Source organism: Ictalurus furcatus, chromosome 15, assembly GCF_023375685.1.
Source record: "Ictalurus furcatus strain D&B chromosome 15, Billie_1.0, whole genome shotgun sequence".
NCBI classification, from domain to species: domain Eukaryota; kingdom Metazoa; phylum Chordata; class Actinopteri; order Siluriformes; family Ictaluridae; genus Ictalurus; species Ictalurus furcatus.
In genome coordinates, this window is record NC_071269.1 from 8056548 (window position 1) to 8120574 (window position 64027).

The window sequence follows — 64027 nt, forward strand, 5'->3', positions numbered from 1 at the left end:
TTACGTTGAGAGAAGTATCACATGGAGCGATTTCTTATAAGAAGTTCCAGGAACTTCGTCTCTGCGATGGCAGAGATATTGGTGTTTCTTACAGCTTCAAAACTAAGATATATACCAACTGGTATATATATAGTTAGAGAGATAATAACAGTAAAAAATATTTGCTAATGGAAAGAGTCCGGTTCGAGCAATAAATAAGTAAAGAGAGTATCTTATTAAGAAGCGCAAGTTATTATCAAGTGGCATGCCCCATTGACTCATTCCATCATATCGGCGGTACATGATACATTTGGCAAATTTAACGCACAAGTAAATTTTACTGAGATAAAAAAGTTATAATAATAATAATAAAAAGAAATTATTATTTACAAAAAAGAAGGGAAGAGAAAACTGTAAGTCCTACCAAATTGTTGTATGTGGAGTCACCCTCACAGGTAAACTCTTTTACATTCTTAAGGTTTGCTCTATTGTATCTATAGGTTATATGATTAATTGACTGTCTAGAGATTTGGCACACATTTTGAACCTTTTCTGTCTGTGCATGAGAATGCATATTCACTTGATTTTCATAGCAGGTTAAATTGATTAAAACTTTGAAAGTTATAGAAGCTGAAAAAATCAAATAAAATAAAATATGGGGAAAACATGTAGCAAAGCACATCCTGTGACAGGGTGCTCATATGTTGATCCTAATATCATATTTATACATGTGAATTATGGGGAAGGATTTTTGAACCAATATGATGTATGGAAGCACAAAGAATGTGCTTTCCCAGAAAAAGGTAGTTTTAGTCTCAGACAGTTAGAATAACAGAAATTTAATTTGGAAGCAAAAAAGAGAGATATTCCTAAAAGTAAAAAAAAAAAAAGAAGCACAGTTTTTGCCTGACTGGAAGGAATTTGCTGAATGGCAGAGTGAGGCACATAAAAGAGAGAAAAAATGTCAAGCAGGGCCCTCATCTGTTTCTCAGTGTGTTAAATTGCAGAACGCCGATCCCGACCTGGACTCCGCCCAGCCGCGACAGCCAGTAATGAAGGAGGAACCTGCAGTTTCAGAGGCACCTCCTTACGATGAAGCGGCCCAGCTTACGCCACTCCATCCGAACCTGTCAGAACTGAGCCACCAACCCCCACCGAACTATGCTCCAGCCGTCCTAGCTTCCCCGGTGGTGTTACACACAAGATCCCAAGTGAAGGGACCAACAACATTGCTGCCTGAGGGCTTCAGACCAACAAAATCGGACAGTGCACGCCGTGGTAAGTGCCCCAATGCTAGAAGTGACCAGAGAAGGAGGCCCTATGCTAGTTCACAGACCCTGGAAAAAATGGTAGGACATCAGGAGCAGCATGACGCATCTGCCGCAAAGTAGGAGGACGAAAGTTTGGGGATGAACTTCAGATATTTCTCAGAGAATTCAGACCCACCACTCATGAACTACGACCACTGCTCATGGCGAAACTTGTCACGGACTGGGTCAAGGTTTCACGTGAATTCCCAGAGAACGATGTCCGCCTGGGATAATGGAGTCAACGCAAGGTACACAGCACAAATTGCGGAGCTCCAGCAGAGGCTGACGAACACCTTTCCTATGCGACTGGACATGACAAAAATAGCAAAGTGTAAACAACAAGATTCAGAGACTGTACCACAGTACCTGTCCAGGCTCACTGATATCCATGACGCAAACTCAGGCTTGGAGAAACCCGACGCTCTGGCAGATGGGCAGGCGGCCGTCACAGCATGGGAGGCACATCTCAGACACAGCTTTATGAACGGCATGAAACCAGAAATTGCCACTATAGTCAAACAACAATGTATCACCTGGGACACCGGAAGGCTCACACAAGTGGAGAGGTATGCAATCCACGTGGAGAAGCTCCTACAAGATGCAAAGGAAAGAAAGATGGAGAGGAGAGGAAAACCAAAAACACGCAGACGAGGAAGGCCAGGTGGCAACCCCCATAGATACAACTTCACATGTTTTACCTGCGGAAAAGTTGGACATTTTGCAAGAGACTGTCCAGAGCAGAAGCGAACTGACGGGCGGAGCTAAGGGAAGGGTGAGGCACCTGGGAACAGAAGAGGTGACATCGGACACCCAAACTATCAGTTAGCTCACAAAGAACAGGAATATATGCACACACCCACATCCAACATTAGTCAGACTGACAATTCACAAATGTCTGAAACAGTTATGACCCTTAACCTTTTAAAGTATAATGTCTCACCTTTTACACAGTTACCATGTATATCTCTTGTAATTAATGGGCAAAGTGTCACATTTTTGGTAGATTCAGGAGCTACATATTCAGTAATAAAACACTGCGAATTAAAAGAATCCCCGGAAAAGAGTTCACAGTCACTGCGCTCCATGGGTGTGACAGGATATTCAGTATTAGAACGTTTCTCTGAACCGCTAGTTTGTGAATGTGAAAATGGGAAAAGAGTAACCCCCCGATTCCTAATTTCGTCTTCATGTCCAGTCAATCTACTGGGCAGGGAGTTAATGTGTGTTTTACACTTAAATTTGATGTCCTCACCTCAGGGAGTAACAATAACTGATGACTCATCATTGTAACTCCGTTTGTTAAAGAAACAGAGGTCTGTGTTTATCAATGGTCCATGCATAACAAGCCTAGAGCCTGTGCTTGTTTGTTGATGTTGGCACATGATAAGATGAAGGACAACTATGTTGATTTTATGGCGCCCTCTGCCCTTCATTGCACAGCGCAAGTGCATGAAGGAAGAGACTTTAATTTTGAGAAAGAATGGTTTATGGATATCCCATAAAGCGAAGAGCTGTACCTAAAGGCACTATATTGGTGTGACAAATTTTGCGTATGTTCGGTCAAATTGAGTGACACGCACTTGCGTGTATTTATTGTCCCAGAATCAGCACCTCACGTCTCATTAGTCAAAATAAAGAACAAACAGTAGAAAGACGCGGGACCGTGGGTCAGATTATGTGAGAGTGAAAGAATTACAGATTGGGAACAGAAACCCACCTCCAATATATGGTATAGCCCGACGCTGGGAGTTTATAAAAAATTCTTTCAGGAAATGTGCAAGGTTAACCAGGATGTTATTTGTCATGAAAAGAGAAGGTTTCTGAACCTTTGGACAAGCCCTACACCCCTAGAGATACAACCACAATTGAAGAAGGTGCCTCTCGGGCTGTGGGCCCAAGGGAAACATGACGTAGGCCTGATTAGAAGTGCACCACCAGTCATGATCATGCCAAAATCTGATTTTAGGACCAGACAATCTCAATACCCTCTTAAATCAGAAGCTATTGAGGGAATTAGGCCAGTATTTAATTCACTACTGAAAGCAGGGGTCATTGTCCCCTGTCCTGATTCGTCAGTGTGCACTCCAAAATTTCCAGTGTGAGAAGCAAAAAAACCCCCAAAAACCCTACAACCTGATGAATGGAGATTTGTACAAGATTTGCAAGCGGTTAATGCAGCAGTCAAACAGCTCCAGACGTGCCAAATTCTTACATTACATTAAGCCAGGTTCCAGCAAATAGCGAATGGTTTTCAGTCGTAGATTTAGCGAATGCGTTTTTTCAGTATACCTCTTGATAAAGACAGTTTCGGTTTGCATTCATATTTGACGGACGTCCTTACACTTTCACTCGCTTGTGTTAGGGATATTGTGAGTCACTAACGATATACAACCAAATGCTCAAGGACAGCTTACCACCTCTACCATTTTCTCCAGGGCACAGTGTGAAACTGACACCATTAAATTGTTGCAGCATCTCGCCAAAGAAGGCCACAAATCCAGTCTCTCCAAATTACAGTCTGTACAACAAGAAGTGAGATTTCTTGGGTCATTACATTTCTGCAAAGGGAAAGAAAGTCTCTGCTGACAGAGTATCTGCAATCCAGAAGATTTCCAAGCCCCTGACGAAGAAATACGTTCTCTCTATCCTAGGTATGTGTTCGTATCGCAGAACTTTCATTCTGAACTATTCCATTCTAGAAGCACCGATCAGAGAGATGGCATATGTGACAGGTTGGACAGCTCATTCTCAGGTAAATTGGATCCAGTTGCTGCAGAGTTTCCCCCATGGGTACGTGCAGTAGCAGCAGCTGAGAAAGCTGTGATGGCATCCAGAGACCTGGTCGGTTACACAGAATTGAACCTCTTGGTTCCACATGAGGTGTTGTTACTCCTACTTGAACAGAAAACCTCACATCTGTCCACCCAACGGTGGCTGCACCATAACACTATACTACTAGACACGCCGAATGTCACTATAAAATTATGTACTGTCCTTAACCCTGATACTCTTCTTCTAACAGAGGGAGACGGAGAAAACACAGATTTGATCCTTTTTGTGGACGGGTCTGCATCATGTGACCCAGAGACAGGTAAAAATCGAGTGGACTATGCAGTAGTAACTGCACATGAAACGGTCTGTCAGGAAGTCTCCCCTCAAAACTTTCAGCACAAGCAGCTGAACTATATGCCCTCATAGAGGCATGAAGACATGCTGAGGGACAGTCAGTAAATATCTACACAGACAGTAGATATGCCTTTGACGTAGTACATGATTTGGGGACAATTTGGAAACACAGGAACTTCCTGACGAGTTCAGGAACACATTTAGCCCACCACAAACTAGTCTCTGAGCTGCTGGACGCAGTCCTACTCCCCAAAACTATTGCAGTATGCAAATGTGCTGCACACACTAACAAATTAGGCCCTGTTTTCCTAGGAAACGCTCGAGGAGACAGTGCAGCAAAGCAAGCAGCTGCATCTATGGTCCCAAAACTCAAAAGAAAATAATCACTCCTTCTTTACAGCTTTCAGACCTCCAAGCACGAGCTACGGATGAGGAAAAGGCTGTGTGGCGCAAAGCAGGCTGCACGGTTGTGGACTGAGTTTGGCGATGCCCCCAGGGCTATCCTTGTCTTCAAAGTTGACGCATGGCAGAGACCAAGGGGGAATGATAGCTGCGATAAAGCATCGGTTTCTCTAAATACTCTAAAATAATAATAATAATAATTTTGTTCACGATGTTCGCGCAACTCATAACGTGGGTTGAGGTTTGAAGGTAGAGAAGGCCACGTCCCTACATCCAAACAGGACTCAGACGCGGTAGTGATAATGATAATCTCCAGTGATAATGGCACACCTTTTGTGAGCCATGCCCTTAAGTAGGTGGGTGAATATTTGGGTATTGAATTAAAGCAGCACTGTGCATATCATCCAGCTAGTGGTGGGGCAGTAGAGAGAGAAAATGGGACGCTAAAAAACAGACTGAGCAAATGCTGTTCTGAAACAGGCTTAGGATGGGCTTAGCCCCTTTGGGATACTGTTTGGGAGACCTCCAAACACAGGAATTGGACCTGTGACAGCTCCTTTTCCCGAAGCTGCAGCATGTGATGATGCAATGTTAAATTACTGTGCAACCCTGTCCTCTGCTCTGCACTCTATCCACAAGCAGGTAAAGGCAGCGCTTCAAGCTCCAGCCACGGGCCCGCTGCATGATCTGAAGCCCAGAGAGTGGATTGTGATCAAGGACTTCCACAGGACCAGGTGGAACAAGCCACGGTGGTCTGGGCCATTCTAGATCCTTTACGTCACTCACTCTGTGGTAAAGGTCAGCCAGAGAGCCATGTGGATGCGTGCGAGCCACTGCAGGAGAGTGCCAAAGCCAAGCACTGAGCTGGAGAAGACAGGACTTCGACAGGAGGACTAGAAAGTGATTCTCTATCAAGAGGCCTCTAGGAGGACCGAAGCTCCGGAGCGACGATCTGCATATACACACCCACACAAATGACACACTGCACTCAAACACACTTTCTCACACCAGTTCCTTGTGGTTACACAACACAAGACACCAAGTGGTATCTAGTAGCCTGCGAAATCACAGACATGTCGTTTTTGGAGAAAATGTTGACGACACGGAAACTGTACTCTTAGGAGGACTGAACTTCATTAGTGCGTACTATATAGCCACGTGACCAGGACAGAGGTTAGACGACGTGACTTTGCTGCCTCACCTCTTACGCCCCAAAGCTCCCTGACCACAGACCACTTCTTCTACTTCGTCAGAAGAATCATTGCCAACAGTGCTACCCACACAACGTCACACGTCCCCTCGTCACACAGACACATAATGGTTATTCTATCATTGAACACATGCTGTCTGCGATACGCAACCCTCCGCAGACTAGCGAGTTGGGGCTTGATTGGCTGTACTCGGGGGATGGGGCTCGTGGATATTAACCGTCTGTGTACCAATAGGTGCTATAATTCTTCTTGTCTTGCTCATTTTGCCTTGTATTGTTTCTCTCGTTCGGAGCAGTCTCTCACTCTCGTTGAAATCACTAATGACCAAACGTTGATGTTGACAAAGAATGTTTACGATCCCTCTGTTGACCAACCTGACTTGTATCCTAAACCTGACTGGGTATCAGATCCTCCCAGCGACACTGACGATGACGACCCATTGACATCCATTTCACACCTATTGTAAATATTCCTTTGACCATGACGATTCTCATTTCACTCTAAAATAAGCTTGCTTGACAACAGGATACTTTATATCTGCAAAAACAGCCTTAGCGCCTTCAATGATAAATTCAGTTGAACCGTGAAAGGATTCTGAAGTTCTGATGTATTCACAGCATAGTAATTTCTTAAATTAAATTAATTTTAGTTATCATATTTTGTAATGATAAAATGGGGGAAATGTGAGGGAAATTACAAATTTTTACTTTGTAATATTTTTGTTCTTGTTCTGTTCATATTCATCTGAGGATAACGCTTAAGAAGGCCATGTCATGTCACTGACATCAGTACAGAATGTTTATCTGCTTACAGAGATACAAACATGTTCTTCTGTTCAAGGTTCGTCTGCACATCTTCTAAGACTCTAAAACAAAGCCTGTTTGAACTGCATCAATCCGCTTATATATATATATATATGTGTGTGTGTGTGTGTGTGTGTGTGTTTTAATTACTGAATGTGTGTAAATTAATTAATGTGAATTTAATTATGTTTCAAACTTCATTAAACATATTTTGTCCAAAAAGTAACTAAATAATTGGAATGAATATGAATTCTTCAATATTATTACAAAATAATTAATACCATAATTGTAATTTTACCCATTGTTGTTCATCTCCATAGTACAATATATTTTGATCTGGCTTTTTAACGTTACCTAATACATATTTTTTGTATATAGTTTTATATTATTATGGTTAATATATGTCATGATACACAAGCTGTGATTTTATTAATGACAGAAAATATTTATAGAGCAGAAACCGTCTTATATTTATGTGTGCAAATTCTCTCACTTTTGTGTATTAAACTCTGCATATATTGTATAGCACAGTATATTGGGGGAAGACAATGTTTTTTAAGTAATAAAAAAAACTCTTACATTGTATTTTTCACTCGTATATTTACGGTATTAATGTTTGTTTATTTATTTCTTACGTTGATTTATATCCTACCTCCTATTCTGGTACTCTAGAGCTTCTCGTACTCATTCCAGTCAATGCTGCGCACTTTCTGCGCATACTCATGAGTGCCCGTCAGAGCGCTGTGATTTATTTATTTATTTTTTCTCCCGCGCACATGGAGCGCAGTGCTGATTCGCAGCAACGCCCGGTGCCGTTGCGTAGCAGCCGGCGGTCCTACATGTTGTGAGAAGAAGCTGAAAGTTAACCGTTAAAGCGAATCACGGAAGATGAAGTTGATCCTCCGAGCGCTTGCTTTACTCCTCCTGTCTTATTTAACGGAGGCGAAACAGAAAGACTTTTACACATTTAAAGTGGTGAACAGCAGAGGAAGATTAGTTTCTCTGGAGAAATACCGCGGCTCGGTGAGTCTCGCGCTGTTCTGGATGGATTCACTCACTAACGAAGCCGTGCATGCAGGAAGAAAAAAAAACTTTTTTTTAAAATTTATATTATTTAATTTGCATCACTTTCCTTTTCTCCTCGAGCATGCACGTGCATATTTGAATGTTTCTTGTGCATTAATAAAGTACTAATATGGAAAACTCAACTTCTTCTGGTGCGTTACTGGGGCTGCGCGTGCCTACGTGGCAATCTTCTTCTTACGAGCTGCACGCGCATAATGCATGCATAATGTTTATAATATATTTATATAAATATATACATTTAAAACTTCTTGTTTAATCGCTGTCACCATGCACACAGCACAATTAAAGCAATACACTTTGCAACTAGTTCAGTTATTATGCACATTAATATATCATTTAAATATATTTTTTAAATCACTTCCTAATGAATTAAATTAACATTTAAATTAACCAAAGGAAGCATCTCTATATAGTTTAAGCTCATTGTAGCTGTTTCCGAACAATTCCAGGTGTTTCTTAGAATGACTCAGATGGATTTAACATTTTCCTGCACTCTCGTGGAGAGACATTTTATTTATTATTATTAAAAATCAAATGTAAATCAGGTCAAAATCACTTTTTAGACTTCCTGTTATGTGACAGGAATAAATAAATGATTAATCTGCTTTCTCTCTACACAAAAATCTGCACAAAATCACAAATGATATGTTTATGACACATGGCACTATAGCTAGAGTATGAACCGATATCAATACACAGCCCCTATTTCTTATTTATTTATTTATATTTGACAGCCTTAAAATTACTTCTTTTTAAAATAAATAATAAATGCACAGCTAAAACATGACTACACAAAAATCAGTGCAAAAGAATAATAATAAGGAGAAAGTATAAATAAAATAAAAACCAAGTATTACAAAAAAATACAGTCCCGTCTTTTTATATGTAAAAATTTGCAGTTCCCCAAAAATCTATATTTTTAATCTGATTTTTTACTGTAATTTTAATATATATATTTAGTTGTAAAATATTTTATATTTACAGTTCTATTTTACATAAAATACATTTTAAATGTATTCTTTTATATTTATTTTATATTATATAAAAATAATCATTGTGGTTTTTATTTATGTAATATTTGTATTAATTAAAAAAAATTAATTGAAGATCCATTTTAATTCAACATCCAAAACCAGTACATTTCAGTAATATTTTATATATAAAAATCTCCCTCTCTTTCTCTCTCTCTCTCTCTCTCTCTCTCTCTCTCTCTCTGTCTCTCTCTCTCCCTCCCTCCCTCTCTCTCTCCGTCTCTCCCTCCCTCTCTGTCTCTCTCTCTCCCTCCCTCCCTCTCTCTCTCCGTCTCTCCCTCCCTCTCTCTCTCTCTCTCTCCCTCCCTCCCTCTCTCTCTCCCTCCCTCTGTCTCTCTCTCTATCCCTCTCTGTCTCTCTCTCTCCCTCCCTCCCTCTCTCTCTGTCTCTCTCTCTCTCTATCTGTCTCTCTCCCTCTCTTTGTCTTTCTCTCTCTCTGTCTATCTCCCCCTCTTTCACTTACTCTCGCTCTCCTGTCTAACACTCTCCCTCTCTCTCTCTCTATCTGTCTTCCCCACTTGCTTTCTTATTCACTCTCCCTGTCTCACTCTCACTCTCCATCCCTCTCTCTGTCTCCCTCTCTCTCTTCCTCTCCCTCTTTCTCTATCTCCCTCTCTCTCACTATCCCGCTCCCCCCCCATTTCTCTTTTCCACATCCCCCCTCTTCAGCATGGCCTTCATTTTTGGGATAAAGCCCATGCCTACATCCTCTTCAGAATTCAGACACACAAAACACACTCAAAATGTTCCAGCTAAAAAAATGTGTAATATGTACTTTTAAAATGAACTGTAGAGTTACTATTACCATCCGGACACCGATTATTTTCCCACAACAGCACAACACGGAGTGTTTTATTCTTTACAATCACAGTTGTTAATGTACATCAGTAATTACCTTTAAGTAATAAACCTCAATAATGTTTACATACTTTGGTAATGACCTTACTTACTTTATCGCACGAGTAAGAGTGCTGTTGTACTGATTATTATCAGCACTTGTCCAATCAGATTAGTGGATCAGAACTGTTACATAATAAACAATATTAATTAATTAATTAATTAATTAATTAAACATCATTAATATATTATTCTCTAAGCTTTAAGTAGTACACTTTATACACTCAGTTATTAAGCTGTAATAATCAGTATTACTTTAGACAAACACTACTAATCACCACTGTGCAGGACGACACTACTACAAATACTGGGATATGCGTGGGACATGTCTGGGATAAGTGTGTGATAAGTATGGGATATATCTGGGATATGTCTGGGATAAGTGTGGAATATGTTTGGGATAAGTATGGGATACGTCTGGGATAAGTGTGGAATATGTTTGGGATAAGTATGGGATATATCTGGGATATGTCTGGGATAAGTGTGGAATATGTTTGGGATAAGTATGGAATATACCTGGGATATGTCTGGGATAAGTGTGGAATATGTTTGGGATAAGTATGGGATATATCTGGGATATGTCTTGGATAAGTGTGGAATATGTTCGGGATAAGTATGGGATATATCTGGGATATGTCTTGGATAAGTGTGGAATATGTTTGGGATAAGTATGGAATATACCTGGGATATGTCTGGGATAAGTGTTGAATATGTTTGGGATAAGTATGGAATATACCTGGGATATATCTGGAACATGTCTGGGATATGCGTGGGATAAGTGTGGAATATGTTTGGGATAAGTATGGGATATGTCTGGGATAAGTGTGGAATATGTTTGGGATAAGTATGGAATATACTTGGGATAAGTGTGGAATATGTTTGGGATAAGTATGGGATATATCTGGGATATGTCTTGGATAAGTGTGGAATATGTTCGGGATAAGTATGGGATATATCTGGGATATGTCTTGGATAAGTGTGGAATATGTTTGGGATAAGTATGGAATATACCTGGGATATGTCTGGGATAAGTGTGGAATATGTTTGGGATAAGTATGGAATATGTTTGGGGTTAAGTATGGAATATATCTGGGACATGTCTGGGATATGCGTGGGATAAGTGTGGGACATGTCTGGGATATGTCTGGGATAAGTATGTGATGTGTTGCTTGTGTTTCCTCATTTGTAAGTCGTTTGGGATAAAAGCATCTGCTAAACGAATGAATGAAAATGTGTTAATCCTGCAGCGTTGCACTGTGAGAGCTGTATGTAGTGTAAATGCTGAATATTTATCACAGCAAGTGCAGCGGTGCTTAATGAGCTCATTAATTATTCACTCAGCTAATTAATCTCACACACACATGCGTGTGTGCGTGTGTGTGTGTGTGTGTGTGTGTGTGTATATGTATATGTGTGTGTGTCTATCAGGTCTCCTTGGTGGTAAACGTAGCGAGTGAATGTGGCTACACTGAGGAGCACTATACGGACCTGCAGCAGCTGCAGCGGGATTTTGGACCGTACCATTTCAACGTGCTGGGGTTCCCGTGTAATCAGTTTGGCCAGCAGGAGCCCGGCAGCGACGTAGAGATCGACAGCTTCGTGAGACGTGTTTATGGAGTCTCGTTTCCTCTCTTCAGCAAAATCGCTGTGGTGGGGACCGGGGCCAACAATGCCTTTAAATACCTCGCAGGTAAGACACACACACACACACACACACACACACATACACTCACACTACACACACACACTACTATGTGAACCTCTCTCAGTGTAAGTTTAAAGGTAAACTAACTAGCAACTTAAACCTACGTTTGTTCCTCTCTCTTTCTCTCTGTCTCTCTCTCCTTCTCTCTCTCTGTCTCTTTCTCTCTGTCTCTTTCTCTCTCTCTCTCTCTGTCTCTCTGTCTCTCTCTCCTTCTCTCTCTCTCTCTCTGTCTCTTTTCTCTCTCTGTCTCTCTCTGTCTCTCTTTTTCTGTCTCTCTGTCTCTGTCTGTCTCTCTCCCTCTCTCTGTCTGTCTCTTTCTCTCTCTCTCTGTCTCTCGCTTCTTCTCTCTCTCTGTTTCTTTTCTCTTTCTCTCTCTCTGTCTCTCTGTCTCTCTCTTTCTCGCTCTCCCTCTGTCTCTCTCCTTCTCTGTCTCTCTCTTTCTCTCTGTCTCTCTCTCTCTCTCCTTTTCTCTCTCTCTCCATCTCTGTCTGTTGTTCTCTCTCTTTCTCTCTCTCCCTGTCTCTCTCTCCTTCTCTCTCTCTCTGTCTCCTTCTCTGTCTCTATCTCTCTCTCTCTCTCTCTCTGTCTCTCTCTCTCACAGAAGTGACAAGGAAGGAGCCTGACTGGAATTTCTGGAAGTATCTGATTGATGTTGATGGTAAAGTCGTCGGTTCGTGGGGTCCTCAAGTGTCTGTGAAGGAAATTCGGCCAAAGATCACAGAGATGGTGCGCAAACTCATCATCAAACGCAAGGAGGAGCTGTAGAGACCTAAACACACACACACACACACACACACACACACGCACATGTCCATCCACATAAATTTATTCTACAGAATGTAAATTGTGATATTAATTAAGCACTACTATGAAAACCACACACACACACTCACACACACACACACACATCCACACACACACACAAGCCGCTGTCACACAGAAGAACGTCAAGCGTCCATGAGATGTACTGTGGACACGACACACTGCGTCGTGTTTTCTAGCGTTGTTGCTACTATACCTCTTCCTGATTGGAGCTTTCACGTTTCAGGAAGTAGATGGAGCTCATTATGCTAATCTGTAGCTGTCTGAGATAATCCCAGACCTGTAATGTGTTTTAGATGAGAGGGAGACTTGGGGGGAGGAGCCAGCTGTTAAAGGAACAGTTCAGCAAAAAGATTAGCCGATTAGCCGAGACTCGTTTACTAATTAAGTTTAGTGCGGAAGCTACGATGCTAATTTAGCTAACTAGACTCGTATAACGTATAACGATGAACGACAACACCGTGTAGTCAAATGCAGTGACTCTGGTGATGGCGGCCATCTTGGATAACCGAGATCACTTTTTCCATGGTGCAGTTTGAAAAGACTCCACTTTCAACATTAGGCCCCGCCTCCAGGATTAAAGTTGATGTGAAAGTGATAGAAATGTTGATTAAGTCCACTTTTGATTCAAATTTTGTAAATAAAGATTTTTTTTCTATTTTACTCATAAGATTAAAAGATGGGAACATTAACAAATCAAATAAAACTAAAGAAAATAACGAAAAGAAACAAATCCAATCATAAAGATGTCTCGGCTGATTAGTTACATTGGGGTGCCTTTAATTTCCGCAGAATTGTTCCCTATTTTATATAAAAACCAGTCAAATGTTTGCACACGCTAGTCTGAATAAATATTTTTTGTTTTTTAACTACATTTTGATAAAAAGATTACGGTTGAAATTAGTTTCCAAGACAAATAAATAAATAAACCAGAGTCTGTGTATTAATTTATTTCTGAATCAAAATGTCTTTTTTTTAAACTAATTTTTGTGTATTTTAAGTTTTACTTCAAATTATTTTAAATTGTTTCCCACCAAAACAAACAGCTCCACACAGTCCGATTATACTGTTTATACTGTACAGTATATCCTGATACATATCGTGTACAGTAGAAGTGAAAAGTCAAAAGTTTGCATGCCTTTTGATAAAAAAAAAATGTATGGTTAACACTGTAAAATAAACCAATTAATATAATAAAAATAAAAAAGCTGAAGGTTAAATGTCCGAGAACCTCAGCGGATCTCAGTCCTGTAACGTATGCCTGAGCACTTCGAAGCAATAAAACAATGTATTTTTAGTGTATTTTAAATGTTACTTCCTTTGAGATCCAAAATTAGCACAGCAATTACAAATTTATCAAAATTGCACACAAACGGATTTATCCGAGCTTTAACTCATGAAATTTCTTACTCATGAAAATCCCAAAGAAATGGGAAAGACGTCGGTGTTCCGCTTGAGCTCCTGAGTGTTTGTACATTTACACACATGAACACTAACTCACATAAACTTTGACTGGATCGACTTCAGATCATATCATCTGCATGGATTACTGCATTTAAATATCTGGAACATACTGTGGAGATTAAACTGTTTATGTTTATTATGTTTACAGCATTTAGCCGACGCCCTTATCCAGAGCCACTCATAGAAGAGCTTTAGAGTCTCGATCAGAAACTCGTCCTCATGCTGGTTCACTCGCTCTCTTATCCCAGACATATCAGTCATGTGTATATATATATATATATATATATATATATATATATATATATATATATATATATATATATATATATATATATATATATGAATAACTTCATGATTAGTTTTATGTTTCTAATTTATGGGTGTGTGTCGGCTCGCTTCCTTATATATATATAAGGAAGCGAGCCGACACATGCCCATAAATTAGAAACATAAAACTAATCATGAAGTTATTCAAATTGAACTTAACTGTATAAAGTACTTTAAAGTAATGATTATGTGGGGGAGTTTTGGGGTTAGATCGAATGAGATAGCCCTTACGTAGCTACATTAGCCTGGTAGCTCAATTCTTGTTGAACTTTTCCTCCAGGTTTGTGATGAATCCCTTTTTTATTTGACGGTTTATGGTTCATTAATAATAAATCGAGTTGAATTTATCATCTCCTGCTTCATGTTTACTAAGAAGGTCATTTGTTTTGATTTAATCAAAATGAAGCGTCTTGCTCAGATACATTTGAAATTAGATCTCATGAGAGAATACACCTGTGTGTGTGTGTGTGTGTGTGTGTGTGCTTTGTAAACAGCGTGAGAAAGCAGTTGTGTTATTAATCACAGTCCTGTTTGAGCCTCCACATGATGTTCTCACAGTTGCAGTTCATTACGTGGAGGCAAGACACACACACACACACACACACACACACACACACACACACACACACTGACAACAGCATCTCCACATCAACATCACACACTGTCTGTAAATTAGAAGAAAAAAACAAAAAATTGGTGAAAAATCTTTGATGACCCCATCCAATCAGACACTCCCTAGAACACATTAGTCCCGCCCCCTCAACAGACTGCGAACTGAAAACAAATTGCTTTACAATAGCAGCAAGTTAGCATCAAACATGTAATTTGTGTGGCTGTAGTTGTGTAGCTCCCTACATTTTATTCTCCAGAATGCTATTGGCTGTTGCGGAAATCAGTCGAGCCCTTTGACATGCCCCTTCCCGGACTTCCTGTTTCAAAAGGAAATACGTCAACTCTCAAGCTATTTCATGATCACGTCGAATGAAAACAATGACTATAAGTGATAAGAACATTTTCAAGAATGAAAAGGTGTAAAACATTTGATAATTAATATTGTACTCATCCAATTTGCATCCAATCAAATCCTGTCTAGAACACATTTGTCCTGCCTTCTAAACAAATCACTTCGTCAGTCCTTTCCATTAAAACAGTGCTACGTGAAATACTTGCGGTATTCTAAAAATATTCTGTAACACTTCACCTGTGTGAGTGAGTTTGTGAGTGTGTGAGTGAATGAATGAGAGCGTGAGTGAGTTTGTGAGTGGGTGTGGGAATGAGTGTGTGAGTGAGTGAGTGAATGTGTTAGTGAGAGAGTGAATGTGTGAGTGAGAGAGTGAGTGAATAAATGAGTGAGCATGTGAATGAGTGTGTGAATGTGTGAATGAGAGAGTGAGTATGTGAATGTGTGAATGAGAGAGTGAGTGAATAAATGTGTGAGCGTGTGAGTGAGTGAATGTGTGAGTGAGAGTGAATGTGTGAATTCGTGAGTGATAGAGTGAGTGAATAAATGAGTGAGTGTGTGAATGTGTGAATGAGTGAGTGAGTGAATGTGTGAGACTGAATGTGTGAATGAGAGAGTGAGTGAATAAATGAGTGAGCATGTGAGTGAGCGTGAATGTGTGAGTGAGAGAGTGAATGTGTGAATGAGAGAGTGAGTGAATAAGTGAGTGAGCGTGTGAGTGAGAGAGTGAATGTGTGAGTGAGAGAGTGAACGTGTGAGTGAGAGTGAATGTGAGAGTGAGAGAGTGAATGTGAGAGTGAGAGACTGAATGTATCACTGAGAGAGTGAATGTGAGAGTGAGTGAGTGAATGTGTGAGTGAGAGAGTGAATGTGTGAATGAGAGTGAATGTGTGAGTGAGAGAGTGAGTGGGTGTGTGAATGAGAGTGAGTGAATAAATGAATAAGTGAGTGAATGTGTGAGAGAGTGAATGTGCAAGTGAGTGAGTGAATGTGTGAGTGAGAGAGTGAATGTGTGAATGTGTGAGTGAGAGTGTGTGAATGAGAGAGTGAGTGAATAAATGAGTGAGTGAGTGAATGTGTGAGAGAGTGAATGTGTAAGTGAGAGAGTGAATGTGTGAGTGAGAGAGTGAATGTGTGAATGTGTGAGTGAGAAGTGTGTGAATGAGAGAGTGAGTGAATAAATGAATAAGTGAGTGAATGTGTGAATGAGAGAGTGTGTGAATGAGAGAGTGAGTGAATAAATGAGTGAGCGAGTGAGTGAATGTGTGAGAGAGACAGTGAGAGAGTGAATGTGTGAATGAGAGTGAGTGGGTGTGTGAGACAGTGAGTTGATGAGAGTAAAAAATAAATAATGAAGTGAATGAATGAATGCTTTATGAACCTGGTCAGTGAGGTGCTTTGACACATAATAATTTAAAGGTTGGTAATTACCGGAGCTGAGTGATGTTAAGAGCAGGCCTTGAAATGTTCAGCGCACTTAGAGGATTTTTATTCCTGCATGCTTCAGGAGGCCATTATCTGCTCGTTATAACTCAACACAAAACATTAAAAAAACAACAAAACCCCTCGAGCCTTTTTCAGGCCCTTAGGGGAAGAAAATCAAGCATTAAAATAACACGTGACTTTCTGGAACCTTCACTCACAGTCACACAGGATCAGAACAAGAACAAAAGTCAGATCAAAAATAGCTTTAATGATTTTTTTTTTTTTTACCAATTTCATTCACAGCAGGTTTTTTTTTTTTTACAGCACATTTAATCAAGTCTCCATTCGATACACGCTTCAGTTGAGCTCCGGAGTTTCACGGACACGACACATAGGGATTAGACTGAGAAAATAAACCCAACACAAATTAGATTTAAAAATGCAAAACGGGTAAACAAACGGCAGAGGTTTGGTCAGATTTCCCACAAGTCCACTGGTGTGCAGAGTTAATAATGTCAGGGGGCGGAGTAACTGCCCAGGTAAAATCCTTGAAATCTGGATTTATTACCACAGGTGAAGAGAAATGCCTTCAGGACACAGATTTTTCTTTTTCATGCTACCAGATTTGTCAGAAAGTCACTCTTATATCACTGATTAGCATTTCGACAAAAAAAGAAAAGAAAGAAGATGCACAGCAAATTAAGAACAAGACTTCAAGGCAATGTTAGCATGTGAACGCTAATAACAGACCATAAGGTGCTAAAGCACACACAGTGTTAGCATATGTTCACTGGTGTTAATTAGAGCCTGTATGGATATAATTACGGGTAAAACAATGATTTTATGTTAAACATTCTTTCAGAAATACTATTGAGATCAGACTTAAACGAAAACTCGTGTTTATATCGAACCATTTGTGATGTGTTTAGCGCTAATCTCAAAACAGTCAGAATTTAACGTCGCTTCGACGTACTGGATGAAAATAAATAAAAGGATAGATAAACATAGACATATGAATAAATATGCTGTGGTAATTTTATCCTGGTCACGGTGGTTTTGTTTACGCGTTTAATATTGTACGAGTAACCCCGTTAGGATTAAGTCTTCAAACTCGAAACATGGCCACTTTTGATATTTACACAAGTCTGTTTACGGCACTTCAATGCAATATAGGGGCGTGGCCTGTACAAAAAAAAATGGATAAACACACCATGAAGATAGTAGTAGCTCATGCATCTGGGTACCTGAGCTGATGGCGCTGATGTACACATGGGCTTGGATAACGTTAACCCTGAGAGTGCGATTCTCACGCTACTGTACCCTCGTGGTATCGGTTACGATCTCATCCACGTTTAATCGTGAAAATAATCAGATGCCGCATACGCCTCGTGTACAGTACGCTGTCGTGCTGATGAACAGATGGCGCAAAATGATTTCAGATGTACTAATGTAATGTAATAATGAGTTCAGATCAAAAAGGAAAAAAGTCGTATCCAGCGTGTTGTTTTAGACGATGAGCTGAGATTCCGACGTGACTTCACTTACTGCTCTATAGGAGTGCTTCCTTAGTTAGTTACTTGCTCCGAGGTGACTAACGTAGCTAGCTAATCCAGCTCATTTCAAATCAACTCGCTGACGTTATGAAGAACGAGTTTAGTAGTGTATTTGCATGCACCAGGGAAGCATAAACAAAGCTAAATAAAACGTGAAACGACGTCACTGACTGATTATTACTCGACAGGTTACACCTTTCAGTAGTAGTCAGTCTGTACAGGATTTCGCAGAGTTTCTTTGTGATCGTTGTGGCCAAAAATGCTTGATTTTGCCCTGGCTTTTCTCAAAATTTGCGATTTGTGACTTTTTTTTTTTTTTTTCAAAAAGCTACTCGAATTGGTGAAATCGCAATTGCATGAAATTGTTTCGCAGTGATATTCGTTGGTAAATGAGACCTTTTAGCTGTACTCATGTTCGACGTACGTGAATCGAGGATGGTTTTGACTGTCATGATGACGTCACATGACATGTCTTGGCCCAAATCTGCGTAAAATCTTGAAAAATTGCAAGCTCCTACGTATATATTGCTGACTTCCCTTGATTTTGCGTTCATTTCTGCGATCCTGAAGGGACTGACTTGGTCTACAATTTCAAGATTCACAATCAGTCTGATAAACGTCTCGTCGATATCTCCCTAATCGTATGCCTTCCGACGGTCCTTTAACACACTGAATGTGAATGTAACTGAATTAGTTTTGTGATTTCTGGTCCGGTGCGTCTATAAGTCGAGATTTGGAGAGAGTAACAGCTAATACTGAAAAAAGGAAAAACAAAAGCGCACTCGCTGTTCTCAACATGGCGTCTAGGCAAATCAGTTGCACTGCACGAATGAACGATCAGATTATGGATCACGCATCAGCAGCAAATAATAAAAAAGAAGCAAAACAGTGGTGTGTCGCTGGATATTTACACTCCATCGGTTCCCTGCTGGAAAAGTATTTATAGATTTGATTTACAGAAAAATATCTGCTGGAATATAATAAAAATAAAAATAACGCATGGACCCTGGTTGTACTTTTCAGACAGAAGCGCACGAACAGGCAGTCACTTGGCCACCAGGGGGCGCCGTAAGACTTATCTATTTTTCTTTCTTTCTTTTTTTTTTTTTCTCAACCGTAATTTACGGTGAGTTCAGGTTGCTAACATAGTTCAGACTTTTGCAGAGTGCCCCCTTGTGGTCTGCAACGTGAGTGATATGATGGCGCAGGATAGGGTAGGATGTTCTTTAGAGCTACCAAAATTTCAGAAGCAGAGCTGCTTTACGAAGGCCCCTCGACGTTAATGGTGGTAACGGTGGCCATGTAGCACCGCTGAAACAGGCGCTCCGGGTCGGGCGGCTGGTTGTCACAGTGCAGTTTGCCTCTCAGAAAATGCTTGCGGAAGCCTTGAGGTCCGGACGGAGCACTGCGCTGACTCGAAGCCTCTTGAGGACCGGCCTCAGACCCTGCGTAGCAAACGACAAACGTTTAAAAACGCTAAACTGCAAAGGTGTGACATTCCACAAAAATGAAGATAAACTTGAAGATAAACATGCTTTCAACTTACGTTGTCGTATACGAGCTCTCAGTAATACGAGCTCTCAGTGCGCAGAGACATTATGAACAAAAATAAAGCTTGGAAGGAAATACGACGATAATACGAAGATGAGCCTGTAACACGTAAATCACAGAAACGATTTTCTCACCGATTTTCTCAACTCTGCATTTAACATTAAAAGCTACATACAGCTAAAATATAACTACTACCATTTCTTGTTGGAACTAAAGGAACTCTAGACAGGCCATGCCCACTAACGACAACAGTAGCTGTCACTACACGCCCCCACAAGAGACAAACTACAAGTGAAACAGCCGACTGGTCGCATGCTAGCATAAACGCAGGGTATAAACTATAAACTAAGTAAATTCTGCTGCGCAGTCGTTTTCAGGTAGAGGGCGCTATAGACTGTTTTCAATTTTTCTTTTCCTAATTTACATATCTGAGTGGAAAATTCTGAAATAACGATGCTAAAATATATAATAAATCTGTTATGTTTTCAAACGTGTTTTTTTTTGGCCCAGCTATAGCAGGACATCCGTCTGTGACTTCACTTCAGCCTTTCATTGTTGTTGATGCTGATGCTGTGTGTGTGTGTGTGTGTGTGTGTGTGTGTGTCTGTCCATCCATACCGGGCACCTGCAGCGTGAGACCATTATCGAGTCCTCGGGGTTTGGTGGTAATGAACAGGTAACAGAGCACACACAGCGTGATGATGAAGGCCAGCAGCACCACAGCAGCTATGGACAAACCCACCAGAGCACCAACACTGAGAGAGAGAGAAAGAGAGAGAGAGAGAGAGAGAGGGAGAGAGAGAGAGAAGGTAAAACACTTGGTGATGTGCTGTTATGGGAAAATAATCAACTTTAAGGTGGCTCTGCTTCATCACAGACCACCCCATCACGTCGTAAAATCTTTTATTCTTTTTCTATCACAGCAGAATTCCAACGATGACAATTTATTTATAAAGTCACATGATCACGAACACCTGAATCACCTTTATGCGTGATGAGCACTAGTGTTTAATTCAATTCAATTCAATTTTTTTCGTATAGTGCTTTTAACAACGTCTCAAAGCAGAAACATATAAACACAGGATACAGATTTTAATTGTGTGAATTTATCCCTACTGAGCGAGACGGTGGTGATGGTGGTGAGGAAAAACTCCCTGAGATGATATAAGGAAGAAACCTTGAGAGGAACCAGACTCAGAAGGGAACCCGTCCTCATCTGGGTAACAACGGTTAGTGTAAAGGTAAAGGGAAGTTCATTATGGTTTTTATATGAAGTCTGTTTGTTGAACTAGTCCACTGTTCCCTAAAGGAGATCTGAGTGCAAAACTGTATGAGGTAATTGCAGTCCCAAGGTCATCGCAGCAGCCGTAGTTCCAGAAACCACAGCGAGATCATCCATGTGGAACTGAGGTCCAAAACCATTTCCAGGGTACTTCAAGCGGCACCGTCCTCAGTGATCTCCAGTCTGCAACGCTTGGGGTCGTTCTCAGTGGCAGAACATAGTTTCCAGAGCTCCACGTCTGTTAACCCTGGGTCATTCTAAACCACGGGTAAACGTAATCCTGGGTTATCTTTCTTCACGCTTCACCCTGCTCGTACATCATCCCGGGTTAACAATTAATCCTGGGTGTTCACAGTCTGACGTTTCACACTGTGCATTCCTAAACCCTGGGTTAATGTTCTATGGTTAGGGTTAAAATTAGGGTTAGGGCTAGAGTTATGTATTAAATCCCATCACACTTTTGTCCATTTATAGCTACATTCATGTTGTGGAACGCCTGTGAAACATCTTCTCGCTTACATTATAGCAGCGATAAACTCGTTCCTCACCAGCCTCTGATTTTTTTCTCTCTCTTCTCTCTTCTCTCTCTCTTAAAATAATTTATTTATAATTTAAATAATATTTAAATATTATGTAAAGACGTAATCCTTTACAGAAACACGAGGTGAGAACAATAAAAGGCTCTGAGATCTAACTTACAGGATTAAAGTTTCTCTTTGTGTTAGTGTCTGATTCTTTTTCTAATTAATAATGCTTCATTCTTAACCAGGTGTTTAAATCATATGTTCTTTTATCCTTCTTGTACAACTGTTTTTTTTATCCGTTTATAGTTGCATTTAATGTTCAAGAAACAAGATCGTTCCTTGTTGTCATATATCAAGGCGGTAACTCTGGACTTCATTTCCCAGCAGCCACTGCACCATACTACATCATTGTCACATGACTACCTGTACCTGTGTCACGTTTCTTAGAGCACTTATATATATAGCCACTGTTTGTACTGCTTCTTCGTCTTACGTATTGTCTATCTTGACCTGTGTCCCTGTACCATGTTTTGTTTCATAGTTTATGTTTAGCCTTATCCACAGTATTTTGCCGAGTTGTCTTAGTGTCTTTGTTTTGTTGTTTGTTTGTTTATTAAACTGTTTGAAGATCTGCGCTTGCTTCCGTATCTACCTTTGTAACGTGACACTTGTCTGACTGGCAGAATCAGAAAATTGCACTGAAGAAAGTATTGGCCACCTCTCTGTCCTATCAAGAGAGCACTGCTGAGTAGATATTCCTTGCACGTGTGGTGATTTATTCTCGGTACCAGCGCTGACCCGGATGTGATGACGCCCACCGAACAAAACAAAACCAAACCAAACCACACCAAAATCACCAGCTATGAGCATCGGCGTGTTCGGAAACTGACCCCAATGAAGGCTAGGTAATGATTAACACACACACACTGTTCATGAATAAAGATGAGTTTTAGTGAGAGATGGATGTGTGTGACAGAAAACGAGCTGCTCGTGTGCTCACACTCTATTTAAACTCATCATCCTCAATTTATTCGTCACACTGCGCTCTCAAATTAACGCTTCAGGAAAGAGCTGGATTTCCTCCAAAGGCACTTTTGCGCTAAATGCATGTTTTTGTGATGATTTAAACGGCTAAAAAGCTCATTCAGAACAAACCAGAGCTTCTGTTCAGTTATGTTATTTCATTAAACTTTATAACGAATTCTGTACAAGTGTAATACAAGACATGATAATTAAATAGACCGGGATCGTACAAATAAATACACTAAAGAAATTCCGCACTTGTATCCAACTCCATGGCTTCCATAACACATTGTAATAATAAATAAAATCATAACAAATTTGCATGGTATATAACTAGCACAGCAGCCATGTAGCATTCTCTGTGGCTAGCTGGTTTGTTATGTCATCGAAAGGAAATTTTAAAAACAGCATTAGAGCACAGAGATTGCTGTCTTTTCTTATGCTGTATTACGATCAGGCTGAAGTGAATCTTCACCGTGTCTCTGAACAGCGCTGCGTGAAGATGATATTTAAAGAGAAGTGCATTCATCGCAGGCCTCGAGGGGACAACTCAAACACTTCTGCCGCTCATTATCAGCTTTCAGAGTGGTTTATGAGTGAAATTAGGTGAGGGAAGGGCAAACAGCCGGGCAGGTAATCCCTCAACCCAGGGATGAATACACACAAATAATTTGATTTGGCTCCATGAAGAGCTGCTGTGTAAGAGTTGGAAACGTTTAATAAGAGTGTAATGAGCGACAGCTTTGTGGGTGAAATGAAAAAGCAAACTGACAAGCAAAAAAAAAAAGCCTGCATTTTACTTTCCAGAAATGAAATTCAGCCTTTATTCAAAACAACATTGATCAACTACAATATGTGTTCTGTTTCTGAAGTTTGTTTCTTTATTTTTGCTCTGGAGCTGCAAGGCTAATGGAGCTAATAAGTAAAGAAAAACTTACAGTCTTTAGTTTAGATATTAGTTTTAGTGTATGATGGTAAATCTAAGAAGAAACTGAAATACAAAAAACTCTCTTCATGTGGATGGAGTTATTTAGGAAAAGTCTGTTTGTGTTTGCAACAGGTAATGCATACAATAATGGGTAATAACACGTACAGTAACAGGTAATAACGTGTATAGTAATATTGAAGGTCTTTAAAATGCTTATTTTTGGATAGAAAGGGTTGTTTCGAGTGGTGAAAGGGTTGTTAAGAGTGGTGAAAGGGTTGTATGAGTGGTGAAAGGGTTGTTATGAGTGGTGAAAGGGTTGTTAAGAGTGAAAGGGTTGTTACGAGTGGTGAAAGGGTTGTTATGAGTGGTGAAAGGGTTGTGATGAGTGGTGAAAGGGTTGTTAAGAGTGAAAGGGTTGTTACGAGTGGTGAAAGGGTTGTTATGAGTGGTGAAAGGGTTGTGATGAGTGGTGAAAGGGTTGTTAAGAGTAAAAGGGTTGTTACGAGTGGTGAAAGGGTTGTTATTAGTGGTGAAAGGGTTGTTAAGAGTGGTGAAAGCATTGTTAAGAGTGAAAGGGTTGTTATGAGTGGTGAAAGGGTTGCTAAGAGTGAAAGGGTTGTTACGAGTGGTGAAAGGGTTCTTAAGAGTGGTGAAAGGGTTGTAAAGAGTGAAAGGGTTGTTATGAGTGGTGAAAGGGTTGTTAAGAGTGAAAGGGTTGTTATGAGTGGTGAAAGGGTTGTTAAGAGTGGTGAAAGGGTTGTTACGAGTGGTGTAAGGGTTGTTACGAGTGGTGAAAGGATTGTTAAGAGTGGTGAAAGGGTTGTTACGAGTGAAAGGGTTGTTATGAGTGGTGAAAGGGTTGTTAAGAGTGGTGAAAGGGTTGTTACGAGTGAAAGGGTTGTTATGAGTGGTTAAAGGGTTGTTAAGAGTGGTGAAAGGGTTGGTACGAGTGGTGAAAGGATTGTTAAGAGTGAAAGGGTTTTTACAAGTGGTGAAAGGGTTGTTAAGAGTGAAAGGGTTGTTACGAGTGGTGAAAGGGTTTTTACAAGTGGTGAAAGGGTTGTTAAGAGTGAAAGGGTTGTTACTAGTGGTGAAAGGGTTGTTAAGCGTGAAAGGGTTGTTAAGAGAGAAAGGGTTGTTAAGAGTGAAAGGGTTGTTACTAGTGGTGAAAGGGTTGTTAAGCGTGAAAGGGTTGTTAAGAGTGAAAGGGTTGTTACGAGTGGTGACAGGGTTGTTAAGAGTGAAAGAGTTGTATGAGTGGTGAAAGGGTTGTTAAGCGTGAGAGGGTTGTTACGAGTGGTGAAAGGGTTCTTAAGAGTGAAAGGGTTCTTAAGAGTGGTGAAAGGGTTGTTAAGAGTGGTGAAAGGGTTGTTAAGAGTGAAAGGGTTGTTATGAGTGGTGAAAGGGTTGTTAAGAGTGAAAGGGTTGTTATGAGTGGTGAAAGGGTTGTTAAGAGTGGTGAAAGGGTTGTTACGAGTGGTGTAAGGGTTGTTACAAGTGGTGAAAGGATTGTTAAGAGTGAAAGGGTTGTTACGAGTGGTGAAAGGGTTGTTAAAAGTGAAAGGGTTGTTACGAGTGGTGAAAGCGTTGTTAAGAGTCATGAAAGCGTTGTTACAAGTGGTGAAAGGGTTGTTATGAGTGGTGAAAGGGTTGTTAAGAGTGGTGAAAGGGTTGTTACGAGTGAAAGGGTTGTTATGAGTGGTTAAAGGGTTGTTAAGAGTGGTGAAAGGGTTGGTACGAGTGGTGAAAGGGTTGTTATGAGTGGTGAAAGGATTGTTAAGAGTGAAAGGGTTTTTACAAGTGGTGAAAGGGTTGTTAAGAGTGAAAGGGTTGTTACGAGTGGTGAAAGGGTTTTTACAAGTGTGAAAGGGTTGTTAAGAGTGAAAGGGTTGTTACTAGTGGTGAAAGGGTTGTTAAGCGTGAAAGGGTTGTTAAGAGAGAAGGGGTTGTTACGAGTGGTGAAAGGGTTGTTACTAGTGGTGAAAGGGTTGTTAAGCGTGAAAGGGTTGTTACGAGTGAAAGGGTTGTTACGAGTGGTGACAGGGTTGTTAAGAGTGAAAGGGTTGTTACGAGTGAAAGGGTTGTTACGAGTGGTGAAAGGGTTGTTAAGCGTGAAAGGGTTGTTATGAGTGGTGACAGGGTTCTGTGTGAAGCTTTGCCTGACAATGAGTCACCCAGGTGAAGGTTCTACACAGAACCTGAAAGCAATAACCAAAGAAACCTTAATTTTTTTAGACTGAATGAGAAATAAAGCAGTGTTTATGTGAAATAAAGTTTGTTTCCTCCTCTCTATATTGTGTGTGTGTGTGTGTGTGTGTGTGTGTGTGTGTCGTACCTCAGCCACCACATGTACCCATACTCGTAGGGGAAGAAGCTGTTGGGATCGTCGCAGCAGTACTTGACGTCGTTGAAGCCGCAGCAGTACACGGCGCGTGCGTCTCCCCCCTGTCTCGGGCAGGTGAAGGCGCTGATGAACTCGTGCTCTGCGCTGTAGTAGCTCTTGCACTCTGCGCTCATGCTGCTGTCCGGCGCACGCAGAGGAGGAGAGAGAGGAAAAGAGCGCAAAACAACAAAAGCGACGCAGATCAGATCAGATCGGATCAGAGGCTGAGAGCGGCATCGCGCACCGTACTGCTGACTGTGTGCTGAAACAGCGTGAGAGGCAGCTCGAGGAGGAGCGAGAGGAAAAGAGGGAAAGAAGCAGTGTGCGTACCTGTAGATCTCTCTCTCTCTCTCTCTCTCTGATTGTCCTTCCTCTCTGTCTATACCTGTCATTCACTTTTCTTGCTTGTTCTCTCTCTCTCTCTCTCTCTCTGTCCTCCCTCTTTCTCCTTCTTCTCGTTCTGTCACCCCCCTCTATTTCTTTTACTCTATCCCCCTCTCTCCATCATTTTGTTCTCTCTTTCTCCTTCCCCCCTTTCTATCTATCCGCATCTCTTGCTTCTCTCTTTTCTCATTTTGTCTGTAGCTTTATTTTTGTCTTTCCTTTCCCCTTCCCTCTATTTCTCTCTCTCTCTGTCTCATTCCTCTGTCTATATCATTCTTTTGCATCTCACTCATTTTCTCCCCTCTCTTCCCTTTCCTCTCTTCTTCTCCCCCTCACTCTTTCTCCTTTCCTTCCTTCCTTCCTGTCTGTTTTTTTCCTCACCTCTCCGTCGTTTCCTCTCTTTCTCTGTCCTATCGTTTTATCTTCCTCTTTCTCTCGGTCCGTGTCCTTCTCATTTCCTTGTTCTCCTTCCACTTGCTCTATCCCTCTCTCTCTATTTCTTTCTCCTCTCTTTTTCCTTTCCTCCCTTTCTCCTCTCCCTTTCTTTGTCTCCTTTCCCCCACTCTCTTTAGCCCACTCTCAAGCTCCTCTCACTCTCTCACTTTATTTGTCTCTTTCTCTCCTTCCTCTGGCTTTAGCCCTAACAGCTTTGAGCTCCACAAGCCATTACAGGTTGCTAAGTTACTGTACTTCACACCAGAGGTTAAAGCCCATCTCACACATCCTCAGGAGCAATCACAAAAACTCTCACGAGCCTCCACAGGATGTAAGCGAGTGTTAATTCTGATTTTAAAACAATGATGGACTCAGTGATTGGGGAAAAAGAGGTTAAAGAAGTGCTATGTCATCAAGACAGGTCTAAAAACAGAGCATTCAGTGACCTAGCTCATTCCACATGTTCCCAAATCCAGTATTTTATCCAAATCTCAAGCAAAAATACAATTCTGGCTTTGGTTGTTGATTAAAGAAGACACGTCCTTTAAAAAAACACACATCCTTGCTGCGTCACATGTGAGAGGCCATCTTATTGGTCGGGTGGATTGCAAAACATGTCAGAACAAAGCGACCGTTTCCTTCTCCGAAAGGAAACCATGGCGCCGATCATCTGTAGTAATGATCACTGAGATGACCAGCATTAACCTTAACGTTAACGTAGCGTGTACGCCAGGCTGAGATGTCGTTTGTGCAAGTTCTGTGCAGACGAAACCACCTTCATGAGCTCACAAGCACGTCTGTATCATACGAGTGCTCCAGTACTGCAGGTGGCGCTGTTACCATTTCAAGACAATTTCCACAACAACAGGACGAATTTTGCTCGCTGCAAAGCGCTGACCAAATTCTGGATGTGGGCGTGTCCAGTGATGACAAAGATTAGAAAAGTTTAATTTTATGCAAATTTGGACCGACTTGGTGTATCGATGACCAATGGGAGTGAAGACGGTAGAGCGAATGTGATCCGTGATCCACCATGCCGCCGCGAGTCAGAATGGTTCCATGGACACAGACAGTCCGGCGATTGCGCTTTCGCTGCAGATAGATGGCAGCCATTTTAGCGTCAAGAAAACTGGTTTGTTGCGCCACCCACTGATACTGGTTGCACTATTGCAACCAGTATTAGTAACACCTCCTGGTGACTATATAGTACAGCGACTGATGACTGGCAGTGTTAAAATCATTGTATGTGTGAACGTTCCTAAACTCTACACGGGGTCCTGGGGTCATCTTCTATTTTACAGGAGCTACTCCATGCCATGCACCGCGGAGTTTTCCTCCATCCCTCTGAGAACATTACAGGCCGGCTCTTTTTCAACTCGTAGTTTGAGTTGTCTTGGGTTCACTGATCTCGATTTTGCTTGTTTTTGTTGTTTTTTTATTCATAAGTAACATAAAGAAGAAAGAGCTCAGATGGATAGCAGGTCTGAGCTTGAGATCACGAATACCGACCCTATTTCGTGTAGCACACGGTTACCGCTAATGGAAGGAGTCTGTGCTGAAAGAAAGAGACGAGAACAACAGGGTTCAGAGAGGCCGTGGGGAGATGAGATGGAGAGAGAGAGAGAGACAGAGACTTCAGAGCAAAAAAACTTATCGTTGTGTGTGTTTCCATCACAGTTCTAAATATAAATGTAGGAATATTTCTTTCTGCAGAGAACAAAAAATAAATCATGGTTTTTTTTCTTAATGTGGGTATTAAAATTCCTTTCAGGTTAAGAATGAACTAAAAACTTTCTGCTCGAGAATTTCAAGGGCATTCGCGTGACTGACAAACAAAAGCAAGATGCACAATGACTGAAAATTACACACACATGAGTGAATGTTACGCACAAACGACTCAAACAGACACAAATGACTCAATCAGACACACACAAAACACCGAATCACACAGAAATGACTCAATCGTACACAAATGACTCACTCACCCACACACACAAACATAAACACACACACACACAAAACACTCAATAACACACAAATGACTCAATCACACACAAATGATTCAAGCTCAAACACACACAAATGACTCAGACACACACAAAACACTGAATCAAACAGAAATGACTCAATCATACACAAATGACTCACTCACTCACACACACACTCACACACACACGAACACACACACACACACACACACACACACACACACACAAAACATTCAATAACAAAGAAATGACTCAATCACACAGAAATGACTCAATCACACACAAATGACTCGATCACACACAAATGACTCAATCACACACAAATGACTTAATCACATACAAAAATGAATGGATCACACACAAATGACTCAGGCATTTCTAACAGGAGTTTAGAATCAGGAGTTTCTACCAGCTTTACCTTCCTGCAAACTGGACTGTTTACATCACACACAATAATCATGAAATTGCGTATTGAAGGTCTATGTGAATAAAAAGTCAGGATTTATTCCAAGTGTAGGTCATTACAGTGTCAGTAATCAGCCTGCAGGATCACACTCTTCATTTTCTTTTCTTTCTTAACCCCATCCACCGCTCCCTCTTTTCAGAGGAGTTTCTGTTAAATGTAAGCTTTATGTATTAACTTATTCACTACTGATATGATTTACAACTTTCGGCGTATTGTTTATGATCAATAAAGACACGACGTCGGTGAAGTAAAAGCACAGCATCTACATTTTACAGCTGTTTTTTTTCCTCGTCCCTGTGGGTCTAATGACCAACGTTTTCCCCAAGCAGAACTGCACATCTAGTTTTTAGGGCTCATTTATAATGTGAACGAATCTCAGAAGTCTGTTTGTGTGGGTTTTTTTTTTTCATGGCTGTTACTCAGCAACGGCCCTCGGCGTCTATCGCTGCTCCGAGCAAGAACTTTAGATAAATTAGCCAGCTCCATGACTCAGAGCTTTTAATCGATTTGTACGCGATTGGAAAGGAGCACTCAGAAAAGTTACACAAAAACATTCGCATTAGAGGTCAAACTGACCTTCGTTTCCATGAAGGGAAATAACTGAACGTTTGACTGAAAGTGTACTACTCCAATTTTCCATTAATCATAGAACAGCAAGACCGGCCTCTAGGTCAGAACAAATGGGTTCCTGTAGCTTGAGTTGGACCCAGCCATGCTGAGGGAAAAACCATAAACAATGACTACCTCTGCTTTATCACGGTGAAGAGAAGTGAAGAGAGCAGAGCTAGTGAACATTTAGCTCCGAAGTGAGTCAGGAGGTTAGACGTGAAATCTGTACAATTCTTGCTCTTTGTGCCACTTTTATATGATAAGACAAGGCATAGGACCAATCTTAAGTTAAATCTATATAACGTATTACTCAAACAGGTTACCACAGAATTAACAATATACACTAGCAAATACCACGTCAATAAATACGTTGGCTTTTACAGTAGTAGCAGAGTTCCCAGTAAAGTTCTGGGCAGAAAAAAGATCCAGTGATGTTGTGTGCGTTCAACTGGATTTGGTCAAAAAAAATTGGACAAGTGTAAGAATAACTTTTTTTTTAATTATTATAATTTTTTGCATTATAGAAAGGAATTTTGGCTTACTAAAAGCAAATGAAGAACTGAATAGATAACATGAAATTAACACTTAAATCTGCTGTAGGCGTCACATTCATATTGGCAGCCATGACTTTTTGTCATTGACACCCCCCAACTCAGTAAGCTCAGAGAAAAATTTATGAGTTGCAGTAAGTGGTTAACCTTAGTGGTTCTACAAAGCATTTTACACTGGTTATCATTCACACACACCAGTGGTAGCAGAGATATCATGCAAGGCGCTAGCTTGCCATCGGGAGCAACTTGGGGTTCAGTGTCTTGTCCAAGAACACTTTGGTACGTGGAATCGTGTGGGCCGGGAATCGAACCGTCAACCCTACGATTAGTGGACAACCCGCTCTACCACCTGAGCCACAGCCACCCCAATAACACCACCGTGGTGGCGTTCACACTGTGCTAATTACGCTATTTCTGACAAGACTAAAAGGGAGCATTTCTGAAGAATATATTACTGAGCTGACCAGGAAACACAGAAAAATGGATCAGAATCCTGGGGAAATAAAACGATTTACACGCCTAACACACTTGTTTATGACGTATTTCTTTCTTACTTATTAGTTTATTTTACAACATGATGATTTATGACGTTCGACATTGGGATGAAGAAGCATGAAACCTGTACGAGCTCATTTCATTCTTCATTTCTTCCCACAGCATGAGGTCATGCATGGCGAGCTCAGACAGAACACACGACGCCCCAAAAATCAACACGCAAAATGTATTCGTCAAAGACTGACGCATATAAATCGCATCAGAGCCGAGCGGTGGCGTGGAGATGTGACTGAATTTCGGTACACAGCACAGACGGAGCGTGCAGGTCTGATTAGAATCCGAGCTTAAAATAGGTTTGCGAGTATTATCAGACAAATGGAGCCCATTATATTTGCGTTTCTAGTCGAACATTGTTTAATAAGTTTTACTGTTAGAATAAAATAACGAGTGACAGGGTGTATTTTTTCCGATAACAGCATGTTCTTCACATTTTTTTAGGTTTAATTATAAAACAATGATACACTGTACATTTCATGCATTTGTAGTTACTTTTAATTGAATGCTTTTTAACATTTGTGAAACAATTTACGTTATAGAAGCTATAAACTGTCGTTCCCTCACCGGCCTCTCTTTGTTCTCTCTCTTGAAGTTAACAAGGCAAAAACATTGCAGCTTGTCATGTTACCGCAAAACCTAAACTCCTCTGTCTGAAGACCTCCCTGTGTCAGAAAACTTACTGTAATCAATGACAGCAGTGCTAGTAGAACTGGATGTAGGAACAACTGTAATGGCACCAGTAGTTGTGGCAATATTACTGAGTATAGTGGCAATAGTAATGGTAGTAGTGGTGGCAGTAATAATGGCAGTATTATCTGTTGTAGTAATGGCAGTAATGGTCGTCCTAGAGGCAAAAGCTGTGACAGTGGTAGTGGCGCTAATGGAAGTAGTATGATGGCAGAGATAATGTTAGAAGTGGCAGTAGGCAGTAATAATGGCAGTAATGGCATCAGTAGTGTCTGTATCAACAGCAATAATGATGGTATAACTGTATTCAGGAATGACAGTCACAGAGGCAGCAGTTGTGGCAGTAATGGCAGTAATAATGACAGCTATGGCAGTAGTAATGATAGTATTGGTAGTAATAATGGCAGTATTGGCAGTAATGGCAGTAATTATGACAGCTATGGCAGTATTGGTAGTAATAATGACAGCTATGGCAGTATTGGTAATAATAATGGCAGTATTGGCAGTAATGGCAGCATTGTCAGTAATAATGTCAGTATTGGCAGCAATAATGACATTATTACTGTATTCAGGAATGACAGTCATAGAGGCAGCAGTTGTAGCAGTAATGGCAGTAATAACGGCAGCTGTGGCAGTTGTAATGGCAGTAATAATGGCAGCTATGGCAGTTGTAATGGCAGTAATAATGGCAGCAATGGCAGTTGTAATGGCAGTAATAACGGCTACTATGGCAGAAGTAATGGCAGTAATAAAGGATGCAGCAGGAATAGTAATGGAAGTAGTAATGAGAGTAATAATGTCAGTGGTAGCAGCAGTATTTTTGGATGTAGTGGCATTTGTAATAGTATTAATAATCACAGTAGTATTGTTAATAGTAGAGGGAGTAGTACTGGAGAATTCCTGGATGTAGTGCAGTAGTAGTGGCAGTATTTCAGGATGTGGTGGCGTTTGTAATGACATTAGTAATGCCAGTAATGCCAGCAGGAATAGTGGCATCAGCAGTATCACTAGCAGCAGTAGTAATGTCTTATGAGTAGAGTTAAGCCTCATGGCTCAGCTGTAGTCTGCCTCTTTTATTCTAAAAAAAAAAACATGGAGAGAAACACACACTAATCTGCTCCTGACCCAAAAACATCCAGACTCATGCACGCAATCTCACACAACACATTCACCTACAGGTTCTGTTTCGCCATCATTTAGGTACGATTGTTGAAATAAAAACGTTTTTATATTTCCGTTCGTCTGTCGATCAATAACAGATAATCCAGGACAGAGCTTTTGTATTCACATTGTGCTGGTGTACCTCTGACACCACATGTTCATCATGTTCTACAACAAGAATCTGTTTTTGTTCGTGAACAAGTGCACAGTGTTTACATCTCCAAGACAATCACTTCACCCACGTCCTTCTTGCCACCAAGGACGAGCGTCTCTTCTCTTTGATAATCAAGTGGATATTCACAATTGATACAAGCATCATGAGATAAATTCAATGACTGTGGTGTTGAAACCAGCACCAGTGTTTAGAAACCCTGACCCAGAAGATTACTTCCGTGATGATTTGGTGTCATCGCTGACATCATATTCTACCCCCCTCCCAGTCTCTGTGCTCCCTAATCCTGCATTTTCACCAGTGTTTCTTCTCAATCTGGTCTCATCAGGCACAGATTATCAGAGATTAGATGAGCTGCTCATAACCTGCATGCACACAGTTCATTCATTAATGTTATTAATGTCCGTGTTGATTTGAGCTACACATTAGTCATAAAACGTGTGGCCTAAATACGGCAGTCACAAAAATAAAACGGACGACATAAAAAATTACGCCACTTTAAGGTAGAGGGTCGTTTTCTTATTATGAGAATAGGTTCAATCGAGCATTGGGATCTTTAGGGCAACAAAACCCAATATTTGTGACATGAATTCCACTTAGTTGCAAGTCGAATTTAGTTTGAAGTAAGCCAAGATGTAGTGGACTTTCCTCAGATGAGTGGAGATTGCCGCGAGCGACTCAACGCTTTTTTTGTGTAATTTGTGATTGCGTTAGTATTGTTTTTTTGTTTATTTTTAATCTATTCTTCTCTGACATTTTTACATTATATTTTACCAGCATCCCCTCCTCCAGAACACCTTTCTGGATAATACAGACAACAATTTACAATAGTATGACTCTAATAGGATTGATCCGGTCTTCTGAGGCACTCTACCAGCTGTCCCTGCGCTCCTATTGACCAGAGCAGAGAAGGCATCTGTGAGGGTGGTGTGAAGAGGACAGTTGGAAAGAGGGAGGAGCTCTTCAGTTTAACACCAAGGAGCAAAAGAGGACAGAATAGAGAAAAACAAGAGACTGATTGATATTAGACAGAGTGCGGGGAAAGATCTCAGAAAGATCTCGTTTTTTTAAAGAGTGTGAGAAGTGTGTGTGTTGTGTGGAGGAGTGAAGCCCGCTGCGGGATGGGGTTGTAGGTAGTGTGTTGAGTCAGAGGTGTGGCGATGGCGGTGGCGTTGGATGCAGTGTGTGTGCGGGTGAAGGGTGTCTGCAAGCAGAATGGACTGCTCATCCTCTCTGTGCTGGCCGTCGTCATCGGCTGCCTGCTGGGATTCTTCCTGCGCACCAAGCAGCTCTCTGAGCAGGTTAGTGTTAATCTACTGTGCCTAAACACAACCGCAAAACTAGTGTATTTATCCCAACACAGTTGTACCTATTTACCCCATCACTCTGTTACCTACCTGTAGTCTTACTTTTCTCAGTAAACCTATTCATCCCAACACAGTCTTACTTTCCCAATACAATCCTACATACCCAACACTGTTCTGTTTTCCACAACATAGTCCTTCATCCCCCACACAGTCCTACTTCCCCTAACACCGTCCAACATTCTCCAACACTGTCCTACTTTCACAAGCACAGTCCTCCTTTCCCCATGTTTCTGCTTACCCAACACAGTCCTCCTTTCCCCCACTCAATGATACTTTCCCCAATGCATACCTCCTTTCCCCAACACAGTCTTATCTACTCCAACAGTCTTCTATCCCCCACACAGTCATACTTTCCCCAACACAGTCTTATCTACTCCAACAGTCTTCTATCCCCCACACAGTCATACTTTCCCCAACACAGTCTTATCTACTCCAACAGTCTTCTATCCCCCACACAGTCATACTTTCCCCAACACAGTCTTACCTACCCAACACAGTCTTATTTACTCCAACGCAGTCCTACTTTCACCAACAGTCCTATATTCCCCGACAGTCTTATTTTCCCCAACACAATCTTCCCTCCCCAATATGGTCCTATTCTTCCCAGCACAATTCTGTTCTTCTCAACACAGTCCTGCTTTCCCCGACACAATCTTACTTTCCTACAGTCCTATTTTCCCCAGCAAAGCCCTATTTACTCCAATTTACTCCACAGTCCTATTTACTCCAGCACAGTCCTATTTTCCCAAACCCAGTTCAGCGTCCCCAGCACAGTCTAACTTTACCCAACACAGTCCTACTTTACCCAGCACAGTCCTCCTTTCAACAGTGTAATATGAGTCAGAGCAGTTTATGGAAAAACGGACGTATAACATGAAAGTGAATAGAAATTAATAAATGATGTGGTACATATTCAGCATTGCTGTACGCATTATACATGGGTTGCGTTTCTGCAGCGTGGACCATAATAGAATTCGGTTGCTGCCACTCATGTTTAGTCATTTTGCTCATTTTGCATCAGGCGCATTTGTGTCTTTGAATGTCTTTGTATGACCTTAATAATCGGGTCATTTAGTGCCATTAAACACAAAAACAGCTAATAATGCCGTCCAGCTCACACCCTCGGCAGCACAAAGCATAAAAGACGCCGTGTCTTTCGTCAGATATGATTAAACTAAAAGCAACTTTGTTCTTCTGGCATTTGTGTGAAAATAAAAGCCATTTTGCACTGGCACTCAGGGATTATGGTCCAATCATACAAAATGCTCTTAGTAATTATGCATTAAGCAAGAGAGCTGCTTAGCTTCAGGCTTGCTAAAAATGTTGTGTGTCATTTCAGTGAGACTGAAGCATACAGTTCAATTTGGAATCTATTTCGTGAAAGATAGTTATTAGATGGCAGTACAATTTCTGAGTGAACACAGATGAAGGGAAAGCGAGGTTTTTGGTGTGTAATTGGAAATTTCGCAAGTAATACAAGTAGAAAATAAACATGGTGTGGCGTTTTAATTTGCCCATTATTAAACGGGGGCTAGTATCTCACAGCACTCAACTGGAAACCTGGCTGGAGGTAACTCGGTCAGACTGAAGCAGTTTTACTGTGCGGTTGTAGGTCATGTCCTATTTCATGGCATTTTTTCACAAGCCTTCACAAAAGTGCTGTTGCCAGGTGTGATGTAAACAACATTGTTAGAAAATGAAATAGCTTTCACAAAATATGTTTTCCTTTTCATCATCAAGGTCGTCAAGCAAACTTGGAATTTAGCACTTGGAGAAAGAATGTGCTACCTTGAGAGAGAGAAATGACCATGAGTTCTTTCATATATACAGGGTGTAGACGATTTAAATAGAACCCTGGTGTGTTCTCGTGCTCGTGCGGTTTTTAGGCAGGTGAGAACGTAACAATCTCTACAGGTCAGAGAGCATCTAAGCAAGGTGGTCTCTCGGTTCGCTAGTGTGAAAGCGATTCGACTCTGAATCGACTCAGCAGCCGGAAACGAATCAATCAATCATACCGTGTGTTTCGGTGCTGCAGCTTTTTATATTTTTTTATAATTGTAAAACGCTAAGCTGATCCCCAATGGACAACGATTTTGAATGGAAGATCAAGCAGAAATAGAAAATAAATGTAGTTAATTAATATCATTGTAGAATCGTTATATATCAGACTTCGACTCCATGCTCGCCACGCTTGGCTGACTTTCGAGTCAAAGTTTTTCCGTCGCCGTATTTCTGGCCAAGGTTTTTACAAGTGTTTATAGCCATTTATGCGCCTCTGACAAACTAATCGAACCAAATATCAAAAGAATCAATTTACTTCTGAGTCGGACGCGTAGGCGTGAAAGCGGCGTGAGACCCGGGTCACTTTGGCTTCTGACCATTAGTGTAGACGCGTGAATGAAGAACGAGGACGTAAATAAGCTGTGCGCTCACGGCAGTGGTTCTGTTTTAGCGAGGACTCAGAAGCATGGTGACACGTATAATTATTTATAAATTAATAGGGCAGATGCGGCGTAACTTTGTTTAACTTTACTTAAAGCTTTATTAGCAGGAAACATAGTGAAATCACTACCTCGTTATAATTCCTGTGGACTCTTCAGCACATCAATGCTTACTCTAGGCTGACTCACCCCTAATGAAGCTTTATTTATATCTTCACTAAATTTTATTCTTCCAAATCTAGCTTTATTATTCACCTCCTCTGGAGTGCAAGAGGTCAACATCCTTTACAACCAACACTGTCCGCTCCCTGCCTACAACTACAAACGCTACCACCACTGGCGGGGAAAAAAATGGCACTTTCTTTCCTTTCTTTTTGCATTTCATAAATAATAGGGCAATTATAGTGTGATAGAGGAGAGAGAATATTGATTATGAGTATGTGATTTTGGTGCACTGCATATAACTTGCCATTTTACAAGCCCTGATGTTTGTAACTCCAATGTAAAATGCTTCCATGCAGTTATTTTTTTTGAAAGGTCATTTTTATGGGAAATACAGAATGTACAGCCTCATCTTTGCTGGAGTTGCGATTGATGAGATTTGAAACCCAGATTCCTAACTCGAAAAACGAACCTGTTATATGTGTGATTATAAATTGTTACAGTGTACAGGTTAGATTAACCGCCAAAGGAGACGTCATGGTTTTGCCGTATATATAGAATATATAGTAAGTCCTTCTGAGTCAGCTACTGTACCCGTGGACAGTGGACAGCTACTGTTTCGTGGAAGTGGTTTTATCAGGGCATTGCAGATGATACTAACTCATATGAAAGCTTTTCAATCTATACTGTGAGCTAGCTGAGGACATTTGGGGATTTAATTCAGTCCTGATCAAGCATAAAGTGGCTTTGTTAGTGTTGTTGCACTGAGAGTTTGTAGGCTCTTTGATGAAAGGATGCTTATTGAAGATATAAATCATGATGGGAGGAAAAGATGAGTGTAGTGCTCTAGTGAGGAGAAGAAGCAATTGAAGGTGGAAATTGATGGGTACAATGAGGTATATGGAAAATAGACAGAGAAAGAGAGAGAGAGCACGACTGGGCTGTGAGGTCTGACGAGATTAAGTGGATTGGAATGGAGGTTGCGTAAAACACACACACACACACACACACACACACACAGAAGAAAGAGGACATAGAGGACAAGAACGAAGACCCTATGTTAATGGAGAACACATGCCAAATGACGTACGAAACTTATGAGGAGTCCATCATCCATTTGGCGAGATGTTTATTTACGTCCTTGAGAGATGCACCATTTGGTGGACCTTTTAGAGAATTCTGTTTACCCGAAGTGCAGACATTTTCTCTCATTTCATTTTTTTCTGATGGCCACTTGGTATAAATATGAGGGCGTGATGAAGGACTTTCATGATGGAAGATAGACAGCGACAGATTTATACTGTAAGAATAGTTTGGTGAAGAATTTCCAGAGTAGAAACCGTACTGATTTTACTCCAGTCGTATCTCCGTTTTTGTGTCTGAATCATCTCAGGCATCTTATCAGCAGCGTAAATAAGAACAATAAGCTCTGATTGACCGCAGCTCTCGTCATCCAGACAATATGCGGCGTTAATTAGAGTGTTTGTTCCACAAGCTGGCGACGTTGATAGAGGTCTCGAGAAAAAAAAAGCAAAACAATGAACAACGAAAAGAAACGTTTTACGCTGACCATACGTATATGGTGATTTAGAAAACGTGCTGGATTGTTTAGAGGCGTGTTTGAGGCGACTCTTTACACTTTCCCGTCTTGTATTATCAAGTTGTCGGCGCTGTTGAGTCCTGGATTGTGATTGGTCAGAAGGAAGGTGTTGATTAGTTTTCTATAACAGCAGCTCTAAGAGTAGTGCAGTTGCACATCACAGGTTTATGTTAATACATTAGTTCTGATACGATATCGTTTCTATAGTAACAGCTCGTTCGCAGGGGGCGTGGACAGCAGACGCTCATGTAATCATTAATATGGTGAGATTTCGAGGTGAGTGGGTGCTGGTCCGTTTTTGGTTTGTAGGCAAGCGTCGGTGTTTTAAATCTGATGCGGGCAGATACCGGAAGTCAGTGGAGGGAGCGTAGTAATGGGGTGGTGCAGGAGAAGTTCAGAAGGTTGAAAACAAGTCGCACAGCGGCATTCTGGGTCATCTGCAGGGGTGGAATGGCGCCCAGAGGAAGACCTGCCAGGAGTAAGTGGCAGCAGTTCAGTCTTGAAGTGACAAGGAACTGAACAAGCACCTGAGTGGCCTGTGTGGGTCGAAACGGACGAATCCTTCTGATTCATTGAACAGAAGAACGACTCATCGTCATCACTGCTGCTCCCAATTGTATTTTTTTTCACATAATGGTAAAAAATAGCGCTGGTGTGTCGGTTTGAAAAGCTTTCATGCATTTATGAAGTTGAATTGCATCATGTTTGGTGAGAATTGACCTGTTTGAGAATCTAATCAAAGAAAAACAAGTCACTCGACATTCCTGAACAGCGCGTCACATGTTTTCAGACAAGACGTGCTGGAAGAGATAAGAGGTTTAAATTCAGGACAAATGATTCGGTATTCATTAAAATGGCACTCGGTAAAACTTCACTCCTAATAATCACTGCCAAAGTGAACACAAGAGGAGGAAATAGTACAGAAAAACACTCAAAGGTACACAAATTCTACACAAATAAATAATAAAAATAAACCCCGAATGTAGCCAATCAAACAGGATATCATGCTTTCCTTAAAACTGTTTAAACTTTTCTCTTAATTATTTATTATTAACTTCTTATATCCTTATATGTATTATTTATTGTTTTAAGTTTTATGTAAAACACTTTGATATCTGTATTATTATTATTATTATTATTATTATTATTACTATAGATTTGCACTGAAGCTAGGAGGCTTCATTTCGGTAAAATACAATTTTTTTTCTCTTATTAAGCTCAAGAGAACGTGTTTATATATAGATCAGTGTGCTCAGTGTGAAGATCAGTGTGAAGATCAGCGTGAAGTCTCGTTCCAGGTGAACTTGTGACGATTTCAAGTCTTTGTTCCTACTGTTTTTTTCTGGTTTGTAGGAAGTGAAGTATTTCCAGTTTCCAGGAGAGCTCCTAATGAGGATGCTGAAGATGTTGATTCTGCCTCTCGTTGTTTCCAGGTAAAGGCTCTCAAATGAAATTTTGTGTGTGTGTGTGTGTGTGTGTGTGTGTAAATTAAAAAATCTGTTTGTGTCACCTTTAGCAGCAATAACTGTAACCAAACTCTTCCGATAACTGGAGATCAGACTCTCACTTCTTTCTAGGACTAGGACTTACTCCTACGCTTTGGAGCGTTGTCTTGCTGTATAATCCATTTGCGCTTGAGTTTCAGCTTACGGACTACAGACTGGACATTCTCCTTTAGGATTTTCTGGTAGAAAGCAGAATTCAGGTTTCCCTCAATTACTGCACGTTATGATAGGTATGATGTTCTTTTTTGTGGAATTCTGCGTTTGGTTTATGCCAGATGTATTGGGACTCCTGTCTTCCAAACAGTTCCACTTTCGACTCAACAGTCCACAGGACATTCTCCCAAAAGGTTTGAGGATCATCAAGGTGTGTTTTGGCAAAATCCAGAGCCTTAAAGTTCTTCTGGGTTAGCAGTGGTTTTCACCTCTCCACTCTTCCATGGATGCCATTTTTGCCCAGTGTCTTTCTGATAGTAGAGTCATGAACAGTGAAGCAAGAGAGGCCTGTAGGTCCTTTGATATTGTCTGTGGCTCTTTTGGGACTTCCTGGATGAGTCGTCGCTGTGCTCTTGGAGGAATTTTGGAAGGTCTACATTTTCCAAAAGTATGTTCACCCCTGAACATCACCTCAATATAATAGCTTGTTGAGCGTCTTGCTCTGAATCCACAGGCATTAATGTGGACTATTTGTACTACCTTTCCTTCTTTCTTTCTTTCTTTCTTTCTACAATGATTAATTTATGCATTTATTTCATTTATTATTATTATTATTATTATTATTATTATTTCACAGTTGGTTGTTCCGGAAAAAGATAACTCCATCAGAGGTGTGAGATGTGAAAAGCGGAGGTATTTAGCTGCTCATAACTCTGGTGTGTGTGTGTGAGAGAGAGAGAGATAGAGATTCAACACAACACAGTGACTCATGATAAAACATCACACATAACCTTCAGAGGTTTGTTTTCCTCTCACGTGTCAGGAAATAACAGCGTGATCCTCCTGTGAGTTCTGTACACGCATGTACCGCTGTGTCTGTAATCACCACAGCATAGAGTAAAGCCGGAGAAATGGATCTGTTCGAATGACCGTAATGGTGCAGTAATAACACCACAGCGCCTGCTCACAGGGTGGTGATCTTCTCTAACAGCAGCACCGACAGTATAGCAAAGGTTTATATTAATGATGCATTATCTTTTCTATAGCAACAGATCGTTCACTTGTGGACGTGTACAGCGGACGCTCCACGTGCAAAGATTTTTTTTCTTTTAAAAACACGTGTGTGAAGTCTTTGGGAATAACGGAGACGTTTATTTAACATTTATTGCATGGAAGGAGTCACCAGTGTCAGAGAGAGAATAGAGAGAGGGAATAGAGAGAGAGAATAGTGAGAGAGAATAAAGAGAGAATAGAGAGAATAAAGAACGAACTCATTTCCACAACATTAAATGTAACTACAAATCGTCATTTAATATATTTTACAAACTGTAAACTTTGCTGCTGTATTTTTATTTATTATTAAGTATTATAACAGAGGTGGCACGTCAGGAAGTGCGATACATGAATCGGACCGTGTTTCGGTCTGGTTTGAGATTTTCTTACATCTTGTCCTTTTGACACGTGACATCACGTGAAGTCGACGTTCTTGCATCAGACAGCTTTAATAGAAGAGAGCTGATACACATGACTGTAATCTCTCTGCTATTACGTACACTTCGCATGTAGCATGGTGCTTAGATTAGCATTCAGGTCAGCGTTATCATCATGCTAGCTAACACGAAAGAAATTAGCAATAAAGCTGTTGTCAGTTAGCCTTAGCGAATGTTTTTTGTTTCTTTTTTACATGTGAACTAAAACTAGTGCGTGATTTGAAATTGAGGCAAAAGGGTTTTTTTCTACTTTAACTTGAGTAAATATTTTCAAGCTGTGCATACTCCTTGTTTCGCCTGTGTTTTTACTTAGTAGAGTAACAGCATTTTTACTTAAAAAATTTCAAGACTTTTACCACCTACAAAAGAAAAATGTGCTAAGGTTAGGATAGGGATAAGATAAAGGATTTGGGATAGGGGTTAGGGTATTGGCTAGGGATTTGGGTTAGGGTTAGGGCTAAACTTCTTAATTTAAAGGAACACAGTCATAGATCTGATCAGACTTCAGCTTCCTGTGCCAGTATAACTGGAGGATGTGATGAATAGAGCAAGATTTTCTATATATAATGAAGTGTAACACTGCAGCTGTGATGCACAGGAGTGAAAACTCAGTCTGAAACTGAAAGTGATTTTCAGGAACACACTGGGCCTAAAGGTAAAACTGAAGGCTGAAATATTTGAGGCTCATGAATGTGATCTGCAGCTACACTGTACATTTCTTATGAATGTGTGTTTTTTTAAAAAAAAAAAAAGCATCCACGAGGCTCAGTTTAGCCTATGGAATCCAATGTCCTTGACAACACAGAGCGCTCGGTCATCCGTTATAGTGTAAACATACTTTTCTTTCCAGCACTTTTCTCTTCAGCACTTTTCTCTTCATTGCTTTTCTCTTCAGCACTTTTCTCTTCAACACTTTTCTCTTCAACGCTTTTCTCTTCAGCGCTTTTCTCTTCAACGCTTTTCTCTTCAGCGCTTTTCTCCACAATGCTTTTCTCTTCAGCACTTTTCTCCACAATGCTTTTCTCTTCAGCGCTTTTCTCTTCAGCGCTTTTCTCTTCAACGCTTTTCTCTTCAGCGCTTTTCTCCACAATGCTTTTCTCTTCAGCACTTTTCTCCACAATGCTTTTCTCTTCAGCGCTTTTCTCTTCAGCGCTTTTCTCTTCAGCGCTTTTCTCCACAATGCTTTTCTCTTCAGCACTTTTCTCTTCAGCGCTTTTCTCTTCAGCGCTTTTCTCTTCAGCGCTTTTCTCTTCAGCGCTTTTCTCCACAATGCTTTTCTCTTCAGCACTTTTCTCTTCAGCAGTTTTCTCTTCAGCACTTTTCTCTTCAGCGCTTTTCTCCACAATGCTTTTCTCTTCAGCACTTTTCTCCACAATGCTTTTCTCTTCAGTGCTTTTCTCTTCAGCGCTTTTCTCTTCAGCGCTTTTCTCTTCAACGCTTTTCTCTTCAGCGCTTTTCTCCACAATGCTTTTCTCTTCAGCACTTTTCTCCACAATGCTTTTCTCTTCAGTGCTTTTCTCTTCAGCGCTTTTCTCTTCAGCGCTTTTCTCTTCAACGCTTTTCTCTTCAGCGCTTTTCTCCACAATGCTTTTCTCTTCAGCAGTTTTCTCTTCAGCGCTTTTCTCTTCAGCGCTTTTCTCTTCAGCGCTTTTCTCCACAATGCTTTTCTCTTCAGCACTTTTCTCTTCAGCGCTTTTCTCTTCAGCGCTTTTCTCTTCAGTGCTTTTCTCTTCAACGCTTTTCTCTTCAGCACTTTTCTCCACAATGCTTTTCTCTTCAGCACTTTTCTCTTCAGCACTTTTCTCTTCAGCGCTTTTCTCTTCAACGCTTTTCTCTTCAACGCTTTTCTCTTCAGCGCTTTTCTCTTCAACACTTTTCTCTTCAACGATTCAGTTGAAAAGCTGTGTCTATAGATGGAGTCGTCGTCGTTTCCGAGTGATGACTCCAACTAGTAATGGAGAGGTCCTTGTGTGTTTGTTTGCCTTCTTAATGCTTGGAATGAACACTGATTAGGTTTCATATTCTTCAGTGCGTAAATTGCATATAGCAGACCGGCTGAGAGAGAGCGCAGGACGTAAAGTCGCGTGAGCATGCGAGATTTTTCTGGATTACGTTTTAGATCTGTCTGTGCATCCATCTGACATTCTCCAGAATGACTGGTTCATTGTTTGTAGGATTTACATAAAATGATCACAGATGAACTGATTTCAGAATGGATCCAAACAGGGTCAAGGTCACAACTAGAGTTTTTCTTCAATAGCTTTCCTTCCTGCCCGAAGTATATTTTAAGAATATTTGAGTGCATGTTAGTAACAATTTATTCTAGAGATAAGAACATCTATAGCCTGTAATGCATTATGACAAGAACCACCATTATTTTACTCTTTCATTTATGTTCATTTGGCAGAAATTTAGCAGCATTTAGTCTAATGAGGACGTGTTAGGACCAATCAGTGTAACCATGAGTTACCACATCAGTGTTTTTATATCAAATATCTCTCTCTGTCTCTCTGTCTCTCTCTCTCTCCCTCTCTCTCTCTCTAAGTCTCATGTCAGGTCTGGCGGCCCTGGAGCCGAAGTGCTCGAGCAGGTTAGGCCTCATAACCATCTCCTACTACCTCTGGACCACGTTCTTGGCGGTGGTGGTCGGCATCGTCATGGTTCTGATCATCCACCCAGGGGGCATGGCCCAGAAAGAGGACTCGGAGGACAGCAGCAAACCCATCATGAGCTCAGCCGACGCCCTGCTCGACCTCATACGGTACACACACACACACACACACACACCATATCAACATGGTTTATTCTCATTCGCTGTAATCTGCTCTCCATCTGGCACGACACACTTTCACTCTCAGTGCTGCTCTAATTCTGTCTCTGTTCTTCTTAACCTCAATCCATATACAAAAAAGCCTTCCGGTAAAATCTCACTGTTTATTGGTCTCGCAGAGAAAAAAAGCCATAGATTTTCTTGAGAGCCTCGATGGTTGTTTTTTTTACGTGACAAAAGAGTAAATAATTATTTAATATTTCAGATTCTTTCATGATGTAATAACATAATTGTGTAAACGCTTCCTCATCTCTACTGACAATAATGCCGATAAAAGTAAAATAAACGTTTAAAACTAGTGCTCAAGGTCTTAAACAGTTTAACAGTTATTATGGTTCATTAAAAACATACTTTATTTTGTAACTGTTCTTTCTAAGAGGCAGTGGGCTTATGTTTAAGAGAGAGAAATGAATCAACATTACTGAGCCAGACGACATCAACACCTGCAAAAATAAATAAATAAATAAAAGAATAAATAAGTACAATTTTGAAATAGCGGTTGAATTAAAGGCAGGTCTCAGTAGCCAGGATTTACCAGCAATTTAGAACTGATTAGATTTAGGAATTGGTCATGGTCAGCAGTAGTTTTTCTTCAATAGAAGTATATTATAAGGGCATTTCTGGCGTACACATTAGTAACAGGAAGGATTAGGATTGTTGGTGTTGGTGTTATTGGTGTTGGTTCTACTTGTTTTGGAACGAGGTTGTGTGTGTGTGGTGGTGGGTTTTTTCTTTTGTAGTCTAGTGTAGAAAACAGTCCAAAGCCACCAAGATCTTGTTTTTAATCTACGGCAAATAAAGGGAAAGTGTAAGTGCAGACAGCACATCTACAATATAGCGTTTCTGTTTTAGATCAATTGCAAACACTGGCTAATAACCGTACCAATCAATCATGATAAAAAGATAAAAAGGCATATAGCAGGTTCTGCACATCAGAAATTCGATTTCTGCTCATTTGGAGGATTTTTATGCGAGAAAACAGCAGCTGATTGGACAATAAATCTATTTTGGACTAAATGTCGTTTTATTTATTTGACTAAATATAATAGTCGTGTGACGGCGCAAGAGAAAGGAGGATTTACACACTCCATCCTGTCTTAACTGTCATTGTAGTACATCTCAGAGCTCAAAGAATACTCTCAAGGTTTCTCTTCCAGTAGATTTATAACACAAACGGTATCATGGATGGAAATTTAATGAATCACCGAATGGTGGATGAGAACGAGGTTCATTCACAAGGATGTGTGCGGTGAATTAATGCTGTGTGAAAGTGAGTGAGATAGTCACAAATGACCGTGAAGAAATATTGCTGAAAGCTGAAGGATAGGCCATATCTTTCAGGTTTCTGTTCAGCTGGAGGCTGTAAAAGCGTACAAAAATGAAAAGAGAATGTAAAGCGCAGCAATGACTGGGGCAGTTCCTCAACCTCAGCTACATCACTCCAGTTCTTTATTAGTCTCAACTCGCGATAGTTCCTTCATTCTGTTTCCCAAATGTAAAAATAAATTAATAGTCTAAATTAAAGCGTGACCCTGACTAGGCAGCTACTAAATGCATCACACAGCGCTGCACATTCATGTTAATGTTCACGTTCATTCACTTACTCATTTCCTCCTGCAATGTGAATAATAATAAGAAGAGGAAGCATAATAAATAAATTTGAATTTTTGGTCCAATCAGAAGGCAGCTCCTGACGCATGGAGCATTTTGGAGCCGTATTTATGTTCTCTCTTCCTCTAGCTTTATAAAATGTAAACATTTTTAGAACATAGCAGAAACATAACCTGATATTTTACCAAACGGATCTGAGCAATCTACGATATAATACTGAGTGTCATGTTTTTAACGTAATGGAGGTTAGGATGGAAGCAAGTGCAGATAAGAGCTTTTAATAAAGACAGGCAGGCAGACAAATCCAAATCATGAGACAATAGCATAGTCAAAAACAGGCAAAGGGTCAGGCGATCTGCAAACAGGCATAAATAAACTAGGCAAGGCAAGAAACGAGAACGAGAAATAAGAAACCAGATCAAAGAACATGAAACAAAACGAGGAACAGGGTATAAACGTTTGGTACGGTGATAACACTAAGCACTTCTCAAAGTCATTGTGTATAAACAGTCTCTTTATACTGTGGTTGTGAGTGTTGTGAATTTGATGCAGGTGTGTGTGATTAGAATGAAAGTGAGTGTTCTGCGAATTACAGGACATGGCGGCCATGTTTGTAGGTGGGAAATGTAGTCACTGATTTGCTGCGATATGACACTGAGACTGTGAGAAATTCTGTCGCAGTACATTTTTGGCCAAACAACCCCAGATAGACATTTACGGACATAGAGATGAATTTTCTGTGACTCCACGCCTCGCCAACACAACAGTTAAAGTTCCAGCGGCAGGTTGCTCCACATGGACGTACATACACCCAGTTGTAAGATAGCAGGCTGGACGTAAAACGTGTAGCATTAATCTAGACGTCATGCTATGTCTGAGACTAAATCTTAGGCCTACTCAAAGGTTGGTGTAAAGTGAAAAGTCTTGACGAGTTTCCAAGGTGAAGATAAAAACGTTGATATGATGGCGTGTGTAATATACAGGTGCTGCTCTGGAAGCCATCGTTTGCATTACAAGAATGATTCCTATTATCATCTCGTCTGCTGACCCCAGGGTCTCCTTAGAGACGTGTGCAGAATGTCTGTAATGAACAGAGGGATGGGTCGAGTATTAATGATGATGCTGTTCAGTGCTTCTTCAGTCCTGGATAAGGTCGACGAGGGGGGAGGGGGGAGGGGGGACTCATAACGTGGAGTAAATGTTAAATGATCGAGGCTGGGGTGAAGATCTTTCTGAGGAAAAGAAAACAATGGAACATCATGTCCATGCAACACTTGACCCTTGCCTCCAAACTTTTTAAATAAAAAAATGAATCTGCTTAATTGTTACTTGATCAACAATAAAAGTAGATTGTTCACCACTTTAATAAACTTAAATTGTACAATTGTAACAAGTACACCCATATAAAACAGAATATGTCATGGGTTCCTTAAGTGTTGCTCTCAAATGATAAGTGGTTCTTATCTCATTAAAAATGATAAGAACAGCTATTGAACAGCTATTGAAGGCATAAAAAAAGATGTCTTGGACTAAAACACGTTCAACTCGCCCTTGGCCGTTTGTGATTTTGAATTCTGACGATGCCACAACCATCCATGCGTTCTGGGTGGGAGAGGCATACTCTCACAGCAACACTAGCCAATCATGGCAGTCTGTGAGCTGATTTATGTGGATGATGGCGGACAGTGCTTTCCTCCTGTGATGCAGGATAAGCGGCGTGTGGAAAAGATCTGGTTAGCTGGCTTCATGTGTCTCAGACGTGAGGCTCAGGTTGGTAAGTGTCATATGTTAGGGGAGAGGGGGAAAATATTGGTAATTAATAATAAAATTAACAAATACATTTAAAACATTTTTTTTAAAGCTGCACTGTAGGAGAGAGAGGGTCCAACTCTGTTATACTTGCCTTAATCAACATGGATTTGTTTCACAATGAAATATTGAGACCCTGAAGTTATTTATACAAATGCTTATCAAAATGAAATATTTAATGATGACAGAGTTTTCAAATAAAGATAGATAGGACACAGAGGAGTGTGTGTGTGTGTGTGTGTGTGTGAGAAACATCGACCAAGACCTCTACTACCATTACCACCTCCATTACTGCCCACTGCTACCCTCTGATGCCCAATGCTGCCCACTACTGTCCACTACTGTCTACTGCTGCCCACTGCGTCCCTCTACTGTCCACTACTGTCTACTGCTGCCCACTGCGTCCCTCTACTGTCCACTACTGTCTACTGCTGCCCACTGCGTCCCTCTACTGTCCACTACTGTCTACTGCTGCCCACTGCGTCCCTCTACTGTCCACTACTGTCTACTGCTGCCCACTGCGTCCCTCTACTGTCCACTACTGCCCACTACGTCCCACTACGTCCCACCACTGTCCACGATTTCCCACCACTGTCCTGTCCACTACTACTCACTGCTGCCCACTGCTGGTGGCCCCTGATTTATTTCTCTTCCACACATCTAATATGACATTTATCTGAATAAAGAAGTTTCTGAGTGAGTGAGTGTGCCGTCTTTGTCTTCTCTGGTCGTTTGTGTGTTCCAGCATCCTCTTTACTCTTCAGATGATTATTATTTCTCTCTCTAGATAAAACAGACAGCTCCGAACACCATAACACAAAGATGTCCCAAACATGCTTGAAATTAAAGCTATGAGATCAAATGTGAGACGCTTCCATCTGTTTTCTCACAACATTAACCATTGCATCACCACAGCTCCAATGTTTTTAACGCTAAAAGGGTTTTCGTTCCAGTTACTTTGTCTTGACAACAATCTGCTCTGCTGTTTATCTTATTCTTCAGAGACCCAAAAACATCTAAACACTACTCCTCAGGGAGCTTTCAAGCTACATCGCCACAGACCCATGACTTTTCTAACTGGTCAGAATTATGGTTTTTCCCATTACGGAAGCTCAAATTAGCTAAAATTCCCATTGAGTTCTCTTCAAAATGTTGGCCTGTTATAGCTCCTAAACATTTCACCAAACTCTCTATCAATCATTCATTAGCTCTCTCTCTCTCACCATATTTCTTTAGAAATCATTTCTAAAGAGTTCCATCCATTCGACACGTTTTTCCTCCCGACAATGCTGTCATTTTATTATTTATTTATTATAATTCAGTAAAGTTGAGCGTATGAGAACAGCAGGTTTGAGCGTGTCCTCAAGATCAACATCGCTGCAGTAACGCACAGGTTATTGTACTTGTACATTGAATCATTTGTCTTTTTTGATGAATAGAAACAAACGCACCGGATTGTAAGACGGACAGATGGCGATTCTTTTCTCACGGCTCTTCTAGAAATCAAGGCTGTGTATTCGGTTTTGAACAGTGTGCAAGTTATGCGACCGTGAGACATAAAGTCTTCAAATTCTTCACAAGTTGAGTCCCTAATTGCATTTTTTCCCCTAAACAGGAACATGTTCCCTGCCAATTTGGTTCAGGCTACATTTCAGCAGGTAAGACCATTCCACAGTTTCATTTCACTGAGAGTTTATTATTAAAGGCAGAATTTCTGTATTAAACCTTGCAGGGTTTTTTTTTACTCCTGTACTCCTGGTGAGATTTTGTACAGACGCTCAGCACAAAGCCTAGAAAGGCTTTAACCACATTTAAGTTCCATTCTAAACTACGTTAAACAAGCCAACCATTTAAAGAGTCCTTGATTCTGTCATGTTTATTTCGAGTAGGTATAGATTGATTAAATAAAAGAAATACTTCTGAAGAAAGCCGCAAATGACCCTCAGCACTCCTGTTGTCTTCCCTTCACTTGGAAGAACCTTTCACTAAAGAGACGGCTTGATCGCCTCATCGATTTTCCAAATTCCAGCTCATGCTGATCTTGAGTCACTTTGAGACAGTTGATTAAACTAAAATCATGTTGTATTATTAAAAGAAAAGTGCGGTGAATGTCAGATTGTGTTCTTTTTGCGTGTCTCAGTATCGCACTAACAGCATACCCGTCATGAAGACACTGAAGACAACGGAGAGCTTGAGTGTGACACGTCGCACACTAATCTACAACCTCCAAGACGACAACGGTAACAGCGAAAACGGCAGCAGCGATGTCCGCAACTTCCAGCTGGACCTGACGCCTCCGCCTGATGTGGTGATGCGCACCGGGCCCGGAACGAGCGAGGGCATGAATGTGCTGGGCATTGTCATCTTCTCCGCTACTATGGGCAAGAAAACACACACAAATACACACTTACAACACCAACACGCTAAACACACAGCGACCCACCCGGAAAAGTTCCGGATAAAACCCTGAGGAAATAACTGTAGCGTAATAACATAATAATGGTACTCCTTTATTGTCATATAAGCACCCTTAAAGATACAAAGTGTTTCTTAAGGTCTCGCTTAACCAAAGGTGCTGAAGATGTACCCCTGAGGGTACCATTCCAGTGACCGTTTGTACCCTGAATACTCTTTGTAACCTGTAAGATACCCCTAATGTACCCTGTTTGTGCCTTGAAGCATACCGTCTATCGCCTGTGTGTACTCTGAAAGGTACCGATAAAGGTGCCCTTTTTGTACCCTTACGTAACACTGATGCATTTTGTGTTCGCAGGCATTATGTTGGGAAGGATGGGTCCTAACGGCAGTGCGCTCGTTAACTTCTGCCAGAGTCTTAACGAGGCTGTGCTGAAAATCGTAGCTATTGTTATCTGGTGTGTCTCGAGAACATCTCCTCGCAGATCGGCCTCATTACCAGATTCGGTAATAATGTTAGTACAACCTTACTAAAACACCCTGAACTGTTTCTGTGTATTCCCAGGTACTTTCCGTTCGGGATTGTGTTCCTGGTGGCTGGAAAAATCCTGGAGATGAGCGATCCATCAGATATGGGTAAGAAACTGGGATTTTACGCCATTACGGTGGTTATGGGTCTGATTCTGCACGGGCTCTTCATCCTGCCCAGCATGTACTTCTTCATCACCAAGAAAAGCCCCATCGTTTACATCCGGGGAATCCTACAGGCTCTGCTCATCTCACTGGCCACCTCATCCAGGTACCCCCCCCACACACACACATACACACACACACACACACACACACACACACACAGTCGTTCCCTCACCAGCCTCTGTTTTTTCTCTCTATTGAAGTTAATAAGACAAAAAAAATTTACAGTTTACAGTTACTTAAAGTTACAGCTTAATCTCTGACTGTCATAAAGTGCTGACACTGGAGACTCCTTCCATACATGTCAAATAATTCTACAGAAAATTTCACCATATCAAGGATTACACACTTTTTTTAATCCATTTGGATTAATTAATGTATTAGAACAAGCGCATTAATATAACCCTGTGATGTGCAGCTGCACTACTGCCAGAGCTGCTGTTATAGAAAACTAATCAACACCTTCCTTCTGACCAATCACCATCCAGAACTCAGCAGCACTGTGGTATAAGCTGTGATATTATTATCACCCTCTCTCTTTCTCTCTCTCTCTCTCTCACTCTCTCTCTCTCTCTCTCTCTCTCTTTCTCTCTCTCATATCAGCAAAAACAAAGCAAGGAAACTGAAAGGGCTTTGTTATTTTTCTAATAATAACTAATTACACCTTCCACTCAACACATTAACGTTCACATGCAAAATACCGTCCTGAGCATTCTACAGTTAAATTCAATTAAAACTAGTGTTTTGTATTCCTCTGGAAGGAAGGAGGTGGAGTGATTTATGATTCATGAATTATTCACGAAGCGTCTTGTGGTGATATGAGGACATGGTGAAGAGTCGATGCAGAACGCAGTGTCATTAAACTGATCTGTTGTTATTTCAGTTCTGTGACGTGTGACATGAGGGCATGTGATGTGTGACATGAGGACATGTGATGTGTGATGTGTGACATGAGGGCGTGTGATGTGTGATATGAGGGCGTGTGACGTGTGACATGAGGGCATGTGACGTGTGACTTGAGGGCGTGTGATGTGTGATATGAGGGCGTGTAACGTGTGACATGAGGACTTGTGATGTGTGACGTGTGACATGAGGGCGTGTGATGTGTGACGTGTGACATGAGGGCGTGTAATGTGTGACATGAGGATGTGTGATGTGTGATATGAGGACGTGTGATGTGTGACATGAGGGCGTGTGATGTGTGACGTGTGACATGAGGGCGTGTGATGTGTGACATGAGGGCGTGTGATGTGTGACATGAGGGCGTGTGATGTATGACATGAGGATGTGTGATGTGTGATATGAGGACATGTCATGTGTGACATGAGGGTGTGTGATGTGTGACATGAGGGCGTGTGATGTGTGACATGAGGGCGTGTGATGTGTGATGTGTGACATGAGGGTGTGTGATGTGTGACATGAGGATATGTGATGTGTGATGTGTGACATGTGGGCGTGTGATGTGTGACATGAGGACGTGTGATGTGTGACATGAGGGCGTGTGACGTGTGACATGAGGGCGTGTGATGTGTGACGTGTGACACGAGGGCGTGTGATGTGTGACGTGAGGGCGTGTGATGTGTGACGTGTGACATGAGGGCGTGTGATGTGTGACATGAGGGCGTGTGATGTGTGACATGTGACATGAGGGCGTGTGATGTGTGACATGAGGGCGTGTGATGTGTGACATGTGACATGAGGGTGTGTGATGTGTGATGTGTGACACGAGGGAATGTGATGTGTGACATGTGACATGAGGGTGTGTGATGTGTGATGTGTGACACGAGGGAATGTGATGTGTGATGACGTGTGATGTGTGACATGAGGACGTGTGATGTGTGACATGAGGACGTGTGATGTGTGACATGAGGGCGTTTGATGTGTGATGTGTGACATGAGGGCTTGTGATGTGTGACGTGTGACACGAGGGCATGTAATGTGTGACATGAGGGCGTATGATGTGTGACATGAGGGCGTGTGATGTGTGACATGTGACATGAGGGTGTGTGATGTGTGATGTGTGACACGAGGGAATGTGATGTGTGACATGAGGGCGTGTGATGTGTGACATGAGGACGTGTGATGTATGACATGAGGGCGTGTGACATGAGGGCGTTTGATGTGTGATGTGTGACATGAGGGCGTGTGACGTGTGACATGAGGGCTTGTGATGTGTGACGTGTGACACGAGGGCATGTGATGTGTGACATGAGGACGTGTGATGTGTGACATGAGGACGTGTGACGTGTGACATGAGGGCGTGTGATGTGTGACATGAGGACGTGTGATGTGTGACATGAGGACGTGTGATGTGTGACATGAGGACATGTGATGTGTGATGTGTGACATGAGGACGTGTGATGTGTGACATGAGGGTGTGTGACATGTGACATGAGGGCGTGTGATGTGTGACATGAGGGCGTGTGACGTGTGACATCAGGACATGTGATGTGTGATGTGTGACATGAGGGCGTGTGATGTGTGACATGAGTACGTGTGATGTGTGACATGAGGACGTGTGATGTGTGACATGAGGGCGTGTGATGTGTGACATGAGGGCGTGTGACGTGTGACATCAGGACATGTGATGTGTGATGTGTGACATGAGTACGTGTGATGTGTGACATGAGGGCGTGTGATGTGTGACATGAGGGCGTGTGATGTGTGACATGAGTACGTGTGATGTGTGACATGAGGGCGTGTGATGTGTGACATGAGGGCGTGTGATGTGTGACATGAGGGCGTGTGATGTGTGATGTGTGACATGAGGGCGTGTGATGTGTGACGTGTGACATGAGGAAGTATGATGTGTGACATGTGACATGAGGACGTGTGACACTAGGGCGTGTGACACTAGGGCGTGTGACACGTGACATGAGGACGTGTGAAAACACAGCAAAGCGAGGAGTCTAACTGTGGCTCAACATGGAAATTAAATTAATTAAATTTAATTTAATTAAATAAATGTAACCAATTAATACAAATGGAGCTCATTTATTAATTAACAATTAATTAATAATCTATACAGAATTCATTATTAGGAATTAATTAGCTGCATTTCATTGTTATTTACATTTATTTTTTATAGCTGTTTGTTTTATAGTTAAAAAAGAAATAAAGAAAGACATTATTATTAGTAGTAGTTAATTAATCAACAATATTTAATATTTATTTACTTTATAGCTAATAAATTAATCGTTAATAAATACATTAATTAATTAACTTAAACTAATCTAACTAAGTTAGATACATACGATAGTTATTTTTATTCTGTTTATTTATTTATTTATTTATTTATTTATTTTATTGCTAATACACATTATTCATTTTTACTTAATTAAGAAATTCACCAGTTAATACATTATTAATTAGTTAGCACGAGTTAATGAATAAACTATATTTTATTGTTATTTGTTTTTACTTTCATATTCATTCATTTTAATAGTTTGTTTAAAAAAAAATTAGTTACTCAATTATCCTTAATTCGCAATAATTAAATAGATGTCACAAATAATTTATTATATTTATTTACTATAATATAATGTGTGCATGTGCGTGCGTGCATGTGTGTGTGTGTGTGTGTGTGTGTGTGTGTGTGCGTGTGTATGTGTGTGTGTGTGTGTGTGTGTGTGTGCGTGTGTGTGTGTGCATGTGTGTGTGTTCCAGCTCTGCCACACTGCCCATCACTTTTAAGTGCCTGCTGGAGAATAACCACATCGACCGGCGCATCATTCGCTTCGTGCTGCCTGTCGGTGCCACCATAAACATGGACGGCACGGCGCTGTATGAGGCTGTGGCGGCCATATTTATCGCTCAAGTCAACAACTATGAGCTGGACTTTGGCCAGATCATCACCATAAGGTAAAGACGGGACAGGAAGTTCAGGATGCACTCTGACACTGGAGACTCCTTCCATACAGTAAATGTTCAAAATGTTCTCCTTACAGAACACTTCACTATATCGAAAGTGAAAACTGTTACAGTCATGTTTGCCCTGAAAAACAGAAGAGTCGCTGTCGGCGTTCATTACCTGGATTGATTGCTTGAGTCTAAAAATAAAAAGTACTGATGGCCCTTTTAATATCTTCTAGACACTGAAGTTCTCTCTCGTCTTGTGTGGTAATTTGCGACTCTCGGTTTTTTATTAAAAGGCCCTGAAGGACTCACACTGAGAAAACACCTTTAATGAAAAGGTTCCACACGGGTTCTTTGGCTAGCTCTAAGCTTCTCTGATACTGAAACACAGCTGTAGGGGTTCTTTGAAGTTCCTTCAAGGTTGTAGAGGAGACTGATGTTTTGAATTCGTGATTCTTTGCCTGTGAGATTGATAGAAATCAGTCTGGATAGTTTTTTTTTAAATCAATATTTTGGGAACAGACTGTTAGGACTCGTGAATAACTTAGGCGAATAATATTTTGAACCTTTTTGACATAAAACGTGCTTCTTCTTTATTTTTTTTATTCCTGCCTCTTAGAAGAAAGTTACACACACACTCGAGAAAGTACACTCCGGTTTAAAGGATCTGAAAGTGCTTTGATTAGCTACAACACTGTGTGAGTGTTATTAAACAAGAAAAAACAGAACGTTTCCTGAGCGTTCTCCTGAGCGTTCTCCTGAACGTTCTCCTGAGCGTCATTTGTTTTTGGGAACCATTTCATAACATTCTATTTTGGGTAAGAAAGTCAGCACCGTTGCCGAAATGTTCCGTGAATGTTTTCTTACGGTTATCTCTTATGGTACATTCCTGTAAAGTTCCTGTAACGTTCCTGTAACATTCCTATAAAGTTCCTACAATGTTCCTGTAAAGTTCCTGCAATGTTCCTGTAAAGTTCCTGTAATGTTCCTATAACATTCCTGTAACGTTCCTGCAACATTCCTGTAACATTCCTGTAAAATTCCTGCAACGTTCCTGTAACATTCCTGTAATGTTTCTGTGTGTGTGTACGTGTGTGTGTGTGTTAATTAAAATATTTAACACTGAAAAGGTGAGACAAAAACATCTGTAAAAATGTAACATTTGATCATTTTATTCTAAAATTCTATTCAGCATCACAGCCACAGCAGCAAGTATCGGTGCGGCGGGCATCCCGCAGGCTGGCCTGGTTACCATGGTAATAGTGCTGACCTCCGTTGGCCTGCCAACCGATGACATCACACTCATCATTGCTGTGGACTGGGCTTTGTGAGTAGAATCCTTCATCCTTTAGTTTATTGGCTTCAACTACCATAAAGATAATACTTAATGGGTGTAGAATTACTGACTGAATTCCATCAGTTCCTCTGCACAAAGTATCGGGACTCCTCATCCGGCTTTTTTAAGGGGGCTGTTGAATTCTGGTTTCAATGGGACAATGATTAACGAAGCAGAGTTACTGTTACCACACAGAAGCGGATTATTTTCCTCTAACAGCACGTCCCCAAGTGTTTTATTCCAATTATTAACTTTTTGTATTTAAACTTTTTAAAATAAATAACAACATCATACTTTTGAACCATTTATAGTTACATTTAACGTTGTGGAAAATCCACTTTCATGTTTTCTATCTCTCACACAGCATGTTTTGCTCCACACTTACTCTCACGTGCATACGTGCAAACTTCACATTCATTGCATCTGGTTTGCGACTAACAGTTTACAGTTCTCGTTCTTTTGTGCCGTGTTCAGCATCTGACCTTTGCCCTGTGTTAATAGGGACCGGTTTCGCACTATGGTGAACGTGATGGGAGACGCGCTGGCTACAGGAATCATGGCGCACATCTGCAGGAAAGACTTCATGCAAGAGGGAGATGGAGTGAGTCACATCTTGTTCTGTTTTATTTTTAACACCAAATTATTGAGGCCCCCTGGGCGCCCCCTGGCGGCCCCCAAGGGTGCCGCGGCCCCCACTTTGAAAACCACTGGTGTAGAATACTGGAGGTCACTGAGAGAAAACCCAGAGTGCTTTATCAGACACACTGAGCACAACGTTGCCTAAATATTGAGATAATAAAGCAGACAGGAAGCTAGACAGGATAAATCTACCGTCTAGAGCCAAGATCGTTTTTCAATCCGAGGCAAACGTCTGTTTCATTCCTCTCAGGGGAGCAGGGTTTACATGCTGGAGTTATGCAGGAAGTTCACATGCTTAATAAAGTGATTAATCAGCCGAATCTTCGCTGAGCATTACCATAAGGTGCTGGGGTTTTCATTACCATAAGCCACTGGATCATTTCTCAACACGTCAGCTTTATTCATGACAGACGTTTAAGAACAGCACACGTCAGTGGTAAACTCGTTATTATTACAGAGACGTATCAACTCCAACACAGCACATTAGAGTAAAGGAATAATTATAAATATTCAGCCAAGAAGCATTTTGTACCAAGGCTAATGTACTCGTTAGCTACAATGCACACTTCACACACACACACACACACACACACACACACACACACACACACACAAACATGTCGGGACACACGTCTAGAAGGTAAAGTGTGACATTTTTTTAATCTTGCTCGAACGATGACTTTTTAGACATTGTGATTGAGGTTAAAGGTTCAGTCTGTGCTGAATCGGGTTTTTAATGGACACCATGTGTGCAGGACAATCCCATTATCAGTTATCTGCCAAAATATGTGGGCGCGCTGCCTCTGGATGGATTAAGGACACTTCATTTTCTCAGTTTTCACTAAAAAAAAGTGGACAAGCAGCGAGAGGACGAGGCCGATGCGTGCTGCTTTGGTCGTCTGGTTTCTGTACAGTGTTTATATGCAGATATACACACGGTCTGTACATGTTGAATTAAAGCGAGAGCTAAATATGAGAGGATTTCAGCTCATCTGAGGTTTTAAGAGAAGGTAGAAACAATAGGAACACAATTTTGGAAAGAAGTATGGAGTGTGTATTTAGCTGGCACTCGTTAGATGACGTCATCGTAAGTATTTTCGCTTCAAGGTACTGTACACCTGAGCTCTAGTGGTTAAACGATGAATTACGAAAACATCAGTTGCTGTTTCGTTCACTCCACACAAAGCTCCGCCTCCCAGAATCAACAGTGATCAGCGGAGAGCTCATGTAGATGTCTCGTGTCTGTATGATATTGTTAGCTTGCTAAGTTAGCTATAAAACTGTGAAATATGTCAGATGTGTCAAATAACGTAAACATGGTTTGTTCGTGCAAGGATGATTCAGAGAGCAGGTCTGGAAGTTTACAGCTACAGTAACATTTCATGACACTGGATCTGGTGGACCTCAAAATTAATTATGTCATTTCCTGTCCAGGAGAAATGTAGCTAATTCAGTATCCAATGTCTCCATCTTGGGGGTGGGGGAGTGCCTAGATTTACTTATTTCTTTTTTTTTGGAAGCAAATCAAAACTTTATCCCAAAACATTTCCAGTTAGAACTGAACTCCACCTTTCTTGCAGTATGGTGAGCAGTAAAGCTGGGGCGTGGTGAAGGACCTTAGGGGTGTGTCTTCAACACAGAGAATGAATTTATTCCGTCCAGTGCACCTTCAGCTAAAAATATTTTTCTAAAACTCTTGAGCCAGTGCACGAGTTTATCATCTCCTCCACTTTCACTTATTCTCCTCCTCTCTCCAGGTTCCTCTAATCTGCGAGACGAAACCCGTCCACATCCAGCAGCTGATGAACTGCCAGCAGAATAACGGCAGCTTCCAGCCTCTTCCAGCAGGGGGCAAACCTGAACTCGTTTCCCCGGATGTCGCCCGACTCATGCAGTTAGAGGAAGGAGTGCGACCCCCGCCTCCTGAGCGGAAAATACCCCCAGTGCCCCCACGACACCTTAAACACAAGGACAAGGAGCACTGCTCCATTGACATGAACGGCCTCGAGACCAACGTATAGCGGCCATGTTGGACAATCCGGACATAAAGGATATAGACGGATTAACGGATTAGCTTCTTGCTGTAATTCGATTCGGGGTTACGTTTCGTTCTGCGTTTAAGGTTGAGGCGATGGAACAGCATTCGTAGATTTCTTTTTGCTTGTTTGTTTGTTTGTTTGTTTGTTTTTGTAGAAACCTGACTTTAAAATTCTTTTAACATCAAACATGTAAATCTAATTTGGCACTGTAAAATTGTATAAACTGACAAAAACATGATATTTAAGCCGTATCATCATAAGTATTTAACTTTTTTTAGTTTATGTTGTTATTTATAATAATTTCTTTCTCATGTTCATTTAAAGCTTAATTTGATGTTCCTATATTTTTTTTGCTCCTCTTGCTCATCACATAGAAAATTTTATTCCCTTTAGCCGCATCACAGACGGTGGAACTTAAATCATTTGGCTGGATTTGTCTTGTGTAACAACGTATAGCTTGGTAGGCTAATTCTTTCTCACTTTTCTAAATAAAAAAATATTCCTGGCAGAGAAATTTACATTTGCAAGAAAAAAAAACTTTCTGTCTCTAAAGCGATCCTGGATACAGGTGTGTTTGTATATGACTGTAAAAAAAAACAAAAAAAACGCACAGGTATATTTATCAGTGTTTCTGTCTGACTGAGGTGTAAAAGTAAAAGATAAACTGAACCTGCAGAAGAAGACAGACGGAGACAAATCCGTTTTAACAGAAGTGAAATTTCCAGAAGATCATGAGAAGAAGAAAAATGCGTTCTGTTTTTGTTTTTTTCCTCTATTTTGACGGTGTTGTGATTACGAGGTCAGTCTGAAAGGTCAACCTTGTTACACAGATTATACGTTGAAAGCAAATTTTTCATAAAGAAAATATATATATACACACATTTCAAGAAAATCATTAGAAAGTCCTTAACGTGCTTGTGTCACATGGTGTGTGTTTTTAAATTTGATGCTAATAACTCAAATCCGTTACTCATTACAAGGAAAGAAACCTCGTTAAAATGAGATATTGTAGCCCAAATTGGGAAAACTGCTGCAAAATTCCATCCATCCATCCATCCATCTTCTACCGCTTACTCCTTTTCAGGGTCGTGGGGGAACCTGGAGCCTAACCCAGGGTGCATCGGGCACAAGGCGGGGTACACCCTGGACAGGGTGCCAGTCCATCGCAGGGCACAATCACATACACACTCACACCCATTCATACACTACGAACACTTTAGACACGCCAATCCGCCTACCATGCATGTCTTTGGACTGGGGGAGGAAACTGGAGTACCCGGAGGAAACCCCCGCAGCACAGGGGGAACATGCAAACTCCACACACACATGGCCCTGCCGGGAATCGAACCTGGAGGTGTGAGGCGAACGTGCTAACCACTAAGCCAAACCACTAAGCGTTGCTGCAAAATTATTTTTTGAAATCATTCAAGTTTCATTTTTAAGAGTTACAGGGTTCCGTAATACAATTGAAACCACCAGCCTGTGGTGTTGTAGTTGTTTTGTTTTGTTTTTGTTCTCTCAGCAATCTCAATCTAAGCTTAGCAAAACAAGAAAGAAAATCTTGAAATTGTTTTCCAGGAACGTGGCTCGACATCCCATCTTTTATTATTTTTTTTTGTGCGTGTCTTCGTTCTTTTTCATCAGCTTGTGAAATCGATCCTCGGGTCGGTCTTTGAGTCATCTGAACGAATGATGTTTACACAATGCTCCACTTTCTGGCCTCAAAAACAAACAAAAAAACCCTCATTTGTTGTCAACAGTGTGTAGCTGAGAGTCCAGGAGAGCACAATCATCATCTCAGTCATCTCAGGTAGCTGGTAGAGGAAGTACAGGCGAGGCATTGCATATGAACAAACTAATACTTAAAATAATAATGCTTTGAGTCTCAGGTGAAGATTGTGATGAGGAGAGATCCCGAGGTGTTCAGCAGTCTAAAGGGAGCGGGGGGACCAGCTTTTACGGTCATTTTAAAGTAAAACTCCTGCGAACTGGTGGTTGATGCCGTTATTATTTGCGTTATTCCTGTCAGAGGTTTTCAGTTGTGTTCAATAGGACAAAATAACAACAGCTCCTTGTCTCATTCTCTGTTCTCCACCGGCATGAGAAATCCACCATAGAATCCAGCGGCGGCGACAACGGTGCAAACACTAGACTCAGAGTCCCAGGATGCAATGCAGCTGTAAATAGATGACGAACAAGATGATGGCGCTGATGATGGTGTTAGCGTGAAAGCTGAAGCTTTGGAAGATGCTCCGTTTAAACAGGTTGTACAGATGAGGAGGAGAGAGAGCTGGACAGACTACAGCATTAAAGGTGCCACTAATCGAACGGCATTGTGGGTACACCAGTGGGAAAAGTGAAAAGAGACCATCACAACCATGAAAGAACTTTAAACTAAATGGTGGGTTAATTAGAATGATCAAATGTCCAAGTTGTTCAGGGTGAGAGATAAATGTTTAAATCTGCCTTTAAAAAGAAAAACATTTTAAAGATCTTAAAAGATTCCGTGCAAAATTCCAACTGATTTTTTTTTTTTTAAATAAATGAATAAAAAGCTGTCATATTCATCATGGACAGTCATCCCCCAGACCAGCAGAGGACACCCTCACTCACATTTCTGAATGTTTTCTTGTGTTGCCAGTGTCACTTCCTGTGTTTGTGTACACCTGTTCTGTGTCCCCCTAATTAGTTCCCGTATGTAAGTTCTTCCTTTTGTCTCCCTCATTGCAGAGTGTTGTGCTTCTTATACGGTTGTGTTGTTGTTGTGAGTCGCTTGAGTTTATGGCGTGCTTTGTCATAGTTTTTTGGTTCTTTTCTTTGCCCATGTGTGTTTGTTAGTTAGTTGTTTATTTAATGAAGCTCATCTGCACTTATGTCCACCTTCCCTGGATACCCACGATATCTGAGAAATAAAAAAGAAAAACCTGATTTAATGTTTACAAAAAAAATTATAATGTACAAATCTGTAAAACAAACAAACAAACAAACAAACAAAAAAACACGACTCACTACTAGCCAGAAAGTATTGTGATATAATTTACCAAGCTATTGAAATTATATCATCATATGTCCCAGCTGTGTTCTTCATTTGCTAGTACAAGGCCATGTTGCTAGCATTAGCTACTTAGCCTCGTCCTGAGAAACGTCAGAACCGGCGTGTCCTCGATATTTTCTGCAGGATTAAGAACACTTTCGGGGTTATTAGCCATTCTTGATGACGTTACTTTAAAAGTTCAGCTTTAATGTCATGTAAATAAACACTCCCGGGGCAAACTTTAACTGTATCTTTACAGGTCACGTGATCAACAACTGTCACATACCGTATATAAAGGAGAAAAAACAAACAGCTGAGTGTTTTCTTTCAAAAATAATTTAATTGCTGTGTACAAAACACCTTAAGGATGATGTTGTAGTACAGAAAATACTTCAAGATTGTTTTTTATTTTAAATTTTTTTAAAAAGGGGTGATCTGTTATAAAAAATATCAGATGCTTAGCATTCGCAGTTTAGGCTAAAACCGGTATGATTCTATTAGCTGAAATATGAACATTATTATTATTATTATTATTATTATTATTATTATTATTTCTAATCTTACTCATGATATTTGAAATATCATATTATTAGCTACTAATCTGATTTTGCTATTAGCTGTGTGTTAGCATGTAGACTGAGTTTATTATATGCTTTTCTAATATATAATAAAGCCCTGTCTTGGTGTACAGACGTCTGAGACCACTACCAACAACAGCAGCTTCTTATCCCATTGGTTAGCTTTGACCCCCCCCCCCCCCCAAAAGAAAGCATTTTAAAGCGTTCGTGTTAGTTGCTACAGAGGTTAGTATTAGTACAGAGAGAAAGCTAATGTTAGATCATTAGTCAGTTGAGCTAGATATGACCGCTTGCTAGCTACTGTCTACTGTATTGAAGGCAAACCTGTCTGTTCTTAGTTAAATCAGTTTCCCGGTATGTTAGCATGTCAGTTGTTGTTTATTGTTAGCTAGGTGACTAGCCACCAGATTGTCATAAAGGATGTTCTACTGGTCTGTTACTGTGGTAGGGGCTGCAGGGGTATACAGAAGGGGGTCGTTACACTTCTCGTTAGTGTGCTCATCCGCTGTAAAGAATAACATACAGAAAAAGTCAAAGAAAGAAAGAAATAACACTTCTTTATGTGAGCCGGTTTCTCTCCATCTGTGTCTCAGATCAGAAGCCTCCAACCAAATGTTTTGAGTCATGTCTCCACGGACATGAAGGCACAGGAAATCTGGAGACCTGCTGCTGATTTCTGTAAAGCGTCCGAGTCGAAACCCTTTTTTTCTTTCTTGGAACCACTTTTGACCAAAGCCAAACGCCCCGACTTTAAACCCTCTCGTGCTCGCTGTTTTACTGCTTTTCGGTTCCAAAGGCGAAGACCTGGTTCTGGCCTGTGTGAGTGGAAACAGCAAGAAGGTGGTACCAACGTCCCTCAGGGTGGATCCGTCATTAAACTCGATCTCGTCACGCCTTGAATGAGATTCTCCTTACGAAAAAATGGAAGCCATCTCCTGTGTATCGGGTGTGAATGATAAAATACAACCCAATAAAACAAGCGTGGAAAAAAAGAAGTACGGATTCCTGGTGTCCTGCACCAGAGATAGACACATAGCGGTGTGTTTGTGTGTGTGTGTGTGTGTTTGAGGGGGGCTGGGGGAACATCAAATGTTGCTAATCAGAATTTCTTGCTAACAGAAAAAAGATTTTTCACCTTCTTCTCTTTATTAAAAACATTCAAACATTAAATATTAAACATAATGTAAAGTGTTTGTTGTCTCAACTTTTCTCAAATCTTCTCATTAGTGCTAGCGTACGGATTAACGCACGCGGCCTGTCCTGTGACTTACCGAGCAGCATTTAGTAGCTAGTTTAAAGAAAAAAACACTAACCTGACAAATCCTCATCCCTGCATTGATAAAAAAAAAAAGAAAAAAGTCTTGTTTTCAACGTTGAGTTAGTGTAAAAATTCATGATTTACAATGAAAAAAAAAACCCCTGAATATTACACTTTTTTTAAAAAAATTTATTTTAATGTGTTGACATTTTTGAAGGAATTTTTTGAAGCTGACAAAAATTTCAGTCAGATTGATATCTTTTTGGCACTAAATGCAGGTGATGTATAATTCGATTATCCGGTCCGTACAGGATTTCACAACGTTTTTTTCGTCATCGTTGCGGCCAAAAAACACAAAATTTTTCTGCAGCTTTTTTAAAAGATTTTTTTGTGCTTTGAATCGGCGAGATCACA

The 64027-nt window shown here is 40.9% G+C and overlaps 4 protein-coding genes across 8 annotated transcripts in view; 2 read left to right on the plus strand and 2 right to left on the minus strand.

Annotated features, from left to right (window-relative positions):
• The first annotated feature begins 7593 nt into the window (after positions 1-7593).
• Positions 7594-13561, plus strand: gpx7 (glutathione peroxidase 7). Its single transcript, XM_053644359.1, has 3 exons — positions 7594-7854; positions 11274-11535; positions 12152-13561. The coding sequence occupies exons 1-3, from the start codon at positions 7720-7722 to the stop codon at positions 12313-12315; spliced, it is 561 nt and encodes a 186-aa protein (XP_053500334.1). The 5' UTR covers positions 7594-7719; the 3' UTR covers positions 12316-13561.
• Positions 13562-19362: 5801 nt separating this feature from the next.
• Positions 19363-26930, minus strand: LOC128619424 (protein shisa-like-2A). Its single transcript, XM_053643602.1, has 3 exons — positions 25746-26930; positions 20272-20408; positions 19363-19547 (listed from the first exon to the last, which is right to left on the minus strand). Exons 1-3 carry the CDS (start codon positions 26183-26185, stop codon positions 19363-19365), a joined length of 762 nt encoding a protein of 253 aa, XP_053499577.1. The 5' UTR covers positions 26186-26930.
• A 6428-nt stretch (positions 26931-33358) lies between these two features.
• slc1a7b (solute carrier family 1 member 7b) lies at positions 33359-58725 on the plus strand. Of its 2 annotated transcripts, XM_053643203.1 has the most exons (12): positions 33359-34099; positions 39722-39801; positions 44062-44277; positions 49382-49424; positions 49907-50147; positions 50540-50639; positions 50747-50980; positions 54541-54735; positions 55922-56056; positions 56567-56670; positions 58326-58327; positions 58462-58725. In XM_053643203.1, the coding sequence occupies exons 1-12, from the start codon at positions 33959-33961 to the stop codon at positions 58723-58725; spliced, it is 1755 nt and encodes a 584-aa protein (XP_053499178.1). In that variant the 5' UTR covers positions 33359-33958. The 2 variants fall into 2 exon arrangements, with proteins under 2 accessions (XP_053499178.1, XP_053499177.1); XM_053643202.1 differs by lacking the exon at positions 58326-58327 and having other exon boundaries at positions 56567-56666.
• A 3829-nt stretch (positions 58726-62554) lies between these two features.
• The window catches only part of podn (podocan), a 14550-nt gene continuing 13077 nt past the window's right edge, over positions 62555-64027 (minus strand). For all 4 annotated transcript variants that reach the window (XM_053643198.1, XM_053643201.1, XM_053643199.1 and 1 more), the window contains one exon: positions 62555-64027. This exon is cut by the window's right edge and continues 1241 nt beyond it. The gene's annotated coding sequence lies outside the window, so the exon portion shown is untranslated.

Bases quoted from the DNA above. Each gene is read 5' to 3' on its own strand.
- slc1a7b (XM_053643203.1), top strand. From the start codon at position 33,959: ATGGCGGTGGCGTTGGATGCAGTGTGTGTGCGGGTGAAGGGTGTCTGC. The intron at 50,981-54,540 runs GTACCCCCCCCA...TGTGTGTTCCAG, and splicing joins TCACTGGCCACCTCATCCAG to CTCTGCCACACTGCCCATCA. The intron at 56,057-56,566 runs GTGAGTAGAATC...CTGTGTTAATAG, and splicing joins ATTGCTGTGGACTGGGCTTT to GGACCGGTTTCGCACTATGG.
- LOC128619424 (XM_053643602.1), bottom strand. From the start codon at position 26,185: ATGACAGGTATAGACAGAGAGGAAGGACAATCAGAGAGAGAGAGAGAG. The intron at 20,409-25,745 runs GTACGACACACA...TCTCTCTCTCAG, and splicing joins GGGTACATGTGGTGGCTGAG to TGTTGGTGCTCTGGTGGGTT. The intron at 19,548-20,271 runs GTATGGATGGAC...TTTGCTACGCAG, and splicing joins TCTCACGCTGCAGGTGCCCG to GGTCTGAGGCCGGTCCTCAA.
- gpx7 (XM_053644359.1), top strand. From the start codon at position 7,720: ATGAAGTTGATCCTCCGAGCGCTTGCTTTACTCCTCCTGTCTTATTTA. The intron at 7,855-11,273 runs GTGAGTCTCGCG...TGTGTCTATCAG, and splicing joins TGGAGAAATACCGCGGCTCG to GTCTCCTTGGTGGTAAACGT. The intron at 11,536-12,151 runs GTAAGACACACA...TCTCTCTCACAG, and splicing joins TGCCTTTAAATACCTCGCAG to AAGTGACAAGGAAGGAGCCT.